General features: G+C 32.0%; 4 protein-coding genes and 1 pseudogene across 4 annotated transcripts; all 5 read left to right on the top strand.

The window, feature by feature from the left end:
* Window positions 1-3,703: 3,703 nt before the first annotated feature.
* Window positions 3,704-4,654, top strand: LOC141546512 (olfactory receptor 8K3-like). Its single transcript, XM_074274383.1, has one exon. The coding sequence runs from the start codon at window positions 3,704-3,706 to the stop codon at window positions 4,652-4,654; it is 951 nt and encodes a 316-aa protein (XP_074130484.1).
* Window positions 4,655-16,929: 12,275 nt separating this feature from the next.
* On the top strand, window positions 16,930-25,207 carry LOC141547515 (uncharacterized). Its single transcript, XM_074275911.1, is given in 4 exon segments — window positions 16,930-17,856; window positions 18,456-18,551; window positions 24,250-25,101; window positions 25,103-25,207. Coding segments are annotated over 4 exon segments (1,980 nt in total).
* A 4,423-nt stretch (window positions 25,208-29,630) lies between these two features.
* On the top strand, window positions 29,631-41,801 carry LOC141547516 (olfactory receptor 8K3-like; annotated as a pseudogene).
* Window positions 41,802-53,547: 11,746 nt separating this feature from the next.
* Window positions 53,548-54,498, top strand: LOC141547517 (olfactory receptor 8K3-like). Its single transcript, XM_074275912.1, has one exon. It carries the CDS (start codon window positions 53,548-53,550, stop codon window positions 54,496-54,498), a length of 951 nt encoding a protein of 316 aa, XP_074132013.1.
* Window positions 54,499-61,720: 7,222 nt separating this feature from the next.
* Window positions 61,721-62,653, top strand: LOC141546475 (olfactory receptor 8K3-like). The gene has a single exon (XM_074274316.1). It carries the CDS (start codon window positions 61,721-61,723, stop codon window positions 62,651-62,653), a length of 933 nt encoding a protein of 310 aa, XP_074130417.1.
* The last annotated feature ends 9,436 nt before the right edge of the window (window positions 62,654-72,089 follow it).

The following is a 72,089-nucleotide window of genomic DNA, read 5'->3' on the forward strand; positions in this document are numbered from 1 at the left end:
ATCTATTTTGTTCTACTATTTATATGTATTAATCTTATTTCTGCTTTGATGAGCTTAAAAGAATCAAAAAATATTTCTTTTGACAATTCTCCAAAATTTTGACAAGAGATGCTTCATATCAATTGATCTCAAATATTTATTTCTCTAAGTTAAACATTGCCACTTCCTTTACCTAATATTTACTTGATAAAATTTCAAGTGTTCTTCCTGACAAAGACATTTTCAAGTTTGTCAATATGCAACCTTTAATACTGTATCCAGAATTGAACAAACGAGATTTGATCAAGGCAATGTTTCCAATAATTCAGTTTAACATTTAATATTGCTATCAAATGTCAATTAACCAAAGTTCTCAAGGTATATTTCTCATAGCAACTCTTGTCTTGACAAATAGCAAAGTTGGAGCTTCACATTTCATCACAAAATAGTGACTTGTCAGTCAATTTATCAATAAATTTTGCTTAAAATTTGGAACTATGCCCAAGAAGTTATCAAACTGTGCATACACTTTGACCCAGCCGTACTACTGCTGGGCTTATATCCCAAAGAAATACTAAAGAAGGGAAGGGGACCTGTATGTGCCAAAATGTTTGTGGCAGCTCTTTTTGTTGTAGCTAGAAACTGGAAGTTGAATGGATGCCCATCAATTGGAGAATGGTTGGGTAAATTATGGTATATGAAGGTTGTGGAATACTATTGTTCTGTAAGAAATGACCAGTGGGAGAAATACAGAGAGGCTTGGAGAGACTTAAATCAACTGATGCTGAGTGAAACGAGCAGAACCAGAAGATCGCTGTACACTTCAATGCTGTATGAAGATGTATTCTGATGGAAGTGAATATCTTCAACACAAAGAAGATCCAACTCACTTCCAGTTGATCAATGATGGACAGAAATAACTACACCCAGAGAAGAACACTGGGAAGTGAGTGTAAATTGTTAGCACTACTGTCTATCTACCCAGGTTACTTATACCTTCGGAATCTAATACTTAATGTGCAACAAGAAAATTGTATTTACACACATATATTGTGTCTAGGTTATATTGTAACACATGTAAAATGTATGGGATTGCCTGTCATCGGGGGGAGGGAATGGAGAGAGGGGGGGGATAATGTGGAAAAATGAATACAAGGGATAATATTATTAAAAAAAAATTAAAAAAATAAAAAATAAATTTTGCTTAAGAAGCTTTGATAATTGCTCGGGGGAGGGTTCTGTTTGTGATCCCCATGCCATAAATACTAGTCTTCATTGTTTCAAGTTTCAGTCTCATTTTTTTCCCATGAACATTAAAGTATTCCACTTTTATATGAACTTAGCCATCCTGAGCAGATGGAAAACAGAAAACCTTTTCTACTTGAGCTTCCCAAATAATAGTTGTCATGTTTTCTATAAGACACTCCTTTTGATGTACTTAAAAACCTTCTCAACCTTTCCTTAGTTTCTGACAAAATGGCATCAGTGTGCTACACATTACTGATCGCCCAGTGAATGTTTTAATCTATATAGCCTGTGGAACAAGCATACCAATGGAGCTCTGAAGAGAGACTTCACCATGTCTTACCAAACTAAAAAAATCTACAAATTGACAAAAAGTAATTTTGAAGCTGAATTAAGATTTATAGTATTGCTATGTTTATAGACAGCAAATTACAGGAATATAAGACAATCAGGCTGTAAATTAAATAGAAAGAAAATAAAGCACAAAAAAAGTCTCATAAGATAGAATAGAGATATTTTTGGTATCCTTTCTGTCAATATAATATTACATATATATATATATATATATATATTAGATATAAGTTTAGAAGAAAATCAGTATAGAAGCAAGTAAGGAAGAAGAAAACAAAATTGGTGGAGGTTAGGAGAAATAAGAAAAGAGTAGAGAATGAAGAAAAATCAGCTGAAATGTGCAAACAAGAAGATAATGTACTGAGAAGTTTATATTAACCTCTTTGGAATCCTTTTATTGTTGGTCATAGGATTGTGCAACACTGTATGTGGATAAAATTGAGGTATAAATGTAATTTGTAGGAGGACTTAAGTTTCAGAAATCTTATTAAAACCACATTATTATTGATTTTTATTTTGGTAAATGATGTAATAATTCTCTAGTTTCATTTAAACTCTCCAGTGGTATAGTCTAAAATGGAAATTCCATTTTCCTTAGTCCACTAAGTTAATAAGTATCATTTAAGCGTTACTCTGCTATCATAAAGCACTATATAATTATACACATATTGTATTATCATTAAAAGGGTATCAATTCATTTTAAATACAGGAATAGATAAGTGAGAGAATATTTATAGGAATCATAGCCAAATAGGAGAATTTTCTCTAAAACATGGAGACCAAAATGAGAATCATGAAGGTTGTAACTTTGGGGCACTATTGTTATAAGCTTTTGATACCTAAAATTCTCTTCCACTATTAACATTTCACATAGAGTTGATCAGGACCTTGTAAGTTGATGACCCTGGGATCTACTAGATGCTTTTAATATTGAAACTAGGAATCTTTACACATGCCTTGGATTATGACTCAGAATTGAGCTGATGTGAGATCTTCAGCAAATGCAGATGTGATAAGTAAGTGTATTTCTTGCTTGAGGATTGCACAAAGACAACTTAAGGACATTTCTGAAGCTTTCTATTTGTTACAGATGAGATAATAGATAATATGGTTATCATTTCCCTCCTTTAAATTACGAGTCATACTGAATGTTTTTTGAAAGTAACAAAGTTTTGTTCATTTCTTGAAGTAATTACAGGAGAATATGGTTGTTTCTATGATATGTGAAGGACTCTGGAAAAAAAATATATATATTATAAATAGTTATATATCTTCTAATGATGAGAGGAAGAAATGAAAAGAAGATATTAGCCCTACTTGCTATAGTAGGTAAGATGGAAAAGTGGAATAAGAAGTTCCCTTCTCAAATCCATTTTTTTCTTTTTAATCTGATTGTTTATGAATATCCATAATATTTTAACCAAACAAACAAACCAAAAAAAAAAAAAAAACCTTTCCAATTTGCTTTGCCCTGCTGCCTTCTGAGAAGATTCAGACTATGTTCCATAGTTTATAATGATAATGAAATGTCTCTGTTTTATAGTATGCTGAAATTTACAACTTTCCATAGGGTAAGTTTTGCTTTTTTCATGCAATGTAGCTTCATATTAAGACTAAAACACATCACACATCTATGTTTTTATTAGGAAGATGGTTATGTTGCTGTTGCTGTCATTGTTATTGGTTTTTATGGAAACCATCCAATTATACATTTTAGTTGACCAATAGGACAAATATTTCATGCAATTATAGAAAAGAAAAGGCATATGGATGATTGAACACTAATAATTATTAGTAAACCAATCTCCTTTGAGACACATTATTGTTGTTCATGGTACCATCATAAGAATGAACTTTATAACTTTTTGTGTGTGTCATTGAAAATTATAATTAAATATATCAAAAATTTGCCCAGGTTCAACTTCATCATATCAACAGGAAAGGAATCTGTCTCTGGGGCATATACCAAGGAAACATTATGGGAAGTAAGGAGACTTTTTCTGAATTCCTTGATGATACATTGAAGAATGAAAGGAATTTGCAAATATCCTACACACCTAATCTTTCGTGAGTGGTGCATCCTATATTGAAAGAGCATATGCCCAACTGTTTTCCTTGGCTGAAGAAATGGATAATTGTAATGAGACTACATCAATTCAAGTAACTGAATTCATTCTTATGGGCATCACAAATCATCCTGATCTACAAATTCCTCTTTTTCTTGTGTTTCTCATCATCTACATGATAACACCTTTGGGGAATCTGGGTTTGATTATCTTGATCAAAATTGATTCTCACCTGAAAACACCCATGTACTTTTTTCTCAGGAATCTGGCATTTATTGATCTTGGATACTCCACTGCCATTGGTCCCAAAATGTTGGTTAATTTTGTAGTGGAGAAAAATGTCATATCTTATATTGGATGTGCAAGTCAACTAGTAATTTTTATAACATTAATAATAAGTGAGCTTTATGTGCTTTCAGTGATGGCCTATGATTGCTATGTAGCCATCTGTAATCCCCTACTGTACATGGTGATCATGTCAGACAGAATGTATTATCTTTTGGTGGCCATCCCATATGTCTACAGCTCCTTTCAAGCACTACTGACAACAATTAATATTTTTAATTCCTCTTTTTGGGAATCTAATGTAATTAGTCATTTTTACTGTGATAGTCTTCCCCTCCTAAGCATTTTATGCAAAGATGCAAAGGATGTAGAGTTATTTATTCTAAGCCTTTCTTCTTTTAATTTGATTTTCTCTCTCCTGGTTGTTCTTGTTACATATGGACTCATTCTTAAGGCCATCCTCAGGATGAACTCTGTTGAAGGCAGACGCAAAGCCTTTTCCACCTGTGGCTCCCATCTCACAGTGGTCGTTGTGTTCTACGGGACACTAACTTTTATGTACTTGCAACCCAAGTCTAGTCATTCCTTTGATACAGACAAGATGGCATCTCTTTTTTATACCCTGGTCATTCCCATGCTTAACCCTTTGATCTATAGTTTGAGAAATAAGGAGGTGAAAGATGCCTTGCAAAGAGCCCTAGAGAAACAATGCAAATGTCTTCTTTAATGTCTCTCCTTTTTAAAGAGTAAATGTTTTTCTTTTTTATTTTCTCTTTAGCTAAGCAGAAACTATAATCTGTGGCCTTGAAGTTAAGACAAAATCTCTCTACACTAAAGAGTACAAAGGAGAAAATTTAGAGAAACATATCTCTTATTTAAATTCCCATCAGTGACATAAATATAATAAATATAATCTCTTTCCTTAGTGTTTTCTACAAAAGATATCTATCTACTTCCTGAAGGAAATCATTTTACTTTGAAATTGCTCTAATTGTTCTGTTGTAGTGTTTTGTCATAGTTTCTTTGTTCTCTTGACATTGCCTAAATTTGCCTTTGTCACATCTCTCCAGTATTCCCATTTCTTATTTCTGGGGTTAACTGGAATAAGTCAGTTGCCTCTTCAGTGACACAATCCTGTATATAATTGAAAACAACTTTTGCCACACACTTTAGAAAACCAAACCTTCTTTTCTTTTGACTAAAACTACTTCCAAATACTTTCAACTGATTTGATGACAATTTGATGGATTCATAAAATTCCTTCACAAATTCAGGTTATATTAAGGAAAAAAAATACTAATAGATATGTTCCAAACTTAAAATGGTTACCTCAAGAGGTAGATATTTTGAAAAAGTCAAGAAAATGTTTTGTCACAATTTTCATTATATCATTGATTGGATTCTTGTTTATGTAAGAGTTTAACTTTATGGTTTACTAGAGAGGACTTGAGATGGAGATGCAAGGTCTACCAGGAACTTTTTTTTTTTTTTTTTTTTTTTTTTTTTTTTTTTTTTTTTTGGCAATCAGTAAAAACACTATTGTTTTTTTCTTCCTTCTCAATAGAAATAAAGTAGATAAAGAGGAAATAATTATCTCTCTTTACAAATGATATGATTTAGAGAATCCTAGACAATCCTCTTAAAAAATACTGGAAACATTGAACAACTTTATCAAAGTTGCAGGAAGTAAAATAAATCCATGTAAATCATCAGAATTTCTAAGTGTTATTAATGAAATCTAGCAGCAAGAGATAGAGAAATACCATTTAAAATAACTGTAGATAATATAAAATATTGAATAATCTACCAACCAGGACAAAGCCAAGAACTATATGAACACAGTGACAAAACACTTTTCACACAAATGAAGTTAGATCTAAACTGAAAAATATGGAAAATTGGAATTGGAAAAATATTGGAAAAATAACAAGTGCAGGCTGATCTAATATAATAAAAATGACACTCCTACCTAAATTAACCTACTTATTTAGTGCAATATTAATTAGACTACCAGGAAATTAGTTTATAGAGCTAGAAAAAGTAGTAACAAAATTCATGTACAAGAACAAAATGTCAGAAATTTCAAGGGAATTAATGAAATGAATGAAAAAATGCAAATGAAAGTGGACTAGATGTACCAGAACTAAAAGTCTTCAAAATCGTTTTGTACTGGCTAAGAAATAGTAAATCAGTGGAAAAGGTTAGGTTCACAATGACTACAGTAACCCAGTGCTTGATAAACCCATAGACTCCAGCTTCTAAGATAACAACTCACTTTTTTGACAAAAAAATTCTGGAAAACTAGAAAATAGTATAGTACAAACCTGGCATTGACCAACACCTAATACCCTACACTAAGATAAGATTGAATGGGAAGGTGGACTAGATCTACCAGAACTAAAAGTCTTCAAAATCGTTTTGTACTGGCTAAGAAATAGTAAATCAGTGGAAAAGGTTAGGTTCACAATGACTACAGTAACCCAATGCTTGATAAACCCATAGACTCCAGCTTCTAAGATAACAACTCACTTTTTTGACAAAAATTTCTGGAAAAACTAGAAAATAGTAAGGAACAAACCTGGCATTGACCAACACCTAGCACCCTATACTAAGATAAGGTTAAATGGGTTCATGATTTAGGGTGATACTGTAAGTAAATTAAGACAACAAGGGAGAGTCTACTTGTCAGATATGTGGAGAAGGAAGGAATTTATGACCAAAGAAAAAATTAGAGAAAACTATTAAATGAAAATGGATTATTTCAATTATATTAAGCTGAAAAAGGTATAACACAAACAAAACTAATAGATTGGAAAGGAAACTGAAACCTTGGAAAAATTTGTATTCTGTGTTTCTGTTTCCATTTATGAAAAATATACATAACTGACTCAAATTTATAAGAATTCAAGTCACTCCCCAACTGATAAATAGTTAAAGGATGTGAACAGACAATTTTCAGATGAAGAAATTAAAGCCATTTCTAGTTAGATGAAAAATCTCTGATGCTTAGAGAAATGCAAATTAAGACAACTCTGAGGTACTACTACATATCTCTCAGATTGGTAAATTGACAGGAAAAGATAATAATGACGATTGGAGGGGATATGAGAGAACTATGACAGCTATACATTGTTGGTGGAGTTCTGAACTGATTCAACCATTCTGGAGAGCAATTTGCAACTATTCCTAAAGAGCTATCAAACTCTGTATACCCTTTGATCCAGCAGTGTCTCTCCTGGGTCTGTATTCCAACAAGATCATAAAAAGGGGAAATGAACCCATCTGTTCAAACTGTTTGTACAGCCTTTTTTTTTTTTTTGTATTGAAAGGAATTGGAAACTGTGTAGATACCCATCAATTGAGGAATGGGTGAATAACTTATGGTATATAAGTGTAATGTAATATAATTGTTTTAAATTAAATGATGAGGAGGCTGACTTCAGAAAAGTCTGGAAAGGCTTACATGAACTGATCATAAGTGAAGCAAATAGAACCAGCACCAAGATTATTTGATGATCAATCCTGATGGACTTAGCTATTTGCAACAATTTGATGATCCAAGGCAATTTAATGGACTTGTGATATAGAAAGAACCATCTATATCCCAAGAGAAGGACTGTTGAGACTGAATGTGGATTGCAGCATAATATTTTCATCTTTATTGTTGTTGTTGTTTGTTTCCTTTATTTTTCTCATATTCCCTCCTTATAATCTGATTTTGCTTGTACACAGGAAATGTGGAAATATCTTTAGAATAATAGTACATATTTAACATACTGGATTATTTGCTGCCTAGGGGAATGAGAGAAGTGGAGGGAGAAAAATTTGGAACAAAAAGTTTTGCCTTGGGTGAATTTTAAAAACTATCTTTGCATATAGTTTGAAAAATAAAAGCTATTATTTTTTTAAAAATAAAAAGACTGAAAAATGTTTTTTTTTAATTTTAACAAAGAAAAAAATAATATTGCCTGATTTGTGTTTTTCCCCTTCTTAAGTTTAAAAAAAAAACATATTTTATTAACATTCACTATTTTGGGAATTACTATCATTTCCCATTAATTCACATACACCCTTTTTTAGATAGAAACCTTTCCTTATAACAAAGAAAGAAACTAGATTATTATACTACAGCCATCAAAGAAAATTAGTCCATGCCAAAATGTTATTCATCATAGGTTCGGGACAAACATGCACATGATGCTATTAGTTATTGGAGAAGAGGGAAATTGGCATCAAATGGGGGAATGCCTAGAATAAGATTATAGAAGAATATTAGATTCATGCATTACCTGTTATTATTGTACATGTCAGGGAACCCCAAGCTATTAAGACCATCAATTACAATGACAAATTAGTCCCTTGAGATTTCCTAAATCAAAATTTAACATTCCTAGATATGTTTCCTGTAGTGAACAGAACAAGACACTAAGGGGAATCCAAAGGCATAAAGGAAGTAAGTCAACAAGGGAGAAGTAATTAGTGTCATTTCTGCCAAAGGAATTCCAAGTCATCTATGCAAAAGAGATTTTCTTGTTCAAGTTTTATTTGGCAACATCTCAGACACAGAGTCCCATTTTAGTCCTGTCTGTTATATTGTAATATAAATATTCATATCTTGAATATCATCCATAAGTAACTCTGAACAATGTTTCATGAACACTTTTAGCACTCTCCTAGAGTCTATAATAGATGCCTTCTTTGAAAAATTATTTTAAACATATAGCATAAAATATAAAGGATTACAAAACAAACTAATTATATGGAAATAGTTAATTAAAAAAATAGAACTAAAGATCTCTACCTTATATTCAACCTAAATACATATCTTGCCATATACAAATTATAAGCATTGTTTGCAATTTTTCAATTCAACTGTCAGTACAAATCTGTTTTATAAATGAAAATAAGTTTATGTTTTCCTGAAGATCTTACTTATGACTAGCACTATCTATACACAAGAATTTAATAAATATTTTCTGAATAAATGAATGAATAGATGTACATTGCCTGATTAAAATGTAATTTCATTGCCAATATAATTATTTTAATTCTTTCTGCTCATATACTTTATGACCTATCATTATTCACCAATGATATGATAATTGGTTATTGGTTAATTAATATATGTCATAGTAGTTGGATCATGTAACCATGACCAAAGAAACGTGGCTTTGATATTGGATAAAATCTAAACATATTCTGAATTTGAAATGATTAATTTATTGATGACTAAATTTCAGAGATAAAATTCGGGTGGTTTGCAGTAAAGATAAAGAAAGGAGCAAAGGCAAGGAACAAAAGAAAGGTAGCAGTGGAAATCAATAAGGAATAGCCACTGTTAGACCAACTATACAAGGGTACATGGGATCAATTGACCAACTTTGATGAATGTGCCATATTTTCTTTATATGCTAAAAATAATCTTTGACAATCTTTTACAAGAATAGTTTACATGTAAAAGTAACAACTCTAAATCACATTTTTTTCCATTAATCCACTTGAGGGCCAAATTTATATGGAAAGGATATCTTAGTAATTAGTCCCCAAAGTGCCCTTGCTCCCTTGTGGAAGTAGCCTGTATTGGGATTTTTTTAGTGTGGTATCTGATGCTAGAGACTGAAAGTTTGTCATACATCAAAAGTCTTCCAAAATTTAAGGAACAAGAAAAATTCCATGGAAAAAATCCATGAGGCTGAGTCATCTTAGTACAAGGCACCAATTTCTCATCCATAGGTAAGTCACTCTTTGAATGGTTTTGATTCTCTTTTTTCGCCTCAACAAATCAACATGAACAAAATCTGAGCAACCTTTATTATACTACTCAATCTAACTTTATATTACACGGATAGCTAGCATTTATACCAAAGGCTAAAATGATGTTTTTGTCTCTGTGAAGTTTAAATAAGCTCATGAAAAGAGTATCATTCAAGTCCTTTTGTAGGAATGTAATTATGAACCTAAAATTTAGAAGGTAGCTTGTAAGCTTTAACTAGTTTACATGTTAAGCTATTTTTCCACTGCTGTACAGAGTTCCTTAATTCATACACATATCTTATTTAAAATATTAGTACTCTATCTAGTGAATTGATATGTTTGGAAAGAAAGCAAAATCAAGATAAAGCACTTCAAGATAAATCATTCATCAGTAGGAGCAGATCATTTTGTTATAGTTTTTTTTTTTTTTCTTTTGAAACCATCTCAGCGTGTGATCATAGGAATTTCAAAAACATTTGAACTAAAATATTTCTTCCTACAACCTAGGAGATTAACTTCTGAAAATATCATTCTCATATATATATATACACATATATATATATATATGTATGTATACACACACACACACATATATATATATACATATATATATGTATGTATACACACACACACACACACATATATATATATATATATATATATATTTGATATTAGATGTCACAGAGATAGGGAACACTAGAAGTTGTCTGATGTTCTAATGACCAAGGGGGTGAATTTTTCATGGATGTTTGAATAACCAGGTAGATTTGCTCATAGTGATGGATAACAACATAGGGTAGTTTAAGGTATGCAATTATAATGGTTCTCTCATTCTCTGCCAAAACATTGTTTGGCAAGTTTTAACAACAATGTGATTTATTACAAATTATTTCTAAATACAGCAGATAGACTTGTTGAGAGGAGAAGAAAAATAATATATATCAAAGTGATAAAGAAAAGATGATCACATCCTATTAAGTGATTTGGGTTCAGAGTAAGTAACAAAACTTACTTTTAAAACTCAAATCCACAATAAACATATAAGGCAATGGACCTAGTCTTCATATTGTGGCAGAAAATCCTTGGAAACAAGACCTTTGAAGTAGATTAAAGGATTAGTGTGGGAATAGTTTGCCAGGATGTTTCCTGAAAATATGATAGTAAACATAGGATTAGAGAGAAATTATCATTTTCCCTCCATTTCCAAAGGATTTTTTTTTCTTTTTGCATGGGTCTTTATTTCTACTGAACTTCTGCTAAATAATCAGTTCCTACAACTTCTTTGGCTGGTATCATCAATGATTGCAATTAGCATCATTTCATGTGTGCAATATGTAAAAAAGTCTACACCTGTTTCAATTGTGGTGATTGTTTTAGCCATACTGATAGAGTTGAAGTTGATGAGCTTTGAAATAAATCCAATCAAACCCACTTCACCATTTTGATTTCTTGAATGTAATACTGATTGGTTAGTAACACCAAAATGGTTGAGTTTAGTTTTCCTCTTCTTTTTCTTCTCTCCCTTCCCTTCCTTTCTGCTTTGCTTCTTTCAACTCCCTGTTTCTCTCTCCTTCCCTTCTTTGCTTCATCTCTCCCTTGGTTCTAATTTTCTCTCTTCTTTCTTCCTTTTCTTCCTTTCTCCTCTCCCTTTGTATACTTCTCCTTTGTCCTTCCTTCCTTTTCCCATACCTCCCTCTGTCCCTTCTTATTTCTTTTCTCCATCCCTCTCTCTATTCCTTCATCCCTTCCTCCTCTTTTTCCTTCTTTCATTCTTTCTTTTTTTTTTCTTCCTAGAATCTATGAAGGCCCTTTGATAATGCAGGAAGAGGTTCATTTCCTTTAAAATGATAAAAAAAATCTATTTGGAACATATCATTAGAGAAAAGCTTGAGAGGGTTAAGCTTTTGCATGCTTATATATACTGTATAGATCCATATCAAATGTATTTTTCTTTTTTTTTCTTTTTTTAATTATTATTTTTTTATTCATTTTTCCAAATTATCCCCTGCCTCCCTCCACTCCCTCCCCTTGATGGCAGGTAATCCCATACATTTTACATGTGTTACAATATACCCTAGATACAATATATGTGTGTAGATACCTTTTTCTTGTTGCACATTAATTATTAGCTTCCGAAGGTATAAGTAACCTGGGTAGATAGACAGTAGTGCTAACAATTTACATTCGCTTCCCAGTGTTCCTTCTCTGGGTATAGTTATTTCTGTCCATCATTGATCAACTGGAAGTGAGTTGGATCTTCTTTATGTTGAAGATTTCCACTTCCATCAGAATACATCCTCATACAGTATTGTTGTTGAAATGTATAGTGATCTTCTGGTTCTGCTCATTTCACTCAGCATCAGTTGATGTAAGTCTCTCCAAGCCTCTCTGTATTCCTCCTGCTGGTCATTTCTTACAGAGCAATAATATTCCATAACCTTCATATAGCACAATTTACCCAACCATTCTCCAATTGATGGACATCCATTCAACTTCAATTTCTAGCTACAACAAAAAGAGCTGCCACAAACATTTTGGCACATACAGGTCCCTTTCCACTCTTTAGTATTTCTTTGGGATATAATCCCAATAACAGCAATGCTGGGTCAAAGGGTATGCACAGTTTGACAACTTTTTGGGCATGGTTCCAAATTGCTCTCCAGAATGGCTGGATTCTTTCACAACTCCACCAACAATGTATCAGTGTCCCAGTTTTCCCACATCCCCTCCAACATTCATCATTATTTGTTCTGTCATTTTAGCCAATCTGACAGGTGTGTAATGATATCACAGAGTTGTCTTAATTTGCATTTCTCTGATCAGTAGTGATTTAGAACACTCTTTCATATGAGTGGAAATAGTTTCAAGTTCATCATCTGAGAATTGTCTGTTCATATCCTTTGACCATTTGTCAATTGGAGAATGGTTTGGTTTCCTATAAATCAGGGTCAGTTCTCTATATATTTTGGAAATGAGACCTTTGTCAGAACCTTTACTTTTAAAAATATTTTCCCAATTTGTTACTTCCCTTCTAATCTTGTTTGCATTAGTATTAGCAAACTCTTCTATTTTGTGATCAATAATGATCTCTAATTCTCCTCTGGTCATAAATTCCTTCCTCCTCCATAGGTCTGAGAGGTAGACTATTCTCTGTTCCTCTAATCTATTTATGATCTCATTCTTTATGCCTAAATCATGGACCCATTTTGATCTTATCTTGGTATATGGTGTTAAGTGTGGATCCATATCAAATTTCTGCCATACTAATTTCCAGTTTTCCCAACAGTTTTTTCCGAAATAATGAATTTTTGTCCCTAATGTTGGTATCTTTGGGTTTGTCAAAGATTAGATTGCTATAGATGTACCCTTTTTTGTCCTTTGTATCTAATCTGTTCCACTGATCTACCGTTCTATTTCTTAGCCAATACCAGATGGTTATGGTGACTGCTGCTATATAATATAGCTTTAGATCAGGTACACTTAGACCACCTTCCTCTGACTTTTTTTTCATTAGTTCCCTTGCAATTCTCGACCTTTTATTCTTCCATATGAATTTTGTTGTTATTTTTTCTAGGTCATTAAAATAGTTTCTTGGGAGTCTGATTGGTATAGCACTAAATAAATAGATTAGTTTGGGGAGTATCAAATGTATTTTTCTAAGGCTTGATTTGCATCACTTTCCCAGACTGAATGTGCCATGGCTACTCATGAGTCAATCCCTCTTCCCAGGAGCTATTATTACCTATTCCATATCTGACTGAGATTGCTTCATTTCTCATGTTTTTGAGAGTTCCTTGTATTGGTGAAAAATAGTAAAGTTACCTGATCAGCTTTAATCCCATCTAAGCTCAGAACTCTACTCTCAATTCTATTCAGCAGCAGGAACTACAAGTGTATATTTTTATGTCTGACCATTAATTGTCTTAAAAACCTAAACTTGTTTGTCTGAATTGTGGGACTTTTTCTTGCTTAAAATATATATAAATTATGATTATTGAAACATCTCTGAATAGAATCAAAGGAATTATGAGAGCTATGTTAGATAAAATAGCTCATATTTCTGCTGTACTTTAAGGTAGAAAACCAATGCAGAGATGATCAACTTTGATAGATTTGTTTTTTCTCATCGATTCAGTGCTTCAATATCCTAATAAATTTTGGATAGAGAACACCATCTACATCCAGAGAGCAAACTATGGAGACTGAATATATAACCATACCTGCTATGTTCATTTTATTTTTTCTTTAATTTTTAAAAAATTTTCCTTTGTAGTTTTTCTCTTTGTTCTGACTTTTCTCTCTCATCATGATTTATATAGAAATATATAAAAACTAGAAATGTGCATGTATAAAAAAAAATAGAAAGAAAAAGAAAAAAAAAATACAATGCAGAATCCTACAGTAGGCATAATGGTTAAAACATGAGATGAGGTTAACACAGCAGCTTGATTTGACAGACTTCACAGACGGATTTTACTGGCCAGCATTGTTTGTTATTATTTATTGCATCACCTCTTAATTCCTACACATATTAAAATTGGAAGTGACAGCAAAGAATCTCACTTGAAAGGACTATGAAAGATATTTTCACCAACTGGTGTCTGATCCAGCATCTGCCTATAAATAGCTTAAGTAATCCACAAATTTGAAGAACTCCAGAGAAAGGGAGCCCAGTACCTCACAGGGTGCTCTCAATTAGGGATAATGTTCTTTGTGAGGATATATACCCTTATCTCTTCCATGAAAATTAAATACATGTCTTCCTAAGTCACTTCCTTTATCAAGAACTGACTTCATTAAGGCTAGAGAGAAAGCATCTCATACTTAAAAAGAATGACCCTGGTGCAAAGAAAACCCAGAATTATTTTTTTATCAATTTATTTATTATTTTTTAGAACTACATTGAACCCATATGTTGTCACACTCTCAACTGTTCTTCCTTTCTATCAGTCATTCATTTACATAGGTTCAAAATTTACTCTTCTCTTAAAAGTATTTCTGTAAATTCATAATTTAAATATTTTCTCACCAGCATCCTCCATCTGACAAACTCCAGTGATGGTGAACTCCCAGCCTCTCAAGATAGACCAACCCGCTTTTACGCAGTTGCATTGTTTTATATTGCTTTCCTTTAATTTTATGGAAATTTGATTTTCTGTCCCCTCATCATTATTTTTATTTTATTCTTATTGTCCAAATAGAATAAATTGTATCTCTTCTCTCAAAATGAGAGAAATGATTCATTCAGATCCTCATTTTATTCCAATAACCATTAATCAGTTCAGTGTGATTACATGCAGATTAACAATATTAGAAAGTATTAGTTTAGCCCTATAACAACAAAACAAAAATAGCATATTGATAAATATTTTGTGTAAAGAGACTATGACAATATAGATAATTTCTTATAGTAGGTCTCAAGATTTATATTGTTAATTCACTGTTTTCCACTTATTTAGCAATTAGGAAGTACACCTATTTAATGGCAAGGATTCTGGCAAAGATAGCTCCATCCCATTTTGCTCAATTGTCATGACCAAACCCAGCATGGGTGGGAAATTTTGACATGATTTAGAAAGCATCACAATTCATTAATCTATCTGTCTATTTTTTTTGTTTATTTACTCGTTCATTCATTTATCTATTTATTTTTTGTTTATTTATTTAGCTCCAACCCATTTTCTTTTTTCCAACATGAGGAGGAGCTCATCTTCAGACAACTCAGTGGAGATGATTCCTGCTTCCCCCAACCCACTAACCCCATACTAAAACATCATTGTCACCCCTTTTAGAAGATCAAAAGAGAAGTCTATCAAACAATAAGATTTTGCAATTTAGTTTGCCTCTTCTGCATGTCTAGGTACTAAATGCTATAGAAGTAAGGTTTAAGGGACCAGGGATACTTGAGATTTGATCTGAGATCCAGTTCATTAGAGAGAAAAGTATCCTTAATAAAGTGCTATTGCCTTGGAGCTCTGCTTATTTTTCTTATTGTAGTTTGGAGATTTTGGTCCCATAAGTTATAGTCCTTTAAATGTTAAAAGATAGCTATTTTTCTCCCACTACATTATAAGTCTTTTCTTCTCCAATTTAATCATTTTTCATTTCCTTGATTAATCTTTCTATGGTCATTTCAATTGTCCTTGATATCACTATTATTTTTCATATATCCAACTTGCTTTCATAAGCTTTGTACCTAGAACTGAACACAAATTTGAGATTTGATGAGAGAAGAGAAAAATGGTATTTGTGATCATTTGATTTTAAAAATAATTTTTTAGTAATTAACTCTTAAGATTTATTATACTCTTGGTGCTTCTATCCAATTAATATTTGCTACTACATAACTTATATTCCCAAAATATCAAGGTTGATGTATTGTTTTTTCCCAATAAAACAGTTGTCTTCCAAACAGAATTATGAGAGTTTCTGAAAATGATCACTGATTTTGTCAGAAAAGGATTTCTCAATCAATAAATATTTATTAAATATTTACTATGTGTCAGATACTGTGCTAATTATGAGAAATAGAAAGTCCTTGTTCCCATGGAAATCACAGAAAAACAACATGCAAGCAACTAGCTAAAAACAATGCAAGATAAATCTGAGATAATTAGCAAAGTGCAGATAAAAAGAGCAGATTAAAAAGGGGACGAACAATATCCTAAAGTACTATAAAGTATTAGACAAATACTCCAACAAATACTTGCTGAGTATTTTCTATAAATTAAACACTTTTGTAATATTGTTTTGAGTAATATCAATGAAATACAAGATTGAAAATTTTAAACTACACAATTATGTATTTTAATTCTTTAGTGCCATAAATCCAAAACTGAAAGGGAGGTTAGCAATTACTTAGTGAAATGACTATTTTTTGAATTAATAAGGAACCTGAATTCTAGGGATATTGTAAAAGGTCCCTTCTCAGCTATGCAGCAGAGTAAGGTTGGAACCCCTCTCTTCATATTGCATTGCAGAAACTTATTCTATTATCATAAATTATCATGATTAAAAGATTCCTAACTCTTCCCAAAGCTAGCTCTTTTGCCTTATTAAACTTAGTTGAGTATTCATGTAAAATATCTCTCCAAATCTAAGACAGGTTTCTCTAAATATTTAACAGTAATAAACTAAAATGTGCAAGGACATCATTGTTTACTCAAAATGTCTGTTCTACAAAACTCATCTTAAGCCCTCTAACCTGTCTTCCCATTTTCCCCATGACAGATGAAACCAGAAGAATAAATGATTTCAGCAAATCTCTCCCACATGACCACATTCATTCTCATTGGAGTCTCAGAGCGACAAGAGCTTCAACTTCCCCTCTTCTTCATCTTCTTTGCAATTTATGGAGTGACTGTGACTGGAAATGTGGGAATCATCACACTCACTAGTATAGATTCTCGACTTCAAACTCCCATGTACTTTTTCCTCAGACACTTGGCAATCATCAATCTTGGCAATTCCACTGTCATTGCTCCCAAGATGCTGGTTAATTTCTTGGTGGAGAAGAAAACCATTTCCTACTATGGATGTATAATCCAGCACGGAGGCTTCATAGTGTTCATTGTTGCTGAGATTTTCATGTTGGCTGCAATGGCCTATGACCGCTATGTGGCTATTTGTAATCCTCTATTATACATGGTTGTGGTGTCACGGAAGGTTTGCATTCTACTTGTTGTTCTTACATATATTTACAGTTTAATTACAGCAGTGACTGTAACATCCTGTGTTTTCTCAATGTCTTACTGTTCTTCCAATGTCATTAATCATTTTTACTGTGATAATGTTCCTTTGTTAGCATTATCCTGCTCTGACATCTACATCCCTGAAACAGCAGTCTTCACTTTTTCAGGAATAAATCTCTCCTTTTCAATTATTATAGTCACTGTGTCCTACTTTTTCATCATTTTGGCCATCTTGAGAATACGTTCAGCAGAAGGGAGAAAAAAAGCTTTCTCCACCTGTGCCTCTCACATGACAGCTGTCACTGTTTTCTATGGGACACTCCTTTTCATGTATTTACAACCGCAATCAAACCATTCCTTAGATACTGATAAAATGGCTTCAGTGTTTTATACACTAGTGATCCCCATGCTGAATCCTATGATCTATAGCCTAAGGAACAAGGATGTGAAGGAGGCTCTGAAGAGAATTCTCACCAACCCTTGCCAAACTTTTAAAATCACATAAATTTAAAAATATATAACTAAATAAATATACAAGTAAACCACAAAATGCATAGGCTAAACAGGAACCATTATATAATGGGGAAATCTATAAATGACCAGAAATATAAAATGTTAGATGAGAATAAGTGAGTTTAATAATTCAAAATGAATATACATGGGTGTTGAATTCAAATAAAGATCTTTGATCTTTGATTTTGATTTTAAAAACCATATATTAACATTATTTATTTTATTCCAAATTTACCAATTATGTTTAATTTTATTCAGCCAGCAATCCAAAGAGGGCTGTGTATTTGATATCTGTCAGTAATAATTTGAAAGGAAGGTACAAATAGAAAGGTAAATTAGGAAGGAGAAAATAAGTTTAGGGATCAAAAGCAGATAAGACCCTAGAATCAAGTAAAATTGGATAACTTAAATGTAGAACCTACAAAATGGAGGACCAAGAATTTCATCTTAATTTCTTGGGACATTTTAAAAAACTTCCTATTGAACTAAATGTTTCTAAGATGACACAGGAGTACAAGTAGAAGAATAGGAGCTGTATGTGTAGCTGTATGTGTACTATTATCCTGATAGGAGAATTTAAGTTTAATGAGTTTCCTTAAAAGTATATATATATATACATATACACACATATATACCTATATACTTATATACATATATACATACATAGTTATATACTTGTATACAAACATATATACTATATATAATGTATACACACATATAATACATATATATATCTAATATATAATATATACACACATATATTATATATACATATATACACACATTTATAATTTATATGCATATATACACATATAATATATGTACACACATATATAATATATACACATATATAACATATATATATATAATTTTGTTGAATGATCTAGTGATCCAAGTTTATTCAAATGCCTATTAATATTATAATTAGAAGTAAATGTTATAGCATTTTCACTATTTTTGTTGTTTGAATTTTATTTTGCTTCTCTTTTTTTAACTGGTTTGATTTGATCTTTCTTGTATGGCACAATAATTATATAAATATGTATGCATATATTAGATTTAACATGTATTTCTACCATGTTTAACATATAATGAACTTTTGCCATCTAGGGGAGGGCATGGGGGAAGGGAGGGGAAATTAGAACACAAGGTTTTGCAAGGGCTAATGTTGTATAATTGTCCGTGCATGTGTTTTGAAAAATAAAAATTTTTAATAAAAAAAAAAGAAGTAAATGTTATTTTGACCCTTTTTTTTTTTGCTTGTAAATAAGCATTTATTAAGAGTCCATTATGAACCAGGTTCTGAACTAATTTTGGGAAATAAAAAGAAAGACTCTCGTTGATCTTAAGCTCACTTTTAATTGGAGATATATTTAAACCAGTATTACAAACCAACTATAAACAAGATAAGTTGTAGATAAAGAACAGAACAAAAATACTAGAATTTGAAAGTAGAGTGGGAATTATAATGCCACAACATCATTATGAAACCATCACAAGCTTGTTGAAAGCATATATCCAGTATCTTTTAATGGATTAACTCCAATTTGGCTAGCCCAGTCCTTTATGGTCATTAGTTAAGAGTCAGACAGGATGGATAAGGGTTCCCACAAAATTATACTTATACATCTGATGCAGTTATGATTTTGACTAGATCTTTTTCCTAGATTATATAGTCATTTTTTCATTTATTAATTTGAAATGGAAGAACACCAAATAGAAGGATTTAGGGAAAGACAATGTGACCAGTACAATATATATGTTGCAAGCATTTTTCTCTTCAATAAGTTGAATTTATGGATTTTAGTATAGAAAAATAGCTCCTAATGTGGTCTCTTATTTAAGTAATTAAATGTATCATTCCCATTTGCTTAGATTTACGTATTGAAGTATTTGATAGATTTTTTTATGGACATGGTAATGAAAGAAGAAATAACTCTGTGTGGTAAAGAACCCACATCAAGACTCCCTGTATATCTTCTGTCATTCTTAGCAATTAAAAAAACAAACAAACAAACAAAAAACATTATGTTATCCTTGAATTCTTCCTTAAATTCATTATTTTTCTAATTTGAAATTCAGTTAATGTTAGGTTCTTACTAAGTGCTAATGAGATAATGAGATATTAGGTTCTTACTAAGTGCTAAGTCGGTATTTAACAATTCTCCAGTTCTGGCCTTTCCTGGTAGTTTGACTTGTGAATTCCTAAGGAAGAGCTTGTGTGCTTGGGAGGAGCAAGCTCATTGGTTGAAGTGGTTCTTCCCAGAAGCCCTTGCATTATCCCATGCCCATTCTCTGGGAGGATAAAAGAGGACATCACTCCAGAGATAGGAGAAGTCTCTACTCTACATCAGGCTTGATGGGGCTCTCTGCAGGAAGGGAAGTCACTTCTCTGGACAAGAGTTAAGGGCAACTGCCTGGAGACAATGGTTCTCTACAGGAAGAAGAATCTGTCTGAGATATTTGAGATGACACAGCAGATCTCCTCCCAGAGAACCATCAGCAGCTTCTGGAGACAACAGCACACTACAAGTTAATGTATTTGATTGCTGGAGTAACAATGGATCATAAAATTCTCAAATACATAAAAATAAAATGCAGAGCATCTGTTCTTGACTCCTAAAAATTATTTGTATGAAACAGGAAATCATATCTGTTGGAAAATTAAAGTTTAGAATATTATCATGTATAAAGGTCAGTATGTCTCCTTTTGTATGATAATTGTCTAATAGCTCTTGGGATAAGGTAGGAATTTATATATTAATCCAGATTATGATTGCAACTACCTGGCAACCTCCCCGAGGTGATAATATAGAAGTCATTAAAACTCTTGTATACTTCAGGGATAATGCCTCAAAAGGACCTAGAAATCTATAAATTCTTCTTTGACCAGCTGGCAGAAGGAACAATATTATCAAGCCAGAACCAGATGTGAAATTCAAGGCGAGAAATAACTTTAGTCTTTGTCATCATATTAGGCCTTTAATATTAAGAATTCAACAAGCTTCCTAGATTCAGTTATAGGACAATAGAAGAGATCACTAAAGTCTCCAGATTCACCAGATCTGCAACTACTGCACAGAAATGTAGAAGTTTGATGCAACAAACAATATAGTTTTTAGTGAAATGGCACATATTCAAGTGTCACCTCAATCCAAGAATTGTTCCCACTATGAGGGTTCCCAGAAACAGTGAAAAGGATATAAGATAAAAGCCAGTGGATGAGTAATGAATGAGTTGCAACATAGTGGTCCTAGACTTTGATTTATAAAGGCCTGAATTCAAATTTACCTCAAAACACTTGGTAACTTTTTGACCCTTCTCTCAAATTTACTTTCTTCATTTATAAAAAAGAGATTGAACTCAGATACCTCAGAGGCTCTTTCTAATATTGAATGTATACTTTGATATCTCTCCTACTTCATGATCTTTTAGATACAAAAGGCTCTTTCTGGTATCCAATGTATAATTTGACATCTCTCCTACGTCACGATCTTTTAGATACATTCTTTGGCACATTTACCTACTCCAATTCTAAATGTTAAAATATGTTAGAGAATAAACTATATACTTCATATGGTGAACATCAAAGATAATGCATAGTTTAATTATATTTGACAAAGAAATTTTTACTTCATTGTTGCATTAAGGAAAAATACAGAGAAGAAAATAAGTCTAGAGGTTGATATTAGAGAAGCTTTTAAACAAATAAGATGAATTTGTTGTATAAGCTTCAAAAGAAATACAAGCCATATAAAATGCAATTGTGTGCTTTCCAATGGGATTGACTTTTTTCAAATTCTTTATAGGAATAACAATTTTTCTGATTGGCAAAACCAGATGTTTTGAAATGTTTAAAAAGCAAATATGTGCCCTCCTCATGGCCATTAAAAATCCTTTTATAGAGAAATAGAATGTTTTCTCATTCTTCTTTTTTGACAACTTTAAAGCATCCCCCACTCTTTATCATACCTTCCTAGTCACACTCTCCATCCTAGATTTACTCAATTTTACTCTTTTTTTTTGGTTTTCTTTCTATGAGTGGGGCCATCTAATCTTAGTTTCCTTGATCAGTGTTTTGCCTATCATCTTAAGTTTTACGAATGTCTGTAAAATCTGTAAAAAAAATTATATGTAAAATGATGAACATTATAGAATCTATCAAAGTTGATTTAGATAATAAAATAAATTATTTTTTTTGTGCATCTGAAAGAAGTTCCACAAATAGAATCGATGATGATGATGATGATGATGATGATGATGATGATGATGATGATGCATCATTATTATAGAAATAAAATTAACCCCTTCTAACTTCAGAAGGCATCAGGATATTTAGGTAGGAATATTTTGTAATTTGATTACTGAAAATGTTAAACTAGAAGGCAAACCATATCTTTTAATTATTTTTGGCAAATCTTTGATGTACCAGAAACCAAAGCAAGTGCATTGTTAACATTTGTGATAAAATTCATGTAAGAGACTATTGGATACTCATATGAATGTAGATAGAGATTTTTACACAGGGCCAGAGTTGGAGAACAGGACAGAGTGAACAGGACTTTCTACATGATCTGTAAGCCAAAACTTTTTGTTTTAAACATACAAATCTCACAAAGTATAAGGGCTTTGCTGGAGTACTTCCTCTGCACTGGAAATGAGGGAAGTGTATATTCAATGATTACCCAAGTTGGCTAAGGTTCAGAATGACCCAATTTTAAAAACTTCTTGAAATGGCCACCTCAATGTAGAATTATCATCATGTCCTATACTGCCTCTAAAAATCTTAAACTTCCAAATAGAATTACTTTATTTTTATTTCCTTTTTTTTTTTTTTTTTTTTTTTTTTTGGTAAGGACAAGTTTCAGAGAGGATTATTTTGTCTCTCATTAAAATAAAAAAAAATCATCATAATTCCCTTTCCTTACTGTCCTCTCATATCTGTCAGTCTTCATTCTGTATGTTAGCAAATCCCTCAGCTTTATTCAGTTCATGTGGGAAGCAGATGCTAGTTGCCTAGATGACCAGCTCCAAGTCCATGAATTACTAAGGGTATATGATTCTTTTACTTTTCTAAAGCCTTCAAATTAATATTTCCCCCAAGAAACAGTGGTACACTTGTTATGGAACATCTCAATTTTTATTTATTTTTATATTTTTATTTATTGAATCATCCATTAAATCATTTACTCATTTAAAAATATTTTTGATTGATGAATTTGCTAATTTATCACTTTCAATTTGGCATTTTAATCACTCTAGGAAATACCAACTACTTTTTCTTGGAATAGAAGTTAATAGCTACTCCACACCATTCAATGTTAGAGATCTACCCATGGCTCTAAGTAGTCATGGGATTTCAAAGGATCAAACAACTAGCATATAAATATATCTTAATAGTAAGCCTCCAAAATCTTCATTCAAATGTCATACAAGAACATTTGGTCCTTCATCATTGAATTAATTAAAAAACAAAACAAAATAAAAATACATGCAATCATGGTCAAGAATTCTTATAAGTAAGGGAGGGGGGTGTGAACCAGTAAAGAATGGTCACTAATGTATACAACTCCATACGACTTTGGGTCATTCTTCAATTAATTTTCTTTTTTTTTTCCTTGATTTCTTCGTGAGGCATGTGGGGTTTAGTGACTTGCCCAGGTTCACACAGCTATTAAATGTTTGAGGATAGAATTGAATTCAAGTCCTCCTGACTTCAGGGCCAGTGCTCTCTCCCCTGTACCATCTAGCTACCCCACAATGGGACATTTTCATTAAAAAAGTAAATATCTTTAACATGACTTTATGTCTTTGAAAATGGTGGGAATTTAATAAAAAACAAGAACAACAAAAAATCATAAAACTGGATTGATTTTTATAATTCAGGGAGTAAAAAAAGTACTAAGAAGAAGCTATAAGAAATGAAGTTTATATTTTATTTTATAGTTGTTTTTTTTTTTCAGGTCTTTGAGAGGTCACATTAGGAATCTGTAGATATTAACAAAATTTAACATTTCCTCAATGTAAAATATGATCCTTTCTCCAATTCAATGATGGAAGTTTCTTTGAAGGTATTCACATTTTCAACTTGTTCCATTTCTTGGGGGTAAAGAACTACATGACATATTAATTATATAAAGCAGAACTGCTTATGGAAAATCTTGTTGTCATATATTGGGGATAGGAGGAAAGAAGTTCTTGAATTCTATAATTTGGTTTCAAAGTCTTCATTAGTATTATTAATTTCATCTGTTTATCATAATTTCCACAGACACCAAGATTATATATATAAAATGTAATGCAAAATTTAAAAGCTATGATAAAGATATATACTTAAGGAAGTATACTTCATTTCCCCCCCCAGGATATATCTTTAGACCAAAGAGCTGAAGGAGTGAATGAAACTGCAATGAGCGAAGTGTTTGGATTCATTTTCATGGGTATCACAGATCTTCCAGAATTACAAATACCTCTCTTCCTGGTGTTTCTTTTCATCTATTCTGTCACAGTGATGGCAAATCTTGGCATGATCATCCTGACTAAGATTGATTCCCATCTGCAAACCCCCATGTATTTTTTCCTTAGGCACCTGTCTCTCATTGATCTTGGTTACTCCACAGCCATTGGCCCCAAAATGTTGGTCAGTTTTATAATGGATAAAAATATAATTTCCTACACCGGGTGTGCAATTCAACTATTTGTCTTTGTTACCTTGATCATCAGTGAACTTTTTGTGCTTTCAGCCATGGCCTATGACCGATACGTGGCTATCTATAAGCCCCTACTCTACACAGTTATCATGTCAGACAGAGTGTGTTGGATACTTGTGGCTATCCCTTACCTATACAGTACCTGTGTTTCTCTACTTATTGCTATTAAGATTTTTAATTCATCCTTTTGTAGATCTAATGTAATCAGGCATTTCTACTGTGACAATCTCCCAATGTTGTCCCTGATTTGTTCTAATACCAGTGACAAAGAACTAATTATTTTGAGTCTTTCTGCTTTTAATCTATTTTCCTCTCTCTTGATTGTTCTTGTTTCCTATGTATTTATTCTTGTGGCCATCCTTAGGATGAATTCTGCTGAGGGAAGGTGCAAAGCATTCTCTACCTGTGGGTCTCATTTCACTGTGTTAGTTGTTTTCTATGGGACACTAATCTTCATGTATTTGCAGCCTAAGTCTAGCCATTCCTTTGATACAGACAAGATAGCTTCATTCAGTATTTTACACTCTTGTGATTCCCATGCTCAACCCTTTGATCTACAGTTTAAGAAATACAGAGGTGAAAGCTGCCTTGAAAAGAACTCTAAGAAAATAAATTACATTTTATTATTGTTAATATACAAAAGGTTTCTAGTTAATTATAAAAGCAAAAAAATGTCAAAAATGCATGAATATGTAGAAAAAATGAAGCAAGAGATTAAAAATAAAATAAAAATTCCAGGAGGAAATGAAGAGAACTGAATATAAAACAAAGAAATAAACCTTGCCCAAAAAATAGATTCCATAAAAACTAGAAGAGACCATCAGAAATCAATAATTCTGTGAGACAGAAAAAAATAATTAGAATAAAAAAGAGATTAAAAAGGATTTTTTAAAAAATGTGTGATTTTATAAAAAACTGAATTAGAAAAATTTGAAGGAAAATTATTTAATAATACTTTTCAAATGATGAATTTTAATTTTTAAAAAATAGTTTCAGTCTATTGATTCATAAATGATCTCTTATCACTAAGTTTCATTAAATCAAAATGAAATTTACACAGATCTGTTAGGTTCTTACTAAGTGCTAATGAGATAGTGAGATATTAGGTTCTTATTAAGTGCTAAATCGGTACTTAACAATTCTCTAGTTCTGGCCTTTACTGGGAGTTTTACTTCTGTGAACTCCTGGGGGGGAGCTTACATGCTTAGGAGGAGCAAGTTCATTGGTTGAAGTAATTTTTCCCAGAAGCCCTTGTGTTATCCCATGCCCATTCTCTGGGAGGATAAAAGAGGGCGGCACTCAAGAGATAGAGAGTCTTGTCTGGGCCAAACCTGACATGGCTCTCTGGAGGGAGAGAAGAATCTCTACACGAGGTCAGAATTGATGGCAGTTAATTACAGCAGATCTCCTCCCAGAGAGTGATTGGCAGTTTCTGGAGACAACAGCACATTACACAGATCTTTTAGAACTACAGGACAAAATAAAGATGAATATCAAGCACCAATTACTTCCTGGAAGAAACACCAATAGAAAAAGTACCAGAAATGTCATAAAGAATATCAAGAGTTTCCATATTATAGGAAAAAAGGACTACAAATATCTAAAATGAAGTAGCTCCAAAAAAAAAAAAAAAAAGAAAACCTATAGGCAAGATTATATTTAACATCTTACACAAAAAATCAGAGGACAATATAATACAAGATTCAAAATATCATACATAATATAATAAATGTTATATGCTTATGATTTAGAATAATTTACACTGTAAAGCTGAATTTAAATCATATGGGGGGATAGGAAGAGAAATCTACATAAGTAGAAGACTTTCAAGATCCTTAATTAAAAGACCAGAGCTGAGTAGGAAATTTGAAACAAAACATGACTAAAATCATTAACAAATACTTATTAAGCAATGACAAATATTATGTACTGAAATTCTGCAAAGATTTAGAATTGTAAAAAAGGAAAGGAAAAAAAAAAACAAAACAAAAACAAAAACAAAAAAACAAAACCAAAAAAAAAAACAACAAAACAAAACTTTGCTTCCAAGAAAGGCACTAATTACATGAGTTGAATGCAATGCTAATAGATTAATGGTGACCAGAAATATAGAAACTTAACATTTTAAAATTGTGTTGAGATGTTGAATTCAGAAAAAAAATTGAGGTTTATTAATGATTGATTTAGGTCTAAGTGTTTTATAAGGACAAAAGAGAAAGTAAAAGAAATAATATACTAGAATAAAAAAGAGGATGAAAGGAAGAACTTATTTCTTAAAATTGTAGCATTAAGAATATAAAAATAATTCTGAGGAAAAGGAAGAGGGAGTGGGTATCATACAAACCTCATTTCTGAAATGGTGAAAGCAGAGTTTAATATGCATACATCTGTACCCACAGTAAATATATATAAATACTCCACCTTAACAGAAAAACATGGAAATAGTATGGGCAATACTTATAATCCAAGGTATCCAAAAAGGGCTTTGGTTTTCTTAGCAATTTTGAGTTTCCTTTTCAATGGAGTTCTTCAAACAATGCATGGATAATAATTTTTGAGCATGTTATAGACAGTCTTTTTGTCCAACCTTGTAGGCTGGAATACATAATACATAATGCATCACTATATGGTGACATGATAATTGTATTCTGTAGTGTACAGGTTCAATTAAATGACTGCTAAGGTCTTCTCTAATACTCAAATTTTAAAATTCAATTGCGAGTCTCCTACATGTCATTTTAATTTTATTTTTTGTTTTTTGCTTTTTGAAATTTTGAACTTAAACACCCAAAATAATATCTTATCTACACAAAATTGAGCATAATTAGGTTTTATATGAGGTTTTTATATGAATCTGTGAATATTCATTTCAAACTACTTTTTTGTTTAAATATATAGCTATACATATTTGTATAACTATATATGTTTTGTATACATGTTTTACTATTGCTTATCTTTCTATATTTCCTCTTTTCTCTTCTTTCTATTAAAAATAAAGGTGTTTCTGTGGTCCATTTTTTTTTTTGGCATCACTATTTCAATCAACTTTTCAACTCCCATTGTCCCTACAATTACAATTAAAAAAAAAAAAAAAAAGAAAAAAAAGATTTTCTCTTTTGAACAAATTAGCATAGTTGAGCAAACAAATACACATAGTAGCTAAGTCTAAAATGAACTTTTATTAATATTGTGTCCAAACTGGGTAACATGTCATCATAGGTCCTCTGAATACATGTTTAATATGTTTGCTCATCCACTTGATCAGAGTTTTAAGTGTTTACACTATTGTAGTTGATCCAAACTGTCTTCAGGATTCCATAGTGCTTTTCCTCAACATTAATTTGTATTTGTAAAGAGATAATGGAATGATATCTTCACATCCAATAATTCTTATTAGGAATTCCCTTACCCCTTGATGTAAATAAGTAACTTACCCAACCTCTTTTTACTCAATTTCATGAAAGCTGATTATAAAGCTTGGTCATGTGACTCAACAATTCCATTCCTTCTGATAAAACAGAGGACCCCAGTTCCTTTAGATTATCCTAATTTTAAGGCCAAGCCTATAGCAACACAAAGTATTATGTTTGTGTTATGGATAAAAGTCATTTGTAAAGAGATTAAATACTTGGCACTGCAGCAAGTAGCACATACTTAAGTTGGTAAAACGAGTGGTTTCCAATGCTCAAAAAACTTGCAAATGTTAGAAATATTTGAACACAGGTCCTCTGGACTCTAAGCCTTACAATGTCTACTCAGCATGACATCTATATAAGGACCAATATAATCACCATCATCATCAATAATCATCATTCTTATGATCATCACTATCACTATCATTGTAATTTACCATAGCTATGATTATATATTGTATTTTAATATTTGTAAAACACGCTTTATATTCATTATCTCACTGATACGATAGCAATGTGAAGTAAGTGCTATTAAAATCTTTGTTTTATAGTTCAAGAAATGGATGTTAAATGACTTATCTAAGGTCACATAACTAATGAGTCAGTATTCATTTTCACGTCCCAGTACAAAGCCCCACTGTACACTGTGACATTTTGTTGTCCATCTCCCTCAATAATTTTCATCACTACCATGATCTATATTCAAGTACTTATAAAAAACCTCCAATGGCATTGGTATGTCTTGGGCATGAGTAAATATCATAGAGGTAAAGATCAAGGAAAATTTCATATTTCAATCAATCATGATGTTAAAAACAACAACAAAAAATAAACCCTGTAAGGATGGATAGCAAATTCTAGACTTGAAATGAGGTATGTATTAACCAAAACTTTTGATGTTCTAGGAAGTCCAGATTAGATCATTTTTTTTTTGCTTTCTTCACATCAAAGTTTAAAGAATTCATAAAAATATAAAAGTAATTCACTTGGGAAACCATAAATTTCTGTTATTTAACATAGAAGATTGGGAAACAAGATATGGAATATGACAGAAGACTTTGCTGTCTAAGTCATAAATTTTCACCCCAACTACAATAATATAGAACAACAATATTTTGCCCATATATCTTCTTTATAAATGTCAACATGAAACAATATTAGATCTGTCCCCAACCCTTTTAGATTCAGCTAAACTAAGTTTCTAGCCATTAACTCATGCTCATTCATAAAATAATCAGAATTACTTCAAAATAGAGTGGGTTGAATTTTGGTAATGAGTTTTGTTTGGATTCTGCTATGCATCCACATTATAGTGATATTTATTAAAATGGATCTTTGATCAAAAAAACTGGGGTGCATTAATAAACTTAGGAATCAAGCATTTATAAAGTCTTAAGTATGTACCATAAATTGAACTAATAATCTCACAAATAATACTTCATTTGATCCTCACAACAGCTCTGGGGACTGGGTGCATTGTAATTCCAATTTTAAAGTTGGGGAATTAAGGCTGACAAAGGTTATGTGACTTTCTCCTAGTTGCTTAAAAATAATTTCATTAGTTCCTCATAAAACCCCTGAAAGTTAGATATTATTACTATCCTTATTTTGTATGAGGGAAAATGGGTAAATAAGAGTTAAGTTGCTTGCTAAGAGGAATAGAAATAGAACATATTTGACCTCAGATTTTCCTGACTGCAGGCTTAGCACTCTATTTTTTGACCCAGCTGTTCCCTTTAGAGAATCTAGTATGTGAACAATTAAAATAAGTTATTTTGTTGACTATAGAACCCTCTCAAGTCTTTGTAATGTCTATGTACTTGTTGTAACCAAAATATCTCACCCCAAAAACACAAGCATACAACATAGTAGATATTTAATAAATAATGTAATTATATAAGCCTATTAACATTGTTAAATCTCTAAATCTGTGTAATTTTCATGACATGATCCTATACAATTCATCAAACCTCTCGAGGGCTCCAGGGACAAGACTTCATAGGAAATGAGAAACCCATAAAGTCTCTAGTCGTTGGCAATAAAATAACATGAACAAGTCATAGAAGATTCTAACTTCCAGATAGGCAAATAGCAATATTTTTTTTTGTTGTTTGTTAACTTTTCAGTGCAGCAAGTATTAAAATATTAAGCCTAATCAATTCAATTAAACAAAGCTGATCACAATGACTACTATAGGAATGACTAGGTTAATATAGTGGTGAATTATTTTAAATAGAAATGGCAAACTCATTATAGCAAAGCCATTACATGAGAACTTCTAGGTGTGAATAATGCCACAGATGTTATTTTTACAGAAATCAAATAGCTTTTTTCAAGTGGCATGGGTAGTTAATAATATATGAGATCCTGATGATATTTAAGATTAATGTTATGCAAGTAGACATCAACTGAAAAACAAGCATAATGTTTTTAAAAATGCTTTTGTGTTTCTGGGAATTCTGGGAATAAAAAGTCTAAAATAATAAGACTCATTCAGTATTAGCATGTAGTGTACATTTTAAAAAAACGATTAATCTAGTAATGTTGTATTCATTCATTATATTTACTGGAGCTTTTTCATGTGTCTATTATTTTTGAATCCCTATTCAATTAACTTGTAGTATCCTTGGAGCAATAGTATCTCTCTCACACAGTCATTTAACATTTATGAGTAGAAATAAAAGACATTTTTTTGATTAGTGTTGAATAGTGGATGGAAGGCTGAAGATGTGTTTGGCCCTAGCACACATGATCACGTTCATAAACGTTCCTTCCTTCCTTCCTATATTCATTATTTTCTGTATGCCCAATGTCTATCATAGTGTGTATGACTGAATACTTGCTTCTTGGCAATTGTTTGTTTGACAGAAATTCTTATGGTATGTACCTGATTTTGATTCTTCTTCTTTTTTTTTAATATTATGCTGTTTATGATGTGCCTTTTATATTTGGGTTCTAAATTCATTATGCTTTCTTATGAAATATAATAGGTTTATTTAGTTATATAATATAATATATAATGATATAATAATAATAGCTAACATTTAAATAATGATATTTAATAATACTCTGTGAGAGGCCCTGTATTAAGTGTTATACAATTATTTTTTCATTTTATCCTCATAACAATCTTGGGAGGTATTTGGCAAATAAGGAAACTAAAACAGAACTTAAAATGTTTCCCCCATGATCACAGAATTTATAAGCATTCTCAGGCTGAATTTGCACTCAGTTTGTCCTTTACCTGTAATCCTCCAATGTTTTACCTCTAACCAGCATGTCACCAGGCCATCACTATATAAGATGTTAGTCTACATCTAATTTATATCTAATTAAGGTATTAATATACATTTAATTTATATCCAAATGCTTTTTAGGACTTCTAGAAAAGCAGTTCTCAGGCCAGGAATTGATATTATAGGCTTTAGTGAACAGTGGACTATTGGATTAAATTCTTCATGTTAGCATATGTCTTGTATTCTTTGATCAGTAGTGAATGATTTTGATGATTTTGATCATTTGGAGAAAAAAGAAATAATTCACCTACTCTACTTCCCCTGCAATTGCCCTGTTGATAACATTCCAGGAAACAAGATTCTCCTATCATCTTCATTCCCAAGTCACATGTCCAGGATATAAACACTTGGGGAGATAATCTTCTCAACAACCTGATGAGCCCTGGTTTATACTTGTGTCTACCTCAGTAATCCTTACTTCCTCAAAAATGCCAGCCTCTTTTAAAACCAGGTTTATCTTGGGACACCAAAGATGCTTTGGATTTGGGGAGAAAAAGAAACGAGATTTGGCTAGAAATATTTTTCCCTCCAAAATTGACAATTGGATCTATATTTGGTTAAGTATGTGTTACTTTTTGCATATAACATTTTGTCATTTTTTTCATATTCAAATATATTTTGAAAGTATTAATTTTCCAACATTTATTTATTTATTTCCTTTTTTATTATTTATTTTTTTTCTGGTTATACCTGTGCATTAATATTTTTAAGCACATGTTTCTTCATGAATCATATTGGGAATGAATAATTAAAACAAAAGGGAAAAACCATGAAAGAAAAAAAAAATAGATGAAAAAAGTGAGCATAGCATGTGTTTATTTACATTTAGTCTCTATAGTATTCTCTATGGATACAGAAGACATATTCTAGCTAAAGTTTATTGGAATTGCCTTGGATCGTTGAACCACTGAGAAGAACCAAATATTTCATAGTTGATTATCGCATAATTTTGCTGTTACTATGAATAAAGTATTCCTGGTTTTGCTTGTTTTTGCTCAGTACCAAGTTTGAGTAAATCTTTCCAGACTTTTCTAAAATCAACTTGTTCATCATGTTTTAAGAACAATAATATTCCATTAAATTCATATACAATAACTTGTTTAGCCATTGCCCAATTGATGGGCATCTACTCAGTTTCGAATTCCTTGCCATTACAAAAAGGGCTGCAAGCATTTTTATACATGTGGGTTCCTTTTCCTCCTTTATGATCCCTTTGTGATATAAGTCCAGTAGAAACACTGCTGGATCAAAGGGTTTGATAGCTCTTTGGTAATACTTTCAAATTGCTTTCCAGAATGGTTGGATCAGTTCACTACTCCATCAGCATTGTATCAGTGTCACAGTTTTCCCACGTTCTCACCAACATTCATCATTATTTTTTCCTTGTATCTTAACTAATCTGAAAGTGTTTAGTGATACCTCAGAGTTATCTTAATTTGGATTTCTCTATTCAATAATGCTTTAGGCATTTTCCCATGTAACTACAAATTGCTTTAATTTCTTCATTTGAAAATTATCTGTTCATATTCTTTAACAATTTGTCATTTGGAAAATGGCTTGATTTTTATAAATTTGAGTCAATTTCTCACATAATGAATCCTTTATCAGAAACCTTGGATATAAAAATATTTCCCCAATTTTCTACTTTCCTTCTAATCTTGGCTGCATTGGTTTTGTTTGCACAAAACAGTTTTAATTTAACATAATCAAAATTATTCATTTTGTATTTCATATTGTTCTCTAGTTCTTCTTTGATTATAAATTCCTTCCTTTCCCATAGATCTGAGAAGTAGCCTGTCTTTAGTTCTCCTAATTTGCTTATAATATCATGACTCTTTATGTCTAAATTATTAACCTATTTTGACCTTATCTTGATAAAGGTTATTAAGTGTTCATTAATACCTTGTTTCTGTCATAAGAAGAATCATTAGGAAAATCTATAAAAGCTGACAATGATGCTTATACTGATGACAGTTTCAATGATGATGATTGTGATGGTAATAATAAAAATCATGAAGTGAAGTGCAGTAAGAAAAAAAGAGGATTGATGATGATAAATTGTTAGGTTCTTACTAAGTACTAATGAGATAATGAGATATTAGGTTCTTACTAAGTGCTAAGTTGGTACTTAACAATTCTCTAGTTCTAGCCTTTCCTGCAGAGAGCCGTGTCAAGCCTGATGTAGAGCAGAGACTAACTTTTTTCTTCCAGAGCGGCCCTCTTTATCCTCCCAGAGAATGGGCATGGGATAATGCAAGGGCTTCTGGGAAGAACCACTTCAACCAATGAGCTTGCTCCTCCCAAGCACACAAGCTCTTCCCTAGGAATTCATAAGTCAAACTACCAGGAAAGGATTTTTAAAAATATGATGAAGGCCTCCCTGAGTTGAGAGAATGCCCAATATTATATCTATATGTATGTATGTATGTATATATATGTATATATACATACATATGTATGTATATATACATATGTATGTATGTATATATACATATATATATATATATATATATATTTTTTTTTTTTTTATATTGGACATTAAATCCAGAAGGCTTAGTTCCAAAATTGTGCCTAATGTTTATAGGCTAAATAACCTCACGACTTCAATTAATATGTTTGAAGCTCAAATTTATCGTCTAAAATGGTATTAAAATATCTATTAATGCAACTTCAGAAAGTTATTGTGAGGCTTCAGTAAGGGAATGTTTATCAACTCTATCTATAAATATCAGCTGTTATTCATGCTATTTTTCTTCTTAGACCTATCATAAAATGTGCATAATGAAAGCAGTTGGATATTATTCTCACTGTTCTGAAATAATATATTTAAAAGGAAACAGATAATTCAGACAAAAATAAATTAAAAAAAAATAATTGCTCTTTGCAAAATCACTTTACCATTCTAAGTACCTCATTGTGAGAGGCTATTGCCTCTCTTAAAAATATTTACTTTTCTTTCCCAGTAAGATCAGGAGTGAAACAAGGTTGCCCACTATCACCATTACTATTCAATATAGTGCTAGAAACGCTAGCCTCGGCAATAAGAGCCGAGAAAGAGATTCAAGGAATTAGAGTAGGAAATGAGGAAATCAAACTATCACTTTTTGCAGATGACATGATGGTATACTTAGAGAACACCAAAGACTCTGCTAAAAAGCTATCAGAAATAATTCAGAATTTTTGCAGGATACAAAATAAATCCACATAAATCTTCAGCATTTTTATATACCACCAACAAAATGCAACAGCAAGAGATACAAAGAGAAATTCCATTCCAAACAAATGTTGAGAGTATAAAGTATTTGGGAATCCATCTACCAAAGAAAAGTCAGGAATTATATGAGAAAAATTACAAAACACTTGCCACAAAAATAAAGTCAGATTTAAATAATTGGAAAGACATTCAGTGCTCTTGGATAGGCCGAGCGAATATAATAAACATGACAATACTCCCCAAACTAATCTATTTATTTAGTGCTATACCACTCAGACTCCCAAGAAACTATTTCAATGACCTAGAAAAAATAACAACAAAATTCATATGGAAGAATAAAAGGTCGAGAATTGCAAGGGATCTAATGAAAAAAAAAAACTTAGAGGAAGGTGGTCTAAGTGTACCTGATCTAAAGCTATATTATATAGCAGCAGTCACCAAAACCATTTGGTACTGGCTAAGAAATAGAACGGTAGATCAGTGGAACATATTAGATACAGAGGACAAAAAAGGGTACATCTATAGCAATCTAATCTTTGACAAACCCAAAGATACCAACATTAGGGATAAAAATTCATTATTTGGAAAAAACTTTTGGGAAAACTGGAAATTAGTATGGCAGAAATTAGATATGGATCCACACTTAACACCATATACCAAGATACAATCAAAATGGGTCCATGAAAGACATTCAGTGCTCTTGGTTAGGCCGAGCGAATATAATAAAGATAACAATACTCCCCAAACTAATCTATTTACTTAGTGCTATACCAATCAGACTCCCAAGAAACTATATTAATGACCTAGAAAAAATAACAACAAAATTCATATGGAAGAATAAAAGTTCGAGAATTGTAAGGCAACTAATGAAAAAAAAAAAAAAAAGTCAGAGGAAGGTGGTCTAAGTGTACCTGATCTAAAACTATATTATATAGCAGCAGTTACCAAAACCATTTGGTACTGGCTAAGAAATAGAACGGTAGATCAGTGAAACATTAGATACAAAGGACAAAAAAGGGTACATCTAAAGCAATCTAATCTTTGACAAAGGCAAAGATACAAACATTAGGGACAAAAATTTATTATTCGGAAAAACTGTTGGGAAAACTGGAAATTAGTATGGCAGAAATTAGATATGGATCCACACTTAACACCATATACTAAGATAAGATCAAAATGGGTCCATGATTTAGGCATAAAGAATGAGATCATAAATAAATTAGAGGAACAGAGAATAGTCTACCTCTCAGACCTGTGGAGGAGGAAGGAATTTATGACCAGAGGAGAACTAGAGATCATTATTGATCACAAAAAAGAAGATTTTGATTACATCAAACTAAAAAGTTTCTGTACAAACAATACTAATGCAAACAAGATTAGAAGGGAAGTAACAAATTGGGAAAATATTTTTAAAAGGAAAGGTTCTGACAAAGGTCTTATTTCCAAAATATATAGAGAACTGACCCTGATTTATAGGAAACCAAACCATTCTTCAATTGATAAATGGTCAAGGGATATGAACAGACAATTCTCAGATGATGAAATTGAAAATATTTCCACTCATATGAAAGAGTGTTCCAAATCACTACTGATCAGACAAATGCAAATTAAGACAACTCTGAGATACCACTACACACCTGTCAGATTGGCTAAGATGACAGGAACAAATAATGATGAATGTTGGAGGGGATGTGGGAAAACTGGGATACTGATACATTGTTGGTGGAGTTGTGAAAGAATCCAGCCATTCTGGAGAGCAATTTGGAACTATGCCCAAAAAGTTATCAAACTGTGCATACCCTTTGACCCAGCATTGCCGTTATTGGGCTTATATCCCAAATACTAAAGAGCGGAAAGGGACCTGTATGTCCCAAAATGTTTGTGGCAGCTCTTTTCGTAGTGGCCAGAAACTGGAAGATGAATGCATGTCCATCAATTGGAGAATGGTTGTGTAAATTATGGTATATGAAGGTTATAGAATATTATTGCTCTGTAAGAAATGACCAGCAGGAGGAATACAGAGAGGCTTGGAGAGATATATCAACTGATGCTGAGTGAAATGAATAGAACCAGAAGATCTCTTTACACTTCAATGTTGTATGAAGATGTATTCTGATGGAGGTGGATACCCTCAACATGGAGAAGATACAACTCACTTCCAGTTGTTCAATGATGGACCGAGACAACTATACCCAGAGAAGGAATACTGGGAAGTGAATATAAACTGTCAGAACTACTGTCTATCTACCCAGGTTACTTATACCTTCGGAATCTAATATTCACTGTGCAACAAGAAAATGGTATTTATACACATGTATTGTATCTAGTTCATATTGTAACACATGTAAAATTTATAGGATTGCCTGTCATAAGGGGGAGGGGATGGAGGGAGGGAGGGGATAATTTGGAAAAAATGAATACAAGTGATAATGTTATAAAAAAATTACTCATCCATATATAATGTCAAAGAAATTTATAAATAAATAAACAAAAAAAATAAAATGCTAAAACTTGTTTTTTGTAATAACTGTGCTTTTCTTTGGGACAAATACTACACACAAACTTCAAAATACAAGATTTGAATTGGCATGATAGGAAAACAAGATTAATTCATATAAGTTGTATTACTATAATAATTAAAAGTATAGAATTTCCATGACAACTTTAATAAGTCTGTAGCATTTTTTGCATGTTTGTTGAAGAAAATAGGTAATAACTGTTCTTCAACAGTTACCCATGATTATCTTTTCTTATATCCTGTTAGATAAATAGCTTTAGAGAATACCATCTCTCAATGATATCCACAGAGTGGTGAAATGACTTTAGGTTAGATTCTGTTTTGTTTGGCTTTATACTAATTCTATAATGTTTAAGAGTTGTCTGAATAATAATCAAAGCACTTTCCTTATACACTATTTAGACAGATTTTAAAAAGTACGAATAGTAGTTGTCATTTGTTAATAGTATTCATATCTATAATTTTATTGAAGCTTTTAATAAACACTATTTTGCATATGAAAGGAAAGAGCCTCAAATAATTTAATAAAAAAAATTCAGGTCATCTATCCCATAAGCACTGGAAACACTGTTGGAACCAAGTATCCTAATTGTAACTTCGACATTTTGAATTGTAACTCTTTTACTTAGTTGCCTTTCAACAGAGAGTATAGTTGCCAGAAATGATTTTGCTCTACCAGTTTTTTTTTTTTTAATATATCATCATTTATGCCCAAATCATGTACCCATTTTCACCTTATTTTGGTATGGTGTGTGCAATGTAGTTCAATGCTGAATGCTTATTTTCCAGTTTAACTTGCATCTAGTCCACCACTATTTTTAGCCAGTATCGAATAGTTTTGATGACTGCTGCTTTATAATATAATTTTAGCTTTGGCATTGCTAAGCCATTATCTCTTATATGCTTTTTTCCCCAATAATTCCCTTGATGTTCTTAACCTTTTGTTCTTCCAGATAAATTGTTATGGTTTTTTTCTAGTTTGATAATTATTTTGATAGTTTGACTAAATATGTCCAATTCTGAGAAGGGAAATCCCTCACTACTTCAGTTTTGTTATTTCTTCCTGTAACTGGCTTAATGTTCTTCAGGAATTTGTATGCTCTATCACTCTATCTATACATTTAACATGTATGCTCTATCACTCTATCTATACATTTAACATCATTACTACTTCATTGCTTATGGTACCCTTTATCAAAATGAACTTTCTATGTCCAATGGAATGATTAAGTTGTTCCCTCTTAAAAAATAATAAGATCAAATTTCAGATAAAACTCATCCCTCTTCTTTTTTTTCCCCCAATCATTGTAATAGGTGTTATGCCTCTTTATGAGATCTAAATTATTTCATACTTCCCCTTTTTTCTTCTTACAGTACAGACTTTTTTCCACCCCTTAATGTCTTTGATATCAGCATGTCAGAGTCCATTCACATCTTCTGGCCATATGATCCCTATCTCTCTCTGCCCCAGTAATATATAATTCTCAAGAGTTACAAATATTGTTTTCCCATATAACAATGTAAACAGTTTAAATAATGTATATTTTCCCTTTGGCTTTCTATACTTCTCTTGAGTCCTGTGTTTACAGATTAAATTTTCTATTTAGTTTTGTTTTTTCAATAGGAATGATTGAAAATATTTTACATCTTAGAATATGCATCACCTCCATGGAAAGATGATGTTGAGTCTTGCTAAGAATTTAGTTAATTATTGGTTGTAATCCCAGGTCCTTTGCCTTCCAGAATATGGTATTCCAGGTCCTGCAATTCTTTATTGTAGAATTTGCCAGATTCTGGGTAATCCTGACTTTGTTTGACAGCTTGCAATATTTTTTTTTCACTTTGAGACTATAGTTTTGGAGTTTGGAGTTTGGCAACAATGTTCCTTGGAGTTTGGCAACAATGTTCCTTGGAGTTTTGCTTGTGGGATCTCTTTCTAGAGGGTATTGATGGATTCTTTCAATGAGAATTTTGCCCTGTTTCTAGAATATTGGAGCAGTTTTCTTTGATGATCTCATGAAGAATGCTATCCAGGTCCTTTTTTTGGTCATGGCCTGCAGGTAGAAAAATGATTTTTAAATTATGTTTTTGGATCTATTTTCAGGTCAGCTATTCTTTTTATGAGGTATTTCCCATTTGCTTCCTTCCCCCCACCATTCTTTTAGTTTGTTTGACTGATTCTTCATGTCTTATAGGGTTATTAGCTTCCATTTAACCCATTCTAATATCAATCTGTGATTTTCTTCAGTTAACTTTTGTATCTTTCTTTCCATTTGGTCAATTCTACTTTTGAATGTGTTGGATTTTGTTTTGTTTTGTATTGTATTGTTTTGTTTTGAGCATTTGGACAATTGCATTTTTTAAGGAACTGCCTTCCTTTTCCAAACTGTTGAATTATTTCTTGTATACTTATTTCTTTTTTTCATATGTTTTTTAATTTAAGTGTTTTACTCTCTCTTTTATTAAAGCTGTTTACTTTCAAAACATATGCATAGATAATTTTTAACATTCACCTTTGCAAAACCTTGTATTTTTTCTTTCCCTTCCCCTTAAGCCCCTCCCCTGGATAGCAAGTAATCTAATATGTTAAATATGTGTCAATCTTTTATACATGTTTCCACAATTATCATGGTGTGCAAGAAAAATCAAAACAAAAAGGAAAAAAATATTAGAAAGAAAACAAAATGCAAACAATAAAAAAAATGTTAAAATGCTCTCTTGTGATCTGCACTCAGTACCCACAGTCCCCTCTCTGCGTGCTTAAGGCTCTCTTCAACAAGACCACTGGAATAGGTTTGACTCACCTTGTTATTGAAAAGAAATGTATCTCAGAATTGATCAGCAAATAATTGTTGTTGCTGTGTATAATATTCTCCTGGTTCTTCTTACTGCACTTATCAGTTAACATAAGTCTCTTAGGCCTCTCAAGAATCATCATGCTAATTGTTTTTTTATAGAACAATAATATGCATTAACTTATTCTGCTATTCTCCAATTGATGGGCATCCACTCTGTTTCAATTTTCTCCCCAATACAAAAATGGCTGTTGACCTACATGCACAAAAAAATGTTTACATTTTCCCTTTTTGATGATCTCTTTAGAATACAGCCCCAGTTAGACACTGCTGGATCAAATGATATATACAGTTTAATAGGCCTTTGAGTATAGTCCCAAATTTCTCTTCAGAATGGTTTAATTAGTTCACAACTCCACCAACAATGTTTTAATGTCCCAATTTTTCCACATTCTCTCCAATCTTCATAATGTTTTTTCCTGTCATCTTACCCCATCTGAGAGGTATGTAGTGGTACCTCAGAATTGTCTTAATTTATACTTCTCTTATCAATTATGATTTGTATATTTCAAACAACTAGAAAGGGTTTCAATTTCTTCATCTGAAAATCACCTGTTCATATACTTTGACCATTTGTCAACCTAATAACGTTTTATTTTAGTCAATTCTCTATATATTTTAAAGATTAGGACCCTTGTATAATTTTTTTTAAGTTTATTACTTCTCTTCTAATCTTGTCTGCATTGCTTTTGTTTCTACAAAACCTTTTTAACTTAATAATCAGAATTATTCATTTTGAATTCCATTATGTACTTTGGCCACAAACTCCTTCCTTCACAGATCTGAGAGGTAGACTATCCTTTGTTCCTCTAATTTGCTTATAATTTATATTTATGTCTAAATCATGAATCCCTTTCAACCTTATCTTGGTATAGGGTGTTTAGTTTGTTTTAGTGCCTAGTTCCTTTGATACTAATTTCTGATTTTCCCAACATTTTTTGTCAAATAATGAGTTATTTTCCCAGAAGCTGGAATCTTTGGGTTTATCAAAGACTAGATTACTATGGTCATTGGATATTGTGTCTTCTGAACCCAACATAGTCCACTGATTGACTCTTCTATTTCTTAGCTTTTCATGAAATTAGGTAAACCTGTTCATTAACATGTAAAATTCAGTAAATTCTTTTCTTTTAGGGACACGTATTCATGGAGATTGAGAAAACAAAGTCTCATTTTTTCTCAGACATCTGGCATTTGTTGATCTTTGTTATTCCACAACTATTGGGCCAAAAAGGTTGGTTAGTTTCATAGGGGAGAAAAACATAATTTCCTATAATGGATGTGAAGCACAGCTATTTTTCTTTGGGATTTTTATTGCTAGTGAACTTTGTATCCTGTCAGTCATGGCCTCTGATTCACATGTAGCTATCTGTAAGCCTCTGCTCGAAGTGGTCATCATGTCAGAAAGGGTCTGTTGGATATTGGTGGCTATCACCTACCCGTGCTGCATCATGGTATGTTTGAGTGATCTCAACTGAAACTTTTAAATCATATTTCTGTGAATCAAATATAATAAGACATTTCTATTGTGACTGGCTCCCTCTGCTGTCCATTGCATGCTCAGACACAAATGAGATGCAGCTAATCATTATGAGCTTTTCTGCCTTAAATTCTTCCCTCTTTATTATCCTCATCTCCTACATTATCATTCTTGTGGCCATCCTCAAGATGAACTCCTCTGAGGACAGCAAAAAGCATTCTCTACCTGTGGCTCTCATCTCACAGTGGTGATTATATTCTATGGGACACTTCTTTTTATGTATCTGCAACCCCAATCCAGCCATTCACTTGACTCAGACAATATCACTTCTGTTTTTTACACTTTAATCATCCCCATGATCAACCCTATTATTTATAGCTTGAGGAACAAAGAGGTGAAAGGTGCCTTGAAAAGACTTTTTAAAAAATGATGTTAGAATTATCTTTAATGTCCAATGCAAAGTGTGATTCCATTGCCTTAGCAGAAACAAGTAAATTTCTGCTAATTTTATAACTTTTGCCAAGTTTTTTTTTTTTTTACAGAAAACTTCTATCTTAATATGAAGTCAGATAATGATAGTTATCACTTTTTATAGTGCATTCAGAGTACATGCACAGATTTTAAAAGTCTGTCATCAATGACTATAAACTTTAAGTGAAACAAATATGAGAAACAACAGTTTATCTTCTTTTGAATATGCCTTATTCTTAACAAATGAATCCTTATTGAAATCAGTGTCCTCTTTATGACTTCCAGCCATTTCATATGGACATTTCTAGGAAACAGGACAAGTCAATTCCCTTTTAATAATAATATTTATTCAATTTTGAATAAAAATATCCATTTATCTTTCCCGAGTCCCAGATATTTTATTCTTGGGCTAGAATCAAAAAACAAAACAAAACAAAAAACACTAGGATATGCAGGGTGTGTCAAAAATCTTAGTGCAAATTTTAGTATTGAAAATTTGAAAAGAATTAATTTTGGGAGGTTCTATACCATTGCAGGATATAGATTAAGATAATAGATCTGTTACTTGTGTCCTGTGATATGCTGATCAATAAGTATTATTTTTGGCTTGCACTTTTATACAAAATGTAGTAGTTTAATGAAATAAAATTTAATCACCTTTCCAGTAAACATTTAAACTTTGAAGCTATTCTTTATGCAAACAAAATGGTATCTTCTAAAAATCATGACATGTTATGAGTTTTTGCCTCTCCGATATTATTTCATCCTTCTGCTCATTTTGGAAGTTTTCAAAAACCATTCTAAACAATGTCACCCAAAACAGGACACAATGGTGCAAAGGTTGTCTCATCAAGCAAAAGCTTAAATGCAAGAGGACTGTCCCATCCTATATAAGGATGGTCAGTCTTTCTTAATGGAAATCAAATTATTTTCTTAGACAATATATACTAGCCTTGATATATTCAAGTTGAAATCCACTAAAAACTCCAAATTTTCTTCAAAAAAAAAAAAAAAGTCTAGAAATATCTTTCCTATTGTTCACTTGTAGTACTATATATATATATATATATATATATATATATATATATATATATATATATATATATATATATATGAGAATTTACATTTGTCCCATTTGAATTCCTTTACATTTTAATCTCGTGTTAATGTATATCAGAAATTAGAACTTTTAGGAGAAAGTGTAAAAGGCTAGAACTGAGCAATGCACTTGGATAATGAAGCACATGAGACTAATTGCCAATTGGACAGTTCCCTATTAACTTGTTTGAAGGTTGACCCTCCCCAGCTGTTCTGTGCTGACTTGATTGGTGGGACAAAGAGGGGAAAGTGACATATGTGGGAGGAGGAGGAAGAGGAATTGAGACAAAAAAGCTGAATCAGTCTCTCTGGGCATTTGAGGGAGGAAGGTGTGTGTGAGGTTGCTAGGCCTAACCCCCTGACTTTGACAGTAAAAGATCAAGAATAAAGATGGTTAGTGATCCTGACTCTGATTTCTGGGAAGACAGAGTTCCAGCAAGAAAGTCTTGATTTCCCCCCCACACCCCAGAAAAGAGGCCTATAAGCAAAAAGCCCTGAAATTTTGCTGGCTGCTTATATAGAAAAGAACCTGTTTTATAGATGTAAATTTGCTCTGCTATTCCCAATTTCTACCCCAGATAAAAACAATTGTGTATTAGTCAGATTGGCAATCTTTTCCCTAATTTTCTTCATTAAGAAAATACTTGGGGAAGAATTTTGATCAGGAATTCTGGAGATTGTTATTTCAATTGGCCTGAATTATAGAAAGTATGAGGAGGGAAAACATTATGGTATTTAAAATGTGTCTTATAAAAACATTAGACAAAGTGCTGACAATTTCCTTTTTCTAAATAATGGGCTTTTCTTATAGATTGTCACAGCACACAAATCAGGCAACACAATTTACCTTGGTTTGATAGGAAAACAAAATCATTCTAATAAGAGTTTCATAGGCTTTGCATAATAACCTTGAAGATTCTCCAGCTTTTTATTTCTATTAAATAAAAAATAAATAAGTGATAGCTTTTCCCCAGCAGTAACTCAACCTAAATCCTGTGATTTGAAACAATTTCATAGTATATCCATTGCAAATGTTATTCTTACTATGGTAAAATCATCTTAGGGAAGGTTTTATTTTGTTTTGTTCTGTCTTGTCTTTTTTTTTTTTCTCTTAAAAAGATTATTTCAGAGTAGTAAGAATCATTAATGTATTTTCATTATACAGCTTTTTAAGAAAGTCTAAGAAGTTGCCATTTGAAGACAGTTTATAAATATTTTCTCACAAATTAGTTGTAATAAATATTTTAACATCATTTCACATATAAAGAAATTGAATCTCAAAAAAAATTAATAATATGCTGAGGTCATCTAGCTTATTAACTTTGGGTACAAGGTTGGAACCAGGTCTTTATTATAAATTCAACTTCTGCATTTTACTTCTTATACAACGCTACCTCTCAACCCAAGGGAATCTAATTATTCATTGTAATCATCATCATTATCAGATTCACCACTGTCCTTTATCATCATCAATTCTGTTCTTTTTCTTTTCCTTCTCTTCATGATTTTTATCATCATCATCATCATCATCCTATGCACACTTCTCTAGCAAATGCTCTTCTGTTCAGCCACTGGATCAAGCATTGTGGTACATGCACAGAAATATCAAAATCATTATTGTGCTATATTTAAAATACTCATGAAAGTCACAGTGAAAATGAATGGGAAGTGGAATATGCCACTGAGAAATATTTGAATTTATACTTAGTCAAAGAGAAATCAGAAGTACACATATATTTGAATGTCTACATTAAGTCAACAATTAATCAAAAATATTTAATAAACACTTACATGTTGTAATGCGGGAACTACCCGACAATGGCCATTGGAGATCCAATCTAGACCTACAAAATGGATTTCTTCTTATGAGAGGATGATACAAAGAGACTGAGAGGCCGTGGCATTTCTGATCTCTCTCTCTCTCTCTCTCTCTCCCTTTCCCCCTGCCTCCAATTTATTTCATTCCCAGTCTTCAACACCTGTGTCAGCAAAGGCTGCCCTGCAACTCCCTCAAGTGTCACAATCCACACCTGTGGAGGTTCTCAGACAATTGATCTGCCCTTTGACCCAGGCATGGTCCTTAACCCTTACTATGTGCCAAGCTCTCAACTAAATTTTAGGGATTAAAAAAGCCAAAAAATCTCTCCCTTCAGCTAACTGATAATCTAATGGTGGAAAGAAATAAAAACATACATATAATGCAAGTTAAAATCAAGGAAAATGGGAAATAATTAGCAGTAAGAAAACATTTGTATTAAGAGGGATTGAGGACAGCTTCATAGAGGTAGGATGTTAATTGGAACTTAAAGGAAAGCCAGAGTTCCATGGGTAGATCAAAGCAGGTTCCATACATAGAGGAACTGACAAAAGGATCCTCAAAGCTGAAAGATGGAGTTTCTTATTCATTGATCAGCCAGTAGGTCAGTGGCATGGAACTGAAAAGTGGCAAAGAATATAGTTCAAGATTGAAAAGGAAGGAGAAAGTTAGGTCATTAAGGACTTTAGAGTTACTATGTCTAATGTGTACAAACAAAAGGAAATTCAGTTCCTGGAATAGGTATAAAGACCCTAAAATCAAATTGAATGAATTAATGAGAAAATCTATAGGGAGCCACATAAAGCAATCAGGGAGAAACTGAGTGTAATCAATACTGTATATAAAAGATACAAAGACTAGCTTTCAAGTTTTGCATGAAAATGCTGCCTTACCATGTGATTCCAAGCAAAGTTTTTAACCATTTCATCAGTTTTCTTATATGCAGAATGGAAATAATAATAGCACTTAATTTGAAAGTTGTTCTGAGGAGCTAATGAGAAAATAACTATAAAATACAGCACAGTGCCTGGCACAAAGTAAGAACTATTTAAATGTTAACTATCATTATATTATTATACTATATTCCATAACAGGAAGTAAATATAAAAGGTACAGCATACAATTAAAGCAGAAGAGAATAAAGTAAGAGACTTAATATAGACATTTATGTCAACTAAGCACTTGACAAGAAGCATGGATTCTGTCATGGACACTGGGATGAACACTGGGAATATGAAGACAATGAACAAATAGAAAAATATAGAAAGGAATGAATGAAAATTGTAGAGGTGGTCATTTGTGTCAAAGTCAAAAATAAATCTTAAACATTCATGATTCTAAGACTAAACTTTTTCCATTATGTAAAACATATCAAATAATTGCCTTTCATTCCTGAGCCTAGTTGTCAAATAACTGCAATGGAGAGAAAATACTGCAACTTCTTTGAATAGGGATTTATGAGAGACAGACACAGTAAATGTTTTTGGATGATGATTACTTTATTGGATTGATCACTGCAAATTTAAAAGTTTGTATTGATAGTATTTGTTTCACATGCATTTTGCATGTCTTTTGAAACAAATTGTGATTATTGTTAAATAATTTGCAAGTTGGGAAAACAAATAGCTCTTATTACCATGTGAAGGTCCTCGATAGCCTGCATTTTTTTTTTTTTTTTTTTTTGGTCCTTATAGGGAAATGATGGGCATCTGTGTATTTCTGATTGTTAATTTACTAATAAGATCTACAATGAGCAATAATATCCTTAAATAAAGTTCTCTGCACAATTGTTGGTAATGTTTGCCAAATATTCAGATCATTATCAAACCTCAGTGCTTTCTAAATTCCAATATATAATTACTGTGGCTATTAAGTATTTTCTAATCAGCCCCCAAGGAAATGATGCTTTAATGCATAAGGGAACACTTTGCCTGGAAATAAAGTTCATCTTAAGAAAAAAAGTGTTAGAACTATTTTCAATTTAAATATGAATTTTCTTTTAATAATTAATTAGAATCAGAAGGAAACAAGCAAAATTATTTTTTTTACATATTTATTATTCATTTCTTTTACATAGCACTTTCTTTTGGTTACAGTTCTCATGTCTTGTCTTCTTCATAAATTCTTCTGATTCATCATTATTTAGTGGACACACACACACACACACACTGAATTTTAAAAACTATTTACATAGTATTTTAATTTTCTCCAAGTATACATAAAAATTAGCATTCATTAAGAAAATGAGTTAGAAATTCTTTCTTTTCCTTCCTCTACTCTTCACTGAGAAGGCAAGCAATCTGATCTAAGTTATATATATATGTTGTCATGCAAAATATATTTTCATAGCAATCATGTTATAAAAGAAAATATAATACAACCTCCAAAAATAACCAAGAAAAAATAAAATAAAAATAAAGTATAATTTGATCTGGATTCAGACTCTATTCTCTGGAGATAGATAATATTTTTAACAATAAGTCTTGCAGAGTTCTCTTGGGTCAATGAATTGCTGAATAATAGTTTAGTCATTCACAGTTGATCATCTCACACTATTGCTATTGCTGTGTACAATGTTCTCCTTGTTCTTAATAGCCATTTATAAAGTATTCAATATGTTCTCGGGACTGTAATATCGACAATAGCAAAACACTCTATCCTGCATCAACACATTCATAATGCTTACAAGGAGCAATTTCATTCAGGGACAAATGGTAAGTTTTATTTCTCACACCTGGTGCATATTAATGAAAAAGAGTGATGAGATGGTAAGTGCAAATGAATTCAGTATTATCATTTCTTTAGATTTCCTAAGTGCTAGAACTTTAGATTAGAGTATATCAATTTCTATTAGGAACTTTAATCCATTCAGAGAACAATGTGAACATGTCAGAAGACATTATTGTCTGAGTCATGCTTCTTCTACCACATAACCATAATTTAGGATTGTAGAGGGCTAGAACTGAGCAGATGCAAGGTAACCTAGCATGTGAGGCTAATCACCAATTAGACAATTCTCTATTGCCACATGTTTGAAGGACTATTCTGAGCTGACTGGATCAGTGGGTGTGGACAAAGAAGGGGAAGTGAAATCAGTGGGTGGAGTAGGAGGAGATTGATTCATTCTCCTGGTGGTGGAGAGACAGGAAGAAGGTGTGGAGATTGCTAGATCTAATCCCCTGCAAAAGACCAAGAATAAAGACTTTTGTTTATCCTGACTCTGGCTAATTCTAAGATATCCAGGGTCACAACATAGGATTATTAATTTAGGTGCCTATTCATCTTACATATATCTTTGTGATACTAGGATGGATCTATAGTACCTACCTTCACCATTTCTCATTCCACCAGCCTAGACTTTTATCAACTAAACTATAGAATCTTCCCACAAAATTAAGACTGCCAAATTTTGGCGTCAGTTCTATTGATACTATTCTGTTTCATCTTGTAAACTCCTACAATAGTATGAGAAATGGATGGGCATTTGGTTTCCAGTTATGAAAGTTAAATTGGAGAAATGAAACTCAAATTAGAAAACTGAAACCCATAAGAACATCAAAGAATCCCCCAAAAGAATGCAAGTTCCATGGGAGCAGGGACTGACTTTTGTAATTAGTGGTGTTGGCCAGAGATTTTTTTTTTTTTTTTTTTTTTTTTTTGAGGCTGGTGTTAAGTGACTTGCCCAGGGTCACACAGCTAGGAAGTGTTAAGTGTCTGAGACCAGATTTGAACTCAGGTCCTCCTGAATTCAGGGCTGGTGCTCTATACACTGAGCCACCTAGCTGCCCCTAGAGATTTGAAAAGAAACTTTTGTTCTTTGTCCCTAACCCTCCACTGTTATCTTCCCTTACTAGAATATGTTCTTGGGGTCAGGGACTGGCTATATAGTTAGTGATAGAGATTCATGTCCTGTAATTTCTGAACATCCAATTAAATGGGAATCAGGGGAGGAATTAGTATTTTAGAATAGGAAATAAAATGTTGTCTACTCACCTAGAAACCCATTCTTTCAAGAATGTAAAATAAATCTTTCCTTCATTCATCAGTGAATCAATGGAGTTCTTGGTAAGAGATTTTGTTTCTTATGATAGCAGCATCTGTAAAATGTCAATAGTTTAAAAGATGGCATTATTCATAAAAATAAAGACTGAAATAAACATTTATAGAAACATTAATGGCCTATGACAATCTTAACTAAACTAATTTATGAATTCAGTGTCATATCAATCAAACTAACAAAGTATTTTATAAAGCTAGGACAAATAGTAAAAAATTCTGTGATAGACTTAGGTATTCGAACCAGTGCAATGATCCATGTCAATTCCAAAAAACTCCTAATTTAAAAAAAAAATGCAATTCCAGAGAGACAACTGATGAAGAAAGGGCAGATTAAAGAATATTCTTTTTTTACTTAATTTGTCTTTTTTTGCATCATGGTTGACATTGAAAAATGTTTTGCATAACTTCAAATTTATAAAAAAGGTTATATCACTTGCTTTTTTTCAATGGGAAAGGGAGAGAATCAGAAGTAGGATAGGAATTTAGAGCCCAAAATTTTAAAAAGTTAAATTTTTAAAAATAAAAATATGGCTTTTAAAAAAATTGACTTTATTAATCAGAGAAATGCAAATTAAGACAACCCTGAGATACCACTACACACCTGTCAGATTGGCTAGAATGACAGGGAAAGATAATGTGCAATGTTGGAGGGCATGTGGGAAAACAGGGACACTGATACATTGTTGGTGGAATTGTGAATACATCCAGCCATTCTGGAGAGCAATTTGGAACTCTGCTCAAAAAGTTATCCAACTGTGCATACCCTTTAACCCAGCAGTGTTACTACTGGGCTTATATCTAAAAGAGATCTTAAATAAGGGAAAGGGACCTGTATGTGCAAGAATGTTTGTGGCAGCCCTCTTTGTAGTGGCCAGAAACTGGAAACTAAGTGGATGCCCATCAATTGGAGAATGGCTGAATAAATTGTGGTATATGAATATTATGGAATATTATTGTTCTGTAAGAAATGACCAACAGGATGATTTCAGAAAGGCCTGGAGAGACTTCATGAGCTGATGCTGAGTGAAATGAGCAGGATCAGGAGATCATTGTATACGTCAACAACAACAATACTATATGATGATCAATTCTGATGGATGAGGCCATCTTCACCAATGAGATGAACCAAATCAGTTCCAATTGAGCAATAATGAACTGAACCAGCTACACGCAGCGAAAGAACTCTGGGAGATAACTATGAAACACTACATGGATTTCCCAGTCCCTCTTTTTTTGTCCACCTGCATTTTTGATTTCCTTCACAGGCTAGTTGTACACTATTTCAAAGTCCGATTCTTGTTGTACAGCAAAACAATTGTTTGGACGTGTATACATATATTGTATTTAATTTATACTTTAACATATTTAACATGTATTGGTCAACCTGCCATGGGGGGGAGGGAAGGAGGGGAAAAATTGGAACAAAGGGTTTGGCAATTGTCAATGTTGTAAAATTACCCATGCATATATCTGGTAAATAAAAAGTATTAAAAAACAAACAAACAAACATTGAAATCATTAAGAAAAATAATAAATGACATTTATTAAATGTCTTTTATCAGCCATCTTCCCTTCTAATCACTTTATAAATATTATCTCATTTGCTCCTCACATTAATCCTAATTGGAAGCCATTAGTTTAAGTAGCTAAATCAGAGGGAAATTAGATTGCTTGCCAGGGTCACACTGCTCCTACATGTCAGAAAAAAATTTCAGACCCAGAAACAAATCCATTGTGCTACTTAGGTACTTGATGAGGAGTTCATTTGTTCCTCACAAAAATCCTAGAATATAGATGCTATCATTATCCTGTTTTATAGGAAAAAAAAAGAAAAAAAGAAAGATGTGATTTGTCAAAAGTTAAACAGCTACTCTAAGATAATTGATTAGAAATCACTTCTTAACTTAGTCCTAGTGATCTATTCACTACCCTGCCTTCTAGTAGACTCTTTAGTTATCTAAAGGCAGTGTAGCCTCCTCATTTCCCCCTGGCTGTTTTGGGTGTTCAACACAAATCCATACCCATCATACTTAAAGATGCATCAAAACCACAAACTCTTCATCTTGCCCATCTTTCCATTTTGGATACTATATTTTTTCATTTACTTGGCTTTTAATGTGTGGACAATTGAAATAGTTTCTGCTTCTTGCATAAATCTGTACAATGTCTTTGACCTTGATGCAACCATGACAAATTGTAAAGGGCTGAAAATCTGAATTTCACTGAGTCCAAGCTCTTGAGGCTAATTACTAATTGGACAATACTCTATTAACATATGCTTGGAAAATGACCCTCCCCAACTATTCTATGCTGGATGAATCTATGGGTGGAGACAGAGAAGTGTGAGAGAGATCAGAGGGTGGAGTAGGACAAGTGTGATCATTCTTTGGCAGTGGAGAGAGAGAGAAATGAGGTGTAGAGATAGCTACATCTAATCCCCTGAGGGAAACCCCAAAAAAACCAATAATAAAGACTTTTGCTTATCCTGGCTCTGGCTGATTCTAAAATATCCTGGGTACTAATGTGGTCATTACAACAAATCATCCATAAATGGAATCCTTTACCACACAAAGTGTTTAATAAAGGCTTTCTGAAATTAGGTAGACCAGTAAACTTTGTTAGTTAGTGCTCTCTGGGAAATTTCTGCAACATCATACAAAATCCATTAAACATCTCTAGTGCTTCAGAGACATGACCTCAGGGGACCTGAGAAAACTATAAAGTCTGAATCTAGCAGCTGGCATTAAAAACCACACAAACAAGTCACAGAATATTCAATCTTCCAGATATGCAGGTAACATTAATCTTTTTTTTCTTAATATAGGTCATATAAAAATCATGTGAAACTCAAGCAAACTAAGTTCAAAAAATTTAGCCCTATGCTGCCCACTACATGGATAAATGTAACCTTGTGATGAATTCACTCAACATGAAATCATTCTAGTAAGTTATCAGATGACAGGTCCTAGCTTTGACTAATACATCTATTCAAATAATCAAATCAAATAACTTTTGTCAAGACTGATGAGGAGTAATTTTAGGGCTCAAAGCCAAGATGGATCAGCTCTTCTCCTTGTGGATTTGATTTACCTCTCCCTTTCCCAAAGTAACCCAAGGGCAAGTTTGGTAGGGAATGAATTCACTACTCAATGCTATATCAAAACAAAGTCTTTATTGATAGTAAAGGGTTAGACAGACATTTGTGCCAGTTGGCAAGCACAAGGCAGGTATAGACCAAGGGTGAGGATTCCATTTTTAGAACTTCCTTTTATACATAACTAGGGTCATAAAAACAGAATTTGCACAGAGATGTTATCCAAGGGGTTCTGGAGATATTTGTAAATAAGACAGGAATTTCTCTTAATCATTTGTATCTCAAATTATCTCCTTTTACCCCTCCTCAGACAAGAATTATTTTTATCTTGACCTATCTCTTTTTTGATCTTATCAAAGACATTGATTCCCCCCCCCCCCAGGCTGGGGTTAAGTGACTTGCCCAGGGTCACACAGCTAGGAAGTGTTAAGTGTCTGAGACCAGATTTGAACTCGGATCCTCCTGAATTCAGGGCTGGTGATCTATCTACTGCGCCACCTAGCTGCCCCCAAAGACATTGATTGTTAATAATATATGTGATACCAATGATTTTTGAGATCAATGCTATGCAACTGAACACATTCTTGAAGAACAGTTTTTTAAAAGCCACTTAAAATATCTGGGAATGAAAGGCAATAAAAACACCAAAATTATAAGCCTACATCCTATTCATGATTCAGGAAGCAAAATAATCTCTCTCTGAAAAACCAAAGTGAAATGAATTTACTGAAAATGAATATAATATATCCATTGTGTTTTGCAAAACATCATGGAGCTAAAGTCAGCAAATCAAAGAAACCACACTTGAAACTGGATTTTTAACCAACATGGTTTAGGAAATACCTAAGAAGAAAATTCTTATGGAAATAGGTATAGAAGTATTGCTCATGTTTAATCTATATTGGATTGTTTGCTGTCTTGGTGAAAAAGGATATGATAGAAAAAAAAATTGGAACACAAGATTTTGTAAATGGGAATGTGTTTGGAAAAATTAAATATTATTTAGATAAAAATGAAGGAAATTCCTTCTTTCAGCATTGGTCATTATTTTGTCTAAAACCTCTATAATCATAGACAGTTACCTCTACTACCACATGGTTACACGATTAACATGGGTTTGTACAGAAATCTCCTGGATATGGTTATCCCTATTTAATCTCATGGCCAAGTTGATAACTATTGTTAATCAGCTGTTTTGTGTGTCTCTCTCTTCATGATTGTGGTTCACCACAGGTTCTCATCTATTCTACCCTCTTTTAGTATCCCAACATGATTTCTCTACACAAGGATTAAAATTATTTTTAATAAAAATATTTTAATGCTTTAATATGAAAACATTTTTAAAGTTTTAATATTTCTTCTTTAATAATACCTTCTTTTTCTTGAGGTTAAAGAGATTCATGATTAAACAGTTTCTGTAAAATAAAGGTACAAAGACTTCTCTTTTTATCGCAGCTTAATATGATATATGATTGCTATGATATGATAAATGATATAATAAATGTCTGTAATTGGGTGGGAAAACCCTGATTCATTTTATCTATGGCATTTTTAGCTACTAATTGCATAACTCATTCTGCAAACAGTATTCAGAAAAGGTTTCTTTCTTTTATTCTCAGATTATTATTCTTAGAAGAAATGATCAAGTTGAATGAAACAACTGAGAGCCAGGTGACTGAATTCATTCTCACGGGCATCACAAATCGTCCTGATCTACAGGGCCCCCTCTTTGGAGTATTTTTCCTCAACTACATAGTCATAGTTCTTGGGAACCTGGGCCTCATCATCCTAACCAGTGTTGATTCCCATTTGCAAACACCAATGTACTTTTTTCTCAGGCATTTAGCATATGTTGATCTTGGCTATTCTACAGCTATTGGTCCAAAAATGCTGGTCAGTTTCATAGAGGAGAAAAATACTATTTCTTACAAGGGATGTGTAGTACAGATATTTTTCATTGCGATACTTATAACTTGTGAATTTTTTATCCTGTCAGCCATGGCCTATGATCGTTATGTTGCTATCTGTAAGCCCCTCCTCTACATGGTCATCATGTCAGAAAGGTTGTGTTGGATCTTGCTAGCTGTCTCATACCTCCATAGCATTATTGTTTCCCTACTAATTACAATAAATATTTTTAACTTGTCTTTCTGTGAATCTAATATAATACAACATTTCTACTGTGACAGTCTCCCTCTATTGTCCATTATATGTTCAGACACCAGTGAGACTGAACTCATTATTATGATTCTTTCTGCATTTAACTTGGTTTCTTCTCTCTTGATCATCCTTGCCTCCTATATGATCATTCTTGTAGCTATCCTCAGGATGAACTCTGCTGATGGCAGACAGAAAGCCTTCTCCACCTGTGGCTCTCATCTAACAGTAGTAACTGTGTTTTATGGGACTCTTCTTTTCATGTACTTGCAACCCCAATCAAGTCACTCTTTGGAAACAGACAAAATAGCTTCTGTGTTTTACACTTTGGTAATGCCCATGCTCAACCCTTTGATCTATAGCTTAAGGAACAAAGAGGTAAAAGGTGCCTTGAAAAGAATCTTCAAAAAACTGATGCAAGTATTCCGTTAAATGTGCAAGGTAAAGTATAATTCAATTACATCATGAGAAGCAAGCAAATTTCAGGCAGATTTCTTAGACAACTTCTCCGCAGTTCTCTTTTTGAAGAAAAATAAATGTCTACCAATATGCATTATGAGATGGAGTTTTCTTTGTTAGATGTCATTTTTTGTTTCATTTTATGTGTTTGTGAATTTTATGTATCTGAAATTGTCAGCATCCAGTTTATCTTAGTTTAATGAATCTTTTGATTGAAAGGGATTAAGAGACTGAGTACCAATTGTCTTTATAAAAACAATGTATGTCATTATCCACCTAAAAGTAAACATGCCAACTCTTGTAAGAATTTTCGTGTGTGAGAGACGCATTTACAGGGTACTGCTGTTAAATTCTGTGCTAGCATTAGGTATACACAGATAAACCACAAAAATGGGTCTTGGCATCAATGAACTTAAACATTTTTTAATGAAAACAACATATCGATGAAAACCACATTATCTGCCACAAAAGTGAATGTACTTTTAACTATGTCTAATTATTAAGAAGCTTATCCTTATTATGATTATTGCCTGAATTTCCTCTCCAAAGTTTTTCCTGATCTTCTCTGTGAACAAAAAAGTTCTTTCTTCTTTGTGATGTTAATTCAAATTTCCATACCATATAAGTACATATCACTTGAATTCTAAGATTGCCTCTTGCTGTTTAACTTGTAGTTTAATGATGTCTATTCTGAACTGTTACCCCAAATTGAACACAATCCTCCCAACATGGACGAGCCAGAGCAGCATACAATAGGACTGTCCTATTTAATGCTTGAATGTCATGTGTGCCTTTGATTATAATCAATTTAACTTCCTTGTTCATATATTATAACCTAGATTTATTTTGCATTTGGGGAATGATCTAATAGCTCCCTATCTCTTTAAGAGAATGCCTGATATTCCATTTATTTTCTATTGTTTATTTGGAAGTCGTTGTTGTTGCTGTTTTTTTTTAATCCAAACCAAATATTACATATCTCCCAATATGTTAAAGCATATCAGGTTTAGGAACAATTAGAGAATAAATTCTTGGTTCATATGTGGAAAAAGTCTAGAGGTAGGACTTTACTGCAGGTATTACTAAACAACTGTGTAAGAAAGTATCTCATTATTTCAATTTTTCCTTTCTTCTTCTATTCTCTATGCCATGAAGAAGACCTATTGTTCTGTACTAGCATCACACTCTCTGTTTTTTGTCAACTAAAAAGGACTTGGGGAAGATTTTTGATTAAATAGTCTAAGGAGCAAATTAGATAAGCTGGTCTGAATAGATGAAGTCATGAGGTGAGAAGACAATATGATATTGCCTAGAGTTTTGGTCTAAAATGTGTTAAAAATAATAAAATGTTGACAATTGCCTTTTTCTGAGCAATATGTTTTGGTTTAGGCATATTGCTGCATTCAAATCTTGCAATACAAAATTTCCCTTTATCTAATAGGCAAATAGCTTTATTTCATTAAAAAAAAACATTTAATGTTCACATTTGAAAACATTTTAACAATGATTTGATTCAAAGCAGTTCCAATTGTTCAGTGATGAAGAAAGCCACATACACACAGAGAGAGACTTGTGGGAACTGAATGTGGATCACAACATAGCATTTCCACTCTTTTGGTTATTGTGTGCTTGTATTTTTGTTTTCCTTCTCAGTTTTTTTTTTTCCTTTCTTTCTAGATCCTATTTTTCTTGTGCAGCAAGATAACTGTATAAATATGTATACATATATTAGATTTAACATATATTTTAACATATTTAACATGAATTGGACAAACTGACAGTTAGGGGAGAGAGTGGGAGGAAGAGGGAAAAATTTGAGACGGAAAGTTTTGCAAGGGTCAATACTGAAAAATTATCCATGTGTATGTTTTGTAAATAAAAAGCTTTAATAAAAAAATAAAAAAGGAAAACAAAAAATGAAAAATAAAAACAACAACAACAACAAGAAAACATGGATTTTTCATAATACCTTCAATGATTTTGAATCTTTATTTGAATTTTTAATTTAAAAAAAAAAAAAAGGCTAACAGTTGTACTCCCCAGTACTAATTCATCTCCATCTGTCCTCAGACTATATGAGTCAAAATAGTTACAGAGAACAACTTCTCCCAATGGTATTCTTACAGTTTTAGGGGGTTTAAAGGAAAGTTTTGTTTTGTTTGTTTTCCTATATATTAAATCTCTAATACTTCCTTTTAAAAATAATTTCAGAAGAATAAGAATACTATCAAAACATTTTAATATCCATATTTTAAAATTCAACTAGGGAGAAGAAAATTGGAAAAATAGCTGACATTTGTAGATTAGATTCGTAAATAAGCATAACAGCAATCCTCTGAGGTAGATATAAGATATTTTAAACTCCATTTTATGAATGAAGGAATTGAGGTTAAAAAAGATTACATGAAAAGCTAAATCCATTTACTCTCTATGTATTAAAAGTTAAGATTGGAAGTTATTCTTCCAGATTACAATTACAATACTCCTACAGTGGGCTGCCTTTCAATTTTGGGAAATACAATTACTCAAAGTAATCATCATCATTATCCTAATTTTCAATGTCATTTATCCTCATTAATAATATATTTCCTCCTGCTCTTCTTTCTTATCAATATCAGTAATCAATTACCCATTTTTTAAAATTTTCACTCCTTTGTTCATTTGCTAGATTGGGCACTATGGCACATACACAGAAATATCAGGTTCAGTGAAAGCCTAGAAATTCATCTCCTGGAAAGAGCACTGTAGTATATAAACAAAATTTCAAACTCTGTATGATACTACTTTTAAGACATTTTTGGAAGTCATAGTAAAAAATGTTTGGGAAGTGAATATACTGCCCAGTAGGGCAGTGTTGAATCTAGAATCAGACAAAGAGACAACAAAGATGTTAATTTATTGGAAGTCGACATTAAGGCATCAAAAGATCAATAAGCATAAATTAAGTGCCAAATTTTGTCAAATAATGAATTCTTATCCTTTTAAAAGCTGAATAATTATAGTTTTTGAATACAAAATTATTATATTTACTTGCTGCTCTAAATTGTGTCTATTCTAGTCCATTGATCTGCCACCTTATTTTTTTTAGCTAGTATCAGATAGTTTTGATAATTACTGCCTTATAATAAAGTTTAAGATCTGGTGCTGCTATACCTTCTTTTATTATATTCTCTTTTCCCATTACTTCCTATAACATTTTTTTTATTTATTTTTTTCTTTCCAAGTGAACTTTATTAAGTTTTTTTTTTTTTCTACTTCAGTAATTTTTTGACAGTTCAATGGGGCTTTATTTCTTGAACTGATTGCAACAAGAAATAGTCTAAAAATGTAACTGGAATTTAGGTTATGGTACCACCAGGGCTCTTTTGGTTTAATGAAAATTATTGAAAAGTGATTATCCACAGTGATGAGAAGTGTTAGCCCATTCTTGACACTGATTAGTCCCCTAAATAATAGCCTCAGGGATCACGTTTAAAGTAGAGCTAAATGTCTCTGTGCTAAATTAGAATATGAGATTAAATATGCATATGCATGTGTAAAATTACACACACACACACACACACACACACACACACACACATAGGATGACTCACATTATCTTCTCAACTAAAACTCAGCCAAGATCTGCCAGTGCAGGATTGGACTTAATGTGTTTTCTGATTTCTGACTCAGCTATTCCATTGAAGTCACCTCGGATATGAGGCCTCTAAAAGATTTTATCATATGATACTATTACAAAAACTACCATGTCCAGGGTGTACATATTGTGAGCCAACTGTCATCTCATTTTCAAGGCCTTTTTTATTCCTTTGATATATATGCATACCATATACTATATTCAACCAATGCTATAACCCGGGAAGTTACATTAATGACTCGAGAATTTTGTACAATATATTCTTTCTGCCTATTTAAGAATAGTAGTTGTGGTCAAAACTAAGCTATTCTACTTCCACATTAAAATGAATATGTCCTATCAATAATCAGGGGAATGTAGTATGCATATGGACTGAAGATAGTATTCTGAATTGTTTGTTCATATGATACTTGAATAATGAAGTTTCCTTCAAACATGAAGTCAGTTTCTTTAACAAGCACACCTAAGAACTCATTGACTGCTTTGAAAGATAACACTGACTGGCCCTTTTTTTGAAGGCTACCTTACATCTCATAAAGAATACTTCATCTCTACTAAATCTCTCAGATGGCCAATGAATCTGGGAGCTCTAAAGTATGAAGTAAAAATAGGAAGAAAACATGAACAAATGAAAGTTTGACAATCATTGTTCATATAGGAAGTCATGTTCTGTACTGATGAAGGACCCAAGTTATTTAAAATGTTGAAATGAAGATTTATTACAACTATCGATCTATTACCATAAAAAAGAATTAAACAATGACCAACAAAATCACACATGAGAAACACCTTGGGAACATAAGAAAATAACTTAATTACAGAAATACTGCAAGAGGCAATGAACAAAATACCTATAAACATCATGTACAGGATTATTTTGTCTTATATATTTAGATTTGGTTTGATAACTACTATTTGTCTCTCGTATAGAAGAAGTACTGTTACTATTTTCAAATTTCTCAAAATGGAAGTCTCTATTTTATTTTTAAAAATAATTCCCATTTGGACAAATGGACACATTGTACACATAGATAACTTTGGTGTGATAAGTCAGGTATTTGGAATTCCCTTGTTGGCATCTGAACAGCTCAGATAAGAACAATTCTTCTCCTCCATGGTGGTGTGCATGTTAAGTGCTGTGGCCTCCTCTCTTTCCAGGACATTTTAGAATCTCTCTATAACAATAGCTGCTAAAGGCAAATTCTTCGGTGTTTTTTTTTCCTTTTTTCTTTTTTTTTCTCTCCAGCATGCCTTCCTTTCTATGTTGTAGTCCTTATTAACCCAATAGGCCGAATATGACACAGGATTTGTTCACAGAAAACAATCTGAAAAGATCCAGAAGGATTCAGTACATTGAAACAAAGATGAAGCCATAGACCATCCCTCAAATGCAATGCTATTAATTTGCTTAAGATTCAGCTCCAAGGGGTAGCTAAGTGCTGTGCTAGACAGAGTACTGTTCCTGGAGTTGGGAGGACCCAAGTTCAAATCCACCTTCAAAAATTTCCTATCTGGGTAACCGTGGACAAGTCCCTTAACCTAGATTGTCTAAAAACAATAAAAGAAAAAATAAAGAAGAAAAAGAAGAAGACTAAAAGGTCCAGGATGGGGAGCATTTTTGATTTAGTAAATATAAAGAGTTAGTTTCTTACAGTGGATCACATAGTTACTCCAATTAGGTGAATTTCAAAAATTATGATTGGATGCTAAGTGTCCTATCTACAATACCACTTATCTCTTCATCCTTCTTCCTGAGTGCAAATCTTGCCTAAGATACTTTTTTAGCTGTGTGGCTTTGGGGAAGCTACTTAAACTTATTTTGTTCAGTTTATCATCCATGTAATGAGCAGAAGAGGGAAGTGGCAAACCATGGCAGTTTCTCCTCCAAGAACACCCCAAATGGAATAACAAAGAGTAGATGAAGACAGAAAAACTGAACAAAATATTTTCAAGGCAATCTATTCTGTTCATCACCCTGATTATTTCTGGGAACAACTGAGGATAATGTATCATCTTACCCAAACAAGTTTCCAAAAGGGCAGATTTTTCATTTTGCACATTTAATTTCATCCTATCTTCTAGCCACTGAATTATCTTAATTTTCCAGGCCTTTGATTTGTGAATGGAAAAAAAATAAATTGTTTGATTGGCTACAGATTTCTCCCAGAGACCTCTGCAATGTCCTCAAGCATAATCCAGCCAGTATAATGTCAACCTTATTAAGGAACCTCACAATAGTTGAAATATAATAAATATTTTGTGGAATTTTTACATAAACTTAGGCATATTATTGCTCATTGTAGACACCCAAACCTCAGCAGTTCAATTGGGATTTTAATTATGAAATTCATAAACTCCTCCAGTACTTCTGGGACATGGCCTCATTGGGACACAGAAATGCACAAATTCTCCCTCAAGCAACTGGCAGTAGCAAAAACATTAGCAAGCCACAGAAGATTTTACCTTCCAGGTGAGCAGGTAACATTATTCTTTATGATTTAAGGACAGTAAGTGTCAAAACATCTGATGCATGCAAATAATTAAGCTCCAAAATTCTATCAGTATGTCTGCCATGAGGGTGAATGGGGAAATTTAACAACATGTTGCAAATTCACTCAGATTTCTTCAAATGATTCTAGGAAAACCAACAGATGACAACACATAGTTGTAAACAATGACAAAATTATTTTTCCTCCAACCAGAGATATTAAATAGCTTTTGCCAAACAACATGAATCACTAACAATATATGAGATGCCAAAGATCTGTGAAAAGAAGGCTGTACAACTAGACAGCATGTAAAGCACAAAAAATTTTTTTTGTTTTTTTTTTAATTCAATGATCTGAATTCTCTGAAGGAGGATATTAAAATGCCCAAATGAAAAACTATGCAGTGTAGCAAGCAAAATCTTCTATCTTGATTAAGACAAAAGAGAGATGCTACAATAATTTGGATATACATGTTGCCTTCCTAAGTACTGAACCTTTAACCTCAATGCTTTAAATCACATTTATGAAGGAAATTTCATTTCTCAGCACTGGTCATCATTTTTTTCCTGTAACATATATTTTTAAAGAATAATCTATACTAATACAAGGTTACAAAACTAGCACAGTTTCACATGTAAATGTAATGGATATGGTTCTTAAATAATGGTGTTTTTGTCTTCAATACTTCTCAATCCTTGCTGTACCACAGTACTTTCCTTAGGGAGTCTGATATATTGTACTCTTTTGCAAATGTCATTATTTTCCTTCTATAGGCTAATTAGGTAAAGGTTTTAAAAGTGATTATTAATGTTGTTATCTCATATCTTCTTGAAGAACTTTACAATAAACTCATAATTTCATAGGATAATCTACAATCTCTTCCCTCTTAGGGAGAAAATGTTGATGGATTTTGATATAAGATTATAAATGAGTTATAATTTAATTAGAAAATTCTTGTTTATCTTATCTAAGGTATTTCTGTTCACCGACTGCCTAATTGATAGTGCAAGGTGTGTTCAAAGAAGGCTTCTTCCTTTTCTTTTCAGATTGTTTTCCTTAGACAGAAGAAATGATCCAGTTGAATGACACCACTGGGAACCAGGTGACTGAATTCATTCTCATGGGCATCACAAATCGTCCTGATCTACAGGGCCCTCTTTTTGTTATATTTTTCCTCAACTATATGACCACAGTTGTGGGGAACCTGGGACTGATCATCCTAACCAGTATTGATTCCTACCTACAAACCCCAATGCACTTTTTTCTTAGGCATCTAGCATTTGTTGATATTGGTTATTCCACAGCTGTTGGTCCAAAAACATTGATGAGTTTCATTGTTGAGAAAAACACTATTTCTTTCCAGGGTTGTGCAGCACAGGTATTTTTCTTTGGAACATTTGTTGCCAGTGAACTCTTCATCCTATCGGCCATGGCCTATGACCGCTATGTGGCTATCTGTAAGCCCCTCCTCTACATGGTTATCATGTCAAACAGGGTGTGTTGGATCTTGGTTGCAATATCATACATCTATAGCATTTTCGTATGTCTATTGGCCACAATTAAAATATTTCATTTGTCCTTCTGTAAATCAAATATATTAAGACATTTCTTCTGTGAATCTCTTCCTTTATTATCCATTATATGTTCAAACACACATGAGAGTGAGTTAATTATTTTGATCTTTGCTGCAATAAATCTGGTTTCCTCTCTCTTGATTACCCTTACCTCCTACATGTTCATCATTGTAGCCATTCTGAGGATAAACTCTTCAGAAGGCAGACATAAAGCCTTCTCCACTTGTGGGTCTCATCTCACAGGAGTTTCTATTTTCTATGGAACACTTCTATTCATGTATCTGCAGCCCCATTCTAGCCATTCCTTTGATACAGATAAGATGGCCTCTGTGTTTTATACCCTAGTAATTCCAATGCTCAATCCACTGATCTATAGTTTTAGGAACAAAGAAGTAAAAGATGCATTGAAACGGATTTTTAAGAAGTGATATAAACATTCTCTTTAATGTTTAAGATAGTATCTGATTCCATTTTGTTATCAGAAGCAATTAGAAATTCTCCTCAGTTTCTTTTTCTTCTCTATTTTTAAAATAAAATCTTTTCTCCTAATATGCAATTAGGTAATTATTTTGTTTATTTGTTTTCTGTCAACTTCCAATAACTTATAGTTTTGTGGATCTATCTTCTAGGGAGGTAGGGAACTAAAAGAAGACTTAGCAAATACTACCCCTATATAATTCTATATTTCACTTACCCCCAAAGTAAGCATCACACTTTTGGCTAAAGTTTTCTTATTGACATAATCAATACATTGAAAGGCATTTAGTAAATTCGGGTGCCAGGTGATGGGTTTTGTGTAGATAGATGCAAAGTACTTTTTGTCATCAAAGCATGTACATTTTACTAATTTTAAATTTTACCTGCCACTGCAGCTATTGAACTTTCAACTGTCTCTAATTGTTAAGAAGTTTATTCTAACTATTATTATAATTTCTTTTCACCAACTGGTATCCATTGTTTCTGATCTTCTCCTTCATAAGCAAGCAGAACAAGTGTATTCCTAAATCTGTGTGGCAATTATTCCAATACAAACTCATATCCCTTCTGCTACCTTCAGACCTAGTTCTTCCATTCTTGTCCAGGAATGGAAAGAAAAAATGTGTTATGGAGAATATCCCAAAATTTTCAGGGAACTTTTAATTATGTAAAGCTTAAAACAAACTAGGACTTTTGTGACACTCCACTCTGAGAAGATCTAGAATCAATTCCAGGTCTGTTACCTGTATTCTGTGACATTCTGATCAGTAAATTCATTCTCTCTGGTTATCTCATACATAAATTTCAGTCTATTTCATTTTAAAAATCTATGATGCTTAGAGCCTATTCTTTATGGTAACAAAATAATGTCTTCTAACCAGTCCTCAGAAGGCACATGTTTTTGTATCTTCATAATTCAGATTACTTCCCTCTATTCTCCTTGTAACTTGTCAATGTTTATGCTGAGCATTATGATGAAAATTAAATGAAATGTTCCTCTATGATCTACCAGACTTTTACATCCTATACTTGGATTCCACGACTCTCTTAATGGAGTTTACATTAGCTGTCTTAGTTTGAATATATTAAATTAATGTAAAAGTTTTTGTTATTGTTATTCAGGTTATTTTTTTTTCTGAGTTATGACGCACTCTCCATAGGTTATTCTAAAGATAAGGAAATTGAGGCAAACAGGTTTAAGTGACTTGCTCTCTGTTAATTATCTGAGACCAGATTTGAATTCTAGAGCATGTCTTCCTAACTCCAAGTCTGGCAATCTTATTATTTAAAGTTTTGGTCCTGGAAAATGTGAGAGGTTGGATGATGTAGCAAGCAAAATATTGTGCTAGCAAGACTTTCTTGCTGTGGGTTAATGCAAGATCATTAAGATGATGTGTCATGTGAGAGAATTGGAAAAAAATACGAATGGTTCAGTAACAAAATATGAGATTCATCTGAGATCCTAGGCAGAAGATGGCCAAGACACAGAAAAATTTCTTCAGAACCTGAGGTGTTAATATCTGTCATGGGGATAAGATACATCACAGGGATGATAATGAATAATCTTGTCTCAAAATCTAACTATATCAAAAGGATTATATATATATATATATATATATATAGAGGAGAGAGAGAGAGAGAGAGAGAGAGAGAGAGAGAGAGAGAGAGAGAGAGAGAGAGAGAGAGAGAGAGAGAGAGAGAGAGAGAGTGTCTATGGCAAAACATGAAAAGACCTAAAAATTCTGGTCTTAATAGGGTCACATGAAATCATCATTCTGGAGAAAGAAAGGTACTGTGGAATCAATACTATGGAAGCAATCCTGTGATTGGGTCTGTAATGTATTACAAAATAAACTGCTAAAATCATCTCTTTCCAAATATTGTGCTTTATTTCCCAAGAAAAATGCAGTTCTCATGACTTAAAATTTATGATTTCTCTTGGTCTTAGTGAAATGGAATCATTTTATTACTATAATATTTGGAAACAAGAACTTTACATAATTATTCAGAAAATGACCCAGACATACCTTTATTTTCACTGAAAAAAAAAGCAGCTGATAATTCTTTAATATAATCTATTCCCACGTTTTCCTTAGATATATAAACAAAAATAGTTTCAGAGATTACTATCTTGTTAAAGTACTTCGGCAAGGTTTTGTTTTGTTTTGCTTGAATTCTGGAATGTTTCCTCTTTTTAATATTTCAGGCTGGTGAAAACAATGTTGAATGCTTTCAGTATACACATTTTTAAGGTCTATGAAATTCAAGGAAGAAAATGTGAATCATAACTGAAATGAATACCTTGAGTTTATAAACAATTCATTTAAGTTTTACAATAGCCATAGGATATGTTTTTAAAAATTCACATCTTATTACAGGCATACACTATTGAAGTCATTTAGGATATAATTATTGGAAGCAAGATTTGTATGAGGTCTGTTTGATTAGTAGTACAGCACTGTACACTTTATAGTTTACACTAGGCTACCTCTAAAATCAGAATCATCCTATTGTCAGTGTAATCATTCTCATTACCATCGACATCATCATCATCATCATTAATTTCTTTTTTTAATAGTTTTTATTTACCAGATATATACATGGGTAATTTTACAACACTGACAATAGCCAAACCTTTTGTTCTAATTTTTCACCTCCTCCACCCACAGATGGCAGGTGGATCAATATATGTTAAATATGTTAAAGTATAAATTAAATACAATAAATGTATACATGTCCAAACAGTTGTTAAGCTGTACAAAAAAAAAAAAATCAGACTTTGAAATAGTGTACAATTAGCCTGTGAAAGAAATCAAAAATACAGGCGGACAAAAATAGAGGGATTGGGAATTCTATGTAGTGGTTCACAGTCATCTCCCAGAGTTCCTTTGCTGGGTGTAGCTGGTTCAGTTTTTTACTACTCTATTGGAACTGATTTGTTTCATCTCATTGTTGAAGATGGCCACATCCATCAGACTTGATCATCTGTCATCATTAATTTCACAATTATTGAATGATTAATAACATAGATTTTTGTGTATTTTACTACAGTAGATACAAAGAAATATAAGGCTAAGAGAACTATCATATTTAATGTGTTATGGTAGTCCTAATGAAAAGGGATAAGACAGGAATATCCTACTGGAAAATTGGCACATAAAAATCAAGGAAGGCAAGTAGAAACAGGATTTTCATGAATTTGGAAGACTGCATTAAGACAACTAGAGAATCATTTCAGAATTATGACATAAAAGGTATTCTGCCGAATGAGAAAACTAGCAACAAGAATAGATATTGATACTCAGAAATCCATTTGAATAAATAATGAAAAATAAAGTGAATGAATGAAAGAAAAACTAATCATGTTCTCTGTACCAAATATTATTCTAAGACCTGCGAATACAAATAGTAAATAGATAAAACACAAGTAGAATGTTTCAGTTATTGGACAGGCTTTATTTTACTTAGGGTAAATCTGCAAAGCATATACTAATAGGTTTCTTAATGCAATTTTCATGTATAAAATCATAGCTTTTCTAATGTTGAAAAATAGTGTTAATAACATGGGGAATGGATAAATTTATTTCTGGATCAGGCTGTCAGTGCAGAATTTGTAGAAAAATTGACTAGAATATATTTCAATATGACTGACTTCTTGACATGATGTCTATAAGTTCTAGATTAGAAATATGCCTATTTATCTGAGATTACTAACATTCATATGATGTTTGGAATTATCTGCTCATCAGTAGAAGATAGTTATCTGTTAGTGCTGGTGGTGTTAAAAATTGTTGACTTATTTTTAAAAGTGATTGCTGCTCTCACTAATATCTTCAGAGATCAGGCTTGAAGGAGTTTGGATGCCTGTATACTAGATAAGAATCTAAAGTTCAAAATATTTCAAAGGACTTTGTAACTCATATCATCTTCTTAAATTTTTAACACCAACATTTATATTTTCTATCATCAATCACCATGGATCTGTTAGTGAGCAACTGGACTTACTGTGCTTTCTTTTATTTCAACCATGCAATGAAATTGTGATCTCAGACATGAGGCCCTTACATAGACTGATACGATGGCATCAATAAAAGCATTTTACCATTTCTCGGGCATGCACATGATTTAGGGTTTTCAGTATAAGGATTTTCAGTATAGGGATTTCAGTATAAGCTCCCTGAGGGGGGCTACCAATCTTCTCTTGATCTCATTTTGGAACAATGCTCCCTATATTGTGAATTATTACTTGTAACTTTATGTTTAATTATTATTCAGTGTTACTATTTTGAATAATATTTAGTGTTATTTTATTATTTTAGTTATTGTTTTAATTTTTCTGTTAATTTTTTTCTCAATGTTTGTTGTTTGCATGCACAGGACATAGCCAAGTACTTTGCATTAAACAAGTTTTTAATAAATATTTCTTGGATTAGAATGAAATGGACAGAATGAGTTTAAGAGTAAGTTTAGCCAACCATATTCATATTACTGCATTTAGCTTTATTTTTTGTTAAATTTACTTTTTAAGAATAAGGGAGATATTTTTTGCAAGATTAATGGAAGTGATGACAAATTTAATTTCCATTACTTGAAAAGGCACAGCTTTGAAAAGAGCAAGCTGTTTTTTTGTTTGTTTGTTTGTTTGTTTTTGTGTGTTTTTTTTTGTTTTGTTTTGTTTTTTACTTATTTTGTATTATTATTCTGGGTTGGAAGTGGAATGTGACCTTCTTTACAATTCTTCAGATAGAGAAATCTCTGATAAACTTTCAAATCATTAAGTTTTGTATTTTCCACAATTGCCTTTTTGTTATCACCATATATGTTCTATCTTAAACTTGATATTTCTGTTTTATTTTTTTCTCAGAAATCTGTTTTCTGCTGCAAAGACACAGAAGCATGCATTTGGTTTCTCTTTGTTGTCATCCCTCAATTACCTTTTTTAAATCACATTACTTAAGATGGATTTCAAAGTGATCACTCAGTCACTGTTTGAAGACTTCTAGCTGGGGGAGGGATAACTCTAATATTTATAGAGATATCTCATTCCCTATTCGAATAAAATCTTTGGTAGTTTTTCTTAAGTTGAAATCTGCTTCTTTTGAATTCCTACTCATTGCACTTCTTAACATGAACTCAAAATCCTACAACATCCTAATTTGGCTTATCAATATTATTTCTTAAATGTGATAAACCAAATGGGAAATAATTGGAATAATTAGTTATATTACATGAATCTACTGAGTCCCATGCATGGTTAAGAGATAGTTTCTTTTTCCATTTACACAAATATATGATTTGATTCTTACAATACCACATGAGGTAGATATTGTTATGATCCCCACTCTACAATGTCCATGTCACAGATGCTTTTTTACGAATAGAGAAATCAAATAATTTTGTTAAGGGCATTGTTCAATAATAATATATGGATTATCTGAAGGATATTTGAAATTTGAAATCTAAGCCATATAACTCAAAATGCTCAAAACAATAAGCTTTTTTTAAAAGTTTCTTCACATCTCAGAGAAAGGCTGATATTTAAAAAAATAATTTTGAGTCTACAATTTCAAGAACCTGATCATAATCTAGATAGAAAAGTATTCAGTCTTTGAAAAAAATATAAGGAGATCAAGCTATATAGAATGAGGAGATCTATGATACCTTTTTTGGAGGTCACAGATATAAAGCAGTCAGAAAAAGGGATAGAAATCAGTGATTTCAAGGACTTGGAAAAATACTGCAATAAAAATTCCTTCAAACAACAGTAATTTGGAACTTTTCTGTCAGATTGTTTCTTGAACCCAGGTTTCATCTGAAAGGACAGTTCTCTGTCAAATTGCCATTCATACATGTTTTAAAATATTCTACCCTTTCTCTGTATCCCATTATGAATTTTCCAATCAATGATTATACAAAATATCTTTTTAAATTATCCAGATTATATTGGCCCATATCTTACTCATGAAGGATCTCTTAATTACTTTTAAGTTTATAAAATAGAACAATAATATAATTTCAGTCAAAAGATATTATTAAATGTGATATAATGTGATTTGATATAATACAAATCCCTTAGATTTTAATGGGAAAATTCCTACTCACCATTTCTATTCTATAGAAGTTCAATTGACTAGGCAAACAATACTTTATAAAGGCTTCTTTCTTTTATTCAATAATCTTCCTTAGATGGAAGAAATGATTGAGCAGATTGAAACCATAGGAAGTTAAGTGAGTGAAGTCATACTCATGGACATATAATAAATCATCCTGAGTTTCAGAATACCTTCATTTGGGTCTTTTTTCTCAGATACATTATTAAAGAACTTTGGGAATAATCATATTAATCAGTATTGATTGCTAGCTCTAAATTCACATGTATTTGCTTTTCTTAAGCATTTATTGACCTTGGTTATTCCACTGTCATATATAATTTCCTACCTTGGATGTACATCATATACATAGTTTTTTTTTTTTTTTTTTGGGGGGGGGAAGTTTTTTATCTGTGGACTTTTCATCGTGTCAGTTATGGCTTGTTTTTTTTTTGTTTGTTTGTTTGTTTTTGTTTTTTTTAAATTATTATTGGTTTCAAAACTGAAGTTGTACAAAGCAGGCTAAGAGACAGATTTTTTAAGAGATCAAGTAGCAGTTTAATCAATCACTTTCAGAGTGAAAAATACAGTTTTAAAACTGGAAGTTCTCCTGGGCATGAGACATCTTCCTATTGCAGAAAATGTATAGAACTTTTATATACAAATATAAGTAGTAAGGGATGGGAAAGGAAGATTTCAATACAATCATTTTCAGGACAAGATTTATGCTAGGAATTTATGTATGGTTCAACATAAGGAAAACTATTAACTTAATTGATCATATCTATCACAAAGTTAAAAAAATCTAATTATATCAACAAATTCAGAAAAAGCTTTTGACAAAATATAGGATTCATCCTTATTAAAAATATTTGAAAGCATATGTATGAATAATTTTTAATTAAAATGATAAGAAGTACATTTGTAAAAGCAACAGTAAGCATTATTTGTAATGGAGATGAGCTAGAAGTCTTCCCCCCAAAAAAAAATGAAACAAAGATGCCAATTATTGTAAATATTTTTCATTATTGTATTAGAAATATTAATAATAGCAATAAAAGAAGCAAAAGAAATTGAGGTAATCAGAATAGGCAATGAGGCAATAAAACTCTTTTTGCAGATAATATGATGACATATTTGGAAAATCCTAGAAATTCAACTAAAAAGATAGTTTAAAAATTAATAATGTGATAGGGTATAAAATAAATCCACATAAAACATCAAATTTTTTTATATCATTTACAAAATGTTTCAAGAAGAGACAATAAGAAAAATCCCCATTTAAAGTAACCATAGACATCATAAAATACCAGAGAATATACCTATAACACAAACTCATAAATTATTTTCATATAATAAGATGATTTTTGTACAAATAAAATCAGATTTAAATAGGAAAATATTAACTGTTCCAATCTGGACAAAGGCAATGTAATAAAAATGAAAATTCTACCTAATATATATTTTACTAATGCCAACCCAAAGAAATTATCAAAAATGATTATTGTTTTAGAAAAATAATTAGAAAATTCATTTGGAAGATTTAAAACTACTAAAGAAATTAATGGAAAAATTAATAAAGAAAGTTTAGCAACATTAGATTTAAGTGAACAAAGTTTATAAAATTATTATTGCTAGATATAGATTTTTGGCCTATTTCTTTATGATTCTAAAACCAGGTTTCTATCATCTTTGCAACACTCGTCACTTATTGTATACTTTCATACATTCATTGGTGTCAAAGATCTGGCATAGAGAGATGATACTCTTACAAAATTCGTTTAATACTTTTAGAACTTCTTTATTAGAGACATTCAAGAGAGCAAAATATGTTCTTTATTGTTAAATGTATAAAATATTTCAGGAAACTTTAAGAGATCTGATATTCAAATATCTGGTCATTTTACAAATCAGCATGAAAGAATCCAACAAAGAAGGAATAATGCAAATAATGATTATTCTCTTTCTTTTCTAAATAAATATTCAATTAATATACATATTTTATATTTTAATTTCATATTTAACATACTTTGGGGAAATAACTTCATTTATAACAGATCTGACTTTTAAATCCAAAGATGTCACCTCATATCATATCCCTGACATTGATAAATCATTTGACATCTGTCCAGTCCTTAGAACTATTTTATGGGTTATGGAAAATTTTCTAAATTTCCATAATATTAATTTTCTGTACTGGTAAAATGAAAGTCCTGTATTATTGCCACTCTCAGCTAAACACATGTGAACATATGCAGCCCTCATATACTCAAACATATATTTATTTATTATATAAGATAAGGAAAGAAATCTAAATCCATTTTGGAATTTTTAATTTCTTAAAAATAATATGATTTTATACCCTTTGGCATACCTAATGGGTCACATGTTTCTCATCATCATTATATTTTTCCAGGTCAAATCCTGTTACATAATTTCTTACACAATGATATAATAAAAAGAAATTAGTAGATAAAGATGTATTCTGAAAATAAGGAGATATAGATTGTTTTGGAAATGACATTAAAAACATTAAAATTATATATATATATATATATATATATATACACAGTCAACATATACACATGACTTTACATATAAATTAAATTAATACTTAATATTAAAAACATCAGTTATCAAATGGCATATCTCATCATTCAAATCCGTGTAATTTTGTTTTTCTTCATATAGCTCAATAATCATGTTGTCTCAAATGTGACCAAAGGAAGAATAATAGAAGTTAAGAGAAGTTCTTTGGCTTAGAAATTTTCAGAAGCTTGTATAACCAAGTGGACCAAAAAGGAAAAAAGAACAAATATTCAGGGACTTCTAAAATATGTATATTATACTTGTTTTTTTTTTTTTTTTTGGATAAATAACTAGAAATCACATCTTGTGAAAAGTGAAATCATGTTACAATAATTTATCAATGTAATAATATAAGTTAAGTGGTGCTGGTTGAGATTATTATTGTCATGATGATATAATTTATTTATTTATTTTTAGCAATTCTAGAACAACTAAAAATGTTAATATCAATACTGATTGTAGATACTAATCCAGAAATATTCCCTGAGGAAATGAAATAAAATGTTGATTTTTTCTGAAAGTTCTCCTGTTCTTTAGGGATTGTGTCTCATGGGCACCAAGAAAGCCTTAATTTCTCCCTAGTGCAAATAATATCAGATATTACAGAGGTATAAGATAGCAAGTTTGCTACAGGTGAGACCATAATTTTCCCCTTTGTTTTTATTCACTATAATTTATCTCTAAAAGATGATCATATTCAGCACTCCCC

The sequence above is a fragment of the Sminthopsis crassicaudata genome, chromosome 6 (genome assembly GCF_048593235.1).
Source record: "Sminthopsis crassicaudata isolate SCR6 chromosome 6, ASM4859323v1, whole genome shotgun sequence".
Classification (NCBI taxonomy): domain Eukaryota; kingdom Metazoa; phylum Chordata; class Mammalia; order Dasyuromorphia; family Dasyuridae; genus Sminthopsis; species Sminthopsis crassicaudata.

Excerpts from the sequence above, each read along its gene's own strand:
- LOC141546512 (XM_074274383.1), top strand. The coding sequence starts at position 3,704 with ATGGATAATTGTAATGAGACTACATCAATTCAAGTAACTGAATTCATT.
- LOC141547517 (XM_074275912.1), top strand. The coding sequence starts at position 53,548 with ATGATCAAGTTGAATGAAACAACTGAGAGCCAGGTGACTGAATTCATT.
- LOC141546475 (XM_074274316.1), top strand. The coding sequence starts at position 61,721 with ATGATCCAGTTGAATGACACCACTGGGAACCAGGTGACTGAATTCATT.